This window comes from Moschus berezovskii, chromosome 1 (genome assembly GCF_049115385.1).
Source record: "Moschus berezovskii isolate FMDL1 chromosome 1, NW_MosBer_1.0, whole genome shotgun sequence".
NCBI classification, from domain to species: domain Eukaryota; kingdom Metazoa; phylum Chordata; class Mammalia; order Artiodactyla; family Moschidae; genus Moschus; species Moschus berezovskii.
Window position 1 is genome coordinate 23,788,327 of NC_142460.1, and position 72,089 is coordinate 23,860,415.

At 40.3% G+C, this 72,089-nt stretch overlaps 2 protein-coding genes and 1 pseudogene across 2 annotated transcripts; all 3 read left to right on the forward strand.

Annotated features, from left to right (window-relative positions):
- Positions 1-17,737: 17,737 nt before the first annotated feature.
- LOC129549879 (keratin-associated protein 13-1-like) lies at positions 17,738-18,362 on the forward strand (annotated as a pseudogene).
- Positions 18,363-27,661: 9,299 nt separating this feature from the next.
- On the forward strand, positions 27,662-28,267 carry KRTAP27-1 (keratin associated protein 27-1). Its single transcript, XM_055417662.2, has one exon. The coding sequence runs from the start codon at positions 27,662-27,664 to the stop codon at positions 28,265-28,267; it is 606 nt and encodes a 201-aa protein (XP_055273637.2).
- Positions 28,268-62,151: 33,884 nt separating this feature from the next.
- On the forward strand, positions 62,152-62,706 carry KRTAP26-1 (keratin associated protein 26-1). Its single transcript, XM_055417671.2, has one exon. It carries the CDS (start codon positions 62,152-62,154, stop codon positions 62,704-62,706), a length of 555 nt encoding a protein of 184 aa, XP_055273646.2.
- The last annotated feature ends 9,383 nt before the right edge of the window (positions 62,707-72,089 follow it).

A 72,089-nucleotide genomic window follows, 5' to 3' on the forward strand; every position in this document is an offset into this window, starting at 1 on the left:
GTATAGCAGAAATCAACAAAACATTGTAAAGCAATTATCCTCCAATCAAAAATAAATTTTAAAAACCTCAGAGGCAATTAAATCAAACATACTTAAACATAAAAAAGCAAAATGATGGCCCATATTTCTGTTTCATTCAGTTCAGTTCAGTCGCTCAGTCGTGTCCGACTCTGCAACCCCATGGACTGCAGCACGCCAGGCCTCCCTGTCCATCACCAACTCCCAGAGTTCACTCAAACTCATGTCCATTGAGTCGGTGATGCCATCCAACCATCTCATCCTCTGTTGTCTCCTTCTCCTCCTGCCCTCAATCTTTTCCAACATCAGGGTCTTTTCAAATGAGTCAACTCTTCGCATCAGGTGGCCAAAGTACTGGATTTTCAGCTTCAACATCAGTCCCTCCAATGAACACCCAGGACTGATCTCCTTTAGGATGGACTGGTTGGATCTCCTTGCAGTCCAAGGGACTCTCAAGAGTCTTCTCCAACACCACAGTTCAAAAGCATCAATTCTTCAGTGCTCAGCTTTCTTTATAGTCCAACTCTCACGTCCATACATGATCACTGGAAAAACCAAAGCCTTGACTTAGACAGACCTTTGTTGACAAAATAATGTCTCTGCTTTTTAACATGCTGTCTAGGTTGGTCATAACTTTCCTTCCAAGGAGTAAGAGTCTTAATTTCAAGGCTGCAGTAACCATCTGCAGTGATTTTGGAGCCCCCAAAATAAATCAGCCACTGTTTCCCATTTATTTGCCATGAAGTGATGGGACCAGATGCCATGATCTTCGTTTTCTGAATGTTGAGCTTCAAGCCAACATTCTCACTCTCATCAAGGGGCTTTTTAGTTCCTCTTCACTTTCTGCCATAAGGGTGGTGTCATCTGCATATCTGAGGTTATTGATATTTCTCCTTGCAATCTTGATTCCAACTTGTGCTTCTTCCAGCCCAGCATTCCTCATGATGTACTCTGCATATAAGTTAAATAAGCGGAGTAACAATATACAGCCTTGACGTACTCCTTTTCCTATTTGGAACCAGTCTGTTGTTCCATGTTCAGTTGTAACTGTTGCTTCCTGACCTGCATGCATTACAAATGCTAATTTTTCTAACATTTAAAAATTAACCACTGATGAAACAGTTCTTCACCTGGATTGTGGTTATGATTATGGGAGACCTAGACATAAGATATGGACTTCCCCGGTGGCTCAGATGGTAAAGAATCCACCTATAATGCGGGAGACCTGTGTTTGATCTCTGGGTTGGGAAGATCCCCTGGAGTAGGACATGTTAAATCACTTCAATATTCCTGCCTGGGAAAATCCCCATGGACAGAGGAGCCTGATGGACTACAGTCCATGGGGTCACAAAGAGTCAGACATGACAGAGCAACTAAGCACACAGACATAAAATATAGTTACATAGAATGATACACATAAGGGCTTCCCTGATGGCTCAGTGGTAAAGAATCTGCTTGCAATGCAGGAGACCTGGGTTTGATCCCTGGGTCAGGAAGATCCCCTGGAGGAGGGCATGGAAAGCCACTCCAGTATTCTTGCCTGGAGAATCCCATGGCCAGAGGAGTCTGCTCAAAATCACGTTGCAAGTATATCTGAAAATACAAATGAAGAGGGAAGAATTATTGTTTCTTTTCCTCTCTTTTCCATGGCAGAGATGAAAGAGACACAACATGAGTTTTTCTAAGTTTTTAGGTCCAGATAATACTGTAATTTTTAGTCAAAATTAATTTTAATCAAAACATGTGCATGCTGTTGCTCAGTTGCATCCAGCTCTTTGAGACTCCGTGGCCTGTAGCCTGACAGGCTCCTCTGAGCATGGAGCAGGTAGCAGTTTCCTTCTCCAGATATTCCTGACCCAAGGATCAAATCAGGGTCTCTTACATTGCAGGTGGATTATTGCTCTTATTTTAGGGAATTTCTGCAAGGGGATAATAACTAAATTTGCTTTTGACATACACCCTCTTTGGTACTTTACCAGCAAAATAATTCCAGTCATGTAATTGAAGAGGAAGCTGTCATTAACACTTATAATCATAAAAAGTGAATAGCAGCTGATTCTGTGTTTTTAACAGTTTACTCTTCCTGCTGGGCAAATGACCACAGAGGTTAACATCTTGACTATAAAATTGATTCCAAGGGATGACACTTTCTGTGTCCCATGGATATTGCAAGGTGAAATGGTGTCATTGATTGTTCATCTTCTCCAGTTTATAGACCAAATTTGAAAAATGCTTTTGCTTCAACAATTTTAGGGTGATTGTTCATGGTCTATTATTGCACAAGGTAACACAGGAAAAACAAACAGTCAAACCACATTTAGCACATCCTCAGGAGCTACAGACTTCATCCTGGGAGAGTGATGTGGAAATGTTCTCTTAATCGATTGTCAACACATGGGAAGGAATGCTTTGAACAGCAAGCCTGTCTTTACTGAAGTCACAGGATGGAATTCTACTCAGCAAGTTTTTCACTTTCAAATTCTAGACAAGTATGTGCTGTGAATTCTAAAATGACTTGTTTTTCCTTTTCTACCCAGCACCTTTTTGTGTGTGGGTTAGCACTTTGCCTGGGATAGTATTGTCCTTTTTTGCATTTTAATCCCATTTTAGAGGGGCTCTTAAGTGCTAAAGAGCTGAGTAATGAATGTTAGACACATCTATGTCATGCGTTTGGTTCTCAGCATTTGTTAGCTTATTGTTAGCTATTGTGGCTTAACAAACAGACAGTGCTGGTGATTTTAGTCACTAAGTCGTGTCCATGGACTTGTCACTAAAGTGTCACTTTAGTCACTAAGTTGTGTACTAGTCACTAAGTTGTGTACGTGTACACTAGTCACTAGTGACTTTAGTCACTGAGTCATGTACATGTACACTAAGTCATGTACACGGACTGTAACCCAGCAGGCTCCTCTGTCCATGGGATCTGCCAGGCAAGAATACTGGAGTGGGTTGCCATTTCCTTCTCCAGGGGATCTTCCCAACGCATGGATTGAACTCGTGTCTCCTGCATTGGCAGGTGGATTATTTACCACTGAGCCACCTGGGAACCCCAACAAACAGAAGATATGGGTAATGAAATATTTGAAGGCAGAGAGAGTTTGTCTAACCTTCTGGTTTTATAAAGCTTTTTATTAAAATAATTTGTACACATTGTTTAACATACCAATATGCTTTCTTCTGCAAAGTGAAAACAATACTAGTTAATTCATTGAGCTATTATGAGGACTAGCTATGAGAATTGCGTAATTAGAATAGGATGCTTTAGGTTTTGATGTTAAGAGAGGTATTGTGTCTCAGTCATCTTTGTCTTCTAAGCCCATTTTCCTTGATATATGGTATGATTATCATATATTTGGCAATTAGTGTCAACATATTAATCTCTTTTAGCAAGAAGCAGCATACAGTAGGCTTTGGTCTACATTACTGAGATTCAAAATATATTCAAAGGGCATTACTATTTCCAGCATAAGCAAAACAACTACTGCTTTCTCAAATATGAAGAAAAATAAATGTGTGTTCCAAAGTTTACTTGTAACTAATTTAATATATTTTTTGCCTAAATATTCACTGATTTCTATATTGTAGGAGAGCAAAACAGCCTAAAAATGTGCAAACCTTCCTTAAAAGCATTCTTACCTGTTGAGACACTACTTTGAATAATTCTATACGAATCACTATAGTACCTGATGAAAGACACCAAAAAGTCAGAAAACATGGCTAGGGAAGCAGAGCTCCACCTGGCACCCTTTAACCTACCAGATTCTATTCTTGGGGGTAACAACATCAGTATGCCACTATCATGATTCTGTTGGGAATGCCAAACAGAAAGCTGCTTACTAATGGTCTTAAAATTTGAAACAGATGCGTACTGTAAGTTATTATCTTTGTTTCTTGAACTTTGAAATCTTGCTGATATGATGCTGTCCTAAGAATTCCTATCTGTTGTTAGGCACATGGATCCTGAATGGTGAGTGTCTTTAGTAGGTCGTTACTAGATTTTCAGCAGTGACTCTGTCTTCTCAAAATGCAAATGGAACTAGGAGAGCTATCTGATATTAGGTATAGAGTTGTCAGGATCAAGCCCATTAATAAGACGAAAGAGTCAGGAATGTTCTGTGAGACAGCTGGGCCTGAGCTCCCATGCCACCCTCCAGATAACGAGATCACCTGATCTTCAGGATGCTTCATTCTGGGTCCCCACTTTGGTTTCCCCACTAGAAAATTTCTGAATTTTCATGTTTCAGAATGCGTCCTTGGAATATGGAAGCATTTAGATTTTTTTTCACTTGGACATTAGTTTGTCTGCTGTGAGATTGAACTCATTTAAACTAGATTTAAGAAGAAACCTTGTATAGTTAAAACCTCAAATTCTAACACTTAATGGCTATTTGTAGAACCTCTCAAAAATTCAATTTCCTTAAATGTAAAAGAGAGATGATAGTGATGATAGTATTTATATCACAGGATTACAATAAGAAAATGATATGTGCAGTAACTAGAAGTGTTCCTTGAATAGAGAAATCATTCTACAAATGTTAACTATCATTAGGCTATAGATGCATGTGACTTATATCCAAAAAAAATTTGATGCCTATTGATTCCTTGACCTAACTATTCAGTTCAATTCAGTCACTCAGTCATTCGCAACTCCTTGCAACCCCATGAACTGCAGCACGCCAGGCTTCTCTGTCCATCACCAACTCCCGGAGCTTACTCGAATTCATGTCCATCGAGTCAGTGATGCCATCCAACCATCTCATCCTCTGTCATCCCATTGTCCTCCCACTTTCAATCTTTCCCAGTATCAGAGTGTTTTCTAAGGAGTTGTTTCTTTGTATCAGGTGGGCAAAGTATTGGAACCAGCATCAGTCTTTGGAATGAATATTCAGGATTTTCATTTTCCTTTTGGATTGACTGGTTGTATCTCCTTGTAGTCCAAGGGAATCTCAAGAGTCTTCTCCAACACTACAGTTCAAAAACATCGTTTCTTCTGTGCTCAGCCTTCTTTATGGCCCAACTCTCACATCCATACATGACCACTGGAAAAACCATAGGTTTGAGTAGATGGAACTTTGTCGGCAAAGTAATGTCTCTGCATTTTAATATGCTGTTTAGGTTTGTCATAGCTTTTCCTCCAAGAAGCAAGTGTCTTTTAATTTCATGACTGACATCACCATCTGCAGTGATTTTCGAGCCCAAGAAGATAAATCTGTCACTGTTTCCATTGTTTCTCCATCTATTTGCCATGAAGTGATGGGACCAGATGCTATTGTCTTAGTTTTTTGAATGCTGAGTTTTAAACCAGCTTTTTCACTCTCCTCTTTCACCTTCATCAAGAGGCTCTTTAGTTCCTCTTCACTTTCTGCCATAAGGGTGGTGTCATCTGCATATCTGAGGTTATTGATATTTCTCCCAGTGGTCTTGATTCCAGCTTGTGCTTCATCCAGTCCAGCATTTAGCATAATGTACTCTGCATATAAGTTAAATAAGCAGTGTGACAATAAACACCCTTGTCATACTCATTTCCCAATTTGGAAACAGTCTGTTGCCCCATGTCCAGTTTTAACTATTGCTTCTTGATCTGCACACAGATTTCTCAGGAGACAGGTAAGGTGGTCTGGCATTCCCATCTCTAAGAATTTTCCACAGTTTGTTGTGATCCACACAGTCAAAGGCTTTGGCATAGTCAATAAAGCAGACTATGACCTAACAATCGTAAGCCGTAAACATCAAAGTCTTTCATTTGACCTAAAGCCAAATATTTACGCTCTCAATTCCTAAACATTTTAAATACACAATAACATACACAATAGTATACTCTGTTCCCTCTCAGCCTCACAAACATGCAAATAAAGATCTTTTAATCCATTTTCTTTATAAATTTTTTACCCTGGGGTAACCTAATTTGGCATTTTCTTGTATACACAAGTATGTAGATATATTTATGTATTTATTTAATGTTTCTTTTATGCTGTGATTTTGCTGGGCAGTCTTATCTCTGTGCCTTGAATTCTTGGTCTTCACGAGTGTCTGTCTACCCTTCAAGCCACCACATTCCTATAGTTAGGTTAATCAAGGGTCTTTAGATTTAATGCCCACCCTCCCATAATATAGAAATGTGATTATCTGTAACATTGCTTTGGAACTTTTTATCTGTTCAGCAATTTTCAATGTGCTGGAAGAAAATAATTTGGTATTTGCTTTACTGCTTATAAACATAGCCTCTAAGGGGCCATTAAAAATTTACACGCTATAAATTTGATAGTAGATTACTTTTTAAAAGTATTGGGCTAACATCTCCATCTTCTTAGCTAATATAATTTAAGCCCACTTATATGAGGCATTCCATATTCATCCAGCTGGTGAAAAGAGAGCCGATCAGAATTATTTTTCCATAAAACTCATTTGACTCTTACAGAGTATCATGATCAGGCAATGATATCATTGTCTTTTATGCACCATTTATATCACACATATCAGTTGTTACTGAGCGTAAGTACATGCTTTATAATATGCAAACCACATCAGGGAAGGCTGAGAAAAGAATTGCAGTAAAATATAATGCCGAACGCAGGGAGGAAAGAAAAAAGCCATATCTCGACATCCTTCAAATGACCCTCTGAGTCACAAATTAAACCAGCGATGATGACCAACTGTTCTGAGCATACAGTGATACCTTAAATCCAAGGCTGTATAAACTATAAACTGTCTTTGACTGTAAAATATAAGTAAGCATATTTACCATGGTGCTAATCTATTTGATTGTATTTAGACAACACACTAAAGAGATTGTCTTCTTTTAAGTTTTAAAGTTTACTGATAGATAATTTTTGACTAGGCTGGGTCTTTGTTGCTCTGCCAGGGCTTTCTCTAGTTGTGGCCAACAGCGGATTACTCTCTGGTTGCCTAGTTGCAGGGGCAGGCTTCTCATTGCCATAGCTGCTCTAGTTGCTCAGATCCACTCTAGGGCATAGGGGCTTTGGTAGTCATGGCGCCCAGGCTTAGTTGCTCCCTGGCATGTGGAATCTTCCCAGACCAGGGATCAAACCAGTGTCCCCTGCATTGGTTGGTGGATTCTTTACCACTGGACCACCAAGGTATTCCTAAGGAGATGCTCTTATACAACTCGTAGTGTAGAAAGACATTGGGATTGGTTGTCAAGAACCTCTCACCCACATGTGCAGTGCGCATAAGCCTTCTAGGCCAGCTGCTGCTGCTGCTGCTAAGTTGCTTCAGTCCTGTCCAACTCTGTGAGACCCCTTAGATGGCAGCCCACCAGGTTTCCCCATCCCTGGGATTCTCCAGGCAAGAACACTGGAGCAGGTTGCCATTTCCTTCTCCAATGCATGAGAGTGAAAAGTGAAAGTGAAGTCGTTCGGTCGTGTCCGACTCTTAGCGACCCCATGGACTGCAGCCTACCAGGCTCCTCCGCCCATGGGATTTTCCAGGCAAGAGTACTGGAGTGGGTTGCCATTGCCTTCTCCATCTAGGCCAGTTGCTGCTGCTGCTGCTGCTAAGTCACTCCAGTCGTGTCCGACTCCGTGCAACCCCATAGACAGCAGCCCACCAGGCTCCGCCATCCCTGGCATTCTCCAGGCAAGAACACTGGAGTGGGTTGCCATTTCCTACTCCAATGTGTGAAAGTGAAAAGTGAAAGTGAGGTCACTCAGTCTTGTCTGACTAGTAGCAACCCCATGGACTGTAGCCCACCAGTCTCCTCCATCCATGGGATTTTCCAGGCAAGAGTACTGGATTGGGGTGCCATTGCCTTCTCTGTGGGCTAGGCCATCAGTGATATTTAAATCTTCTACTGACACTGTTGGGCTTCCCCTATGGCTCAGCTGGTAAAGAATCTGCCTGCAATGTGGGAGACCTGGGTTTGATCCCTGGGTTGGGAAGATCTCCTGGAGAAGGAAGATACTGGCCTGGAGAAATCCATGGACAGAGGAGTCTGGAGGGTTACAGTTCATTGGTTCACAAAGACTCGGATACGACTGAGCAACTTTCACTTCATTTCACTTCTAATGACTCTCAAAAGAGATGCTAGAAGCCTATCAGCAACCATAAATCATCTTTTTTCCAAACAATATGAATTAAATGGCTCCCAATTTTTAAATCCATCCTTTAACTCCCAAAACCTGAATTATCTTCCCAGATTCTACCATGAAAACTACTTTCTTATTAAAGTATCCTGCCAACTTAATACAGACCAGCCTAGAGGCCTGGATTCTGTAAAGCAGTTTAATGCCTCTTCATGCCTACATGAAATACTCTTTTCTATTTTGTTCGTCTACTATAACCCCCCACTTTAGGAACTGACTGACCACTAACTACTTTTTTTTTCCCTCTCAGATATAGATGTTCTGTCATCATTACACAATCAGAGTAGTCAAAATTGGGAAACTACCTTTGAGTTTTATATGTTGTATATTAAAAGAAATGAAGCTCTAATGGTTTGGCCACATGATGCAAAGAGCCAACTCACTGGCAAAGATCCTGATGCTGGGAAATATTGAGTGTCAGAGGGGAAGAGGGTGACAGAGGATGAGGTGGTTGGATGGCATCACTGATTCAATGGACATGAGTTCAAGCAAACTCCAGGAGATAGCGGAGGACAGGGAAGCCTGCTGTGTTGCCATCCGTGGGTTCGCAAAGTGTCAGACATGACTGAGAGACTGAACAACAATTCATAAGAGAAATCAGGAGGTTATTTCATATGTTCTTGCTATCCTGCAATGTGATAGAAATGTTGCTATTGAATAAACTAATATTTTAAGAAATTCCAAATGCAATCATATTTCCTTGAATTTTTAAAGAGTTCTTGGCTTCCTGGGGTTGCATATTTTAATAGGATGAATACCATATGGGTAACTTTGGTTATTGATTTTGTAAAAAGCAATCTGTGAAATCAGAGCTAGCATAATCCTTTTGTAGAGGTAGAAAAATATTATAGTCTAAGAAAACTTCTAAGTAGAGAATTATTATTTCCTGTGTAAAACATAAAATTTAAAATAGTTCACATTATGTAAATAAAAAGGCATATGATTTTATTCAGCTTTGTGTAGTTGCTGAGGGGTCTTAAAGAAGAACAAAAGTTGTAGGATTTAATTACCTGTAACACATTCTAAAGTCACTTATCTTCTCTTAATATACTTCTCATTTTCCAGAGTTTTAACTTTTTTTTAACTTTATATTTTATATTGGAGTATAACTGATAACAATGTTGTGATCATTTCTGATGGACAGCAAAGGGACTCATCCATACATATACATGTATCAATTCTTGCCCAGACTGCCCTCCCATCCAGGCTGCCACACAACAAGGAGCAGAGTTCCGGTAGGATCTTATTGGTTATCCACTTTAAATATAGCAATGTGAACATGTTGACCCCAAACTCCCTAACTGTCCCTTCCCTTCATCCTTTCCTGCAACCACAAGTTCATTCTCTAAGTGAGAATTCTCTGTGAGTCTGCTTTGGTTTTGTAAATAAGCTCACTTATCCTTTCTTTTTAGATCCCATATAGAAGTGATGTCATACAATATTTCTCCTTCTCTGTCTGATTTACTTCACTCAGTATGATAATCTCTAGCTCCTATCATGTTGCAAATGACACTGTTTTGTTCGTTTTTATGGCTGGATAATATTCCAGCATATATGTGCACCGCTTCTGTATCCATTCCTCTGTATCAGGGGACATCTAGGTTGCTCCCATGAGGCACAGCGCCTTTGCACAGGGCCCTTCCTCGGTCCCCTCCTCATCCTCAGCGTCCGTGACACCGCCTTGTGCGCTAATGTGTGCTTGCTGAATGGACTTGAAATGAATCTCTTTAGGTTCAAATGCCATGCTAGTGTATTCAGAAAGTTGGACAAGATGGTTTAGTTTAACAGATGGGGTTTTTAGTATCTATTGCTTTAAAAAACTAGCTGATCTATATTTAGCAAGCTTTTTTAGCATCTGAAATGGCACCAGACACTATTTAAATGGTGGTGGTCATTTCCAAATTAAATTAAAACCCCCCAAGATAAATCATATAGATACAGATATAGATAGTAATATGTGACAGTGAGATGCTTAAGATCTAGGAGGACCGTCTAACTTGACTTCCTCCAGTGCTGGATACTTTTGATTGCTTTTGTTTATTTATAATACATTTTTAACTGGACTCTGTTACACTCCCAATTTTCTTTAAACTTTACTGGCTATCCCTTCTCAGTCTTTTGTGGACTCTCCTTAAACTTTGCCAGCTCCTTAAATGTAAGTTTTTCTCAGGGTGCCATCTGAGGTTCCCTTCTCATTTTACACATAATGCTGAGCTTTAATAATCATTTTTATGGAAGATAGCCACTCACTTTAGCTAAGAATACAGGCTATTGAATCACACAGACAGGGTCTGAACCTGGGCACCCACTCTATCTTGTATGTGACCCTCTAATCCATCACACTGCAGCCAGAGTCATTTCCTTAGGAGGCAAATTTGATCTGGATATGTCCATATTTATAACCTAACTGTGGCTTCTCATTGTTATAGGTCTCCGTTCTCTTGTCTAAGCCAAGGGTGACGGATGATTTTTGAAATACAGTTTTTCAGATTTTAGGATGATAATAGAATGCATAAACTGTGTGTAATTCTGTGAAAGCACCCTATAATCAAACATACTGATCTATTCCTGAGGCACAATATATCTACACTAAGAAGAGAAAGAAAAAGAATATGCACAGAATCCATTCACTTGATCACGTCATCCCATCCAGAGAACAGATAATGCCTTCTTTCACCACCAAATTAGTTCTAAGGGAAGTTTTTTATTTTCAGAGTATTTTGAAACTTTGAAGAATGTCCAGGAGCCACTTGTCATCTAGTTCCCGTCTGTCTCCAGCTTCACCTTTCATCTCTTCTCTTCTGATAGTCATTGTGGATGCTGAGCTTGAAATAAGGCCCTCTCAACTAACTTCTAACTTTCAGCCTTAAGCAGCATGGAAGCAATCTGGCATCTTTTGAAGATAAAATGAGGGCATGAAGATACCAAGTATGAGATAATTGGGGGTCAGATCATAGGATGATTCGGATTAAAGACTTCAAAAATGGAATTTGAGTTTGAAAAGGCCAACACAGACTTTAGAAAAAGCATTCTGATAACTGTACAGGACGTGGGCCTCACTGGCGGCTCAGATGGTAAAGAATCTGCCTGCAACAACAGATAGGACATAGGCAAGACCAGAGATTCTGGGACTAGCTGCAGTAACAGATAAAATGGCTGAATTATGGCAAAATAGAAAAAGATTTTTTTTTTTTTAGTTTTCAATGTATTTTTATCATTTATTTATTTGGCCATGCCACGAGGCATGTGGGATCCTAGTTCCCCAGGAGTGATTGAACCCGGGCCCCCCACACTGGCAGTGCAGCATCTTTGCCACTGGACTGCCAGGAGCGTCTTAAGCTCTATTACTTCTGGGTCAATTTCAATGAATTTTAGGCAGTATTCCACTTGTCATCAAATCTTTAACTTATTACTCAATAATAGCTTCTTTTCAGTGACTGACTATTTTTCAGATTTAAAAATAGCAAGGTATGCTTATCTAGATATAGGAAGTGAGGAAAAGGAAGGAAGGTCATACATGTCTCCCAGGACCTGCTTAGAGGGTACACAGTAACTACAGTAGTGTGCAAAGGAATTAGAAGCTGGTCTGGTTTAGAAGGCTTAGGAGAGCAGTTGAGCTGCTGCTGGGTTTCCTGTCTTGTGAATCACCCAAGGGGAAATGAGAATCAAGCAAAAGTTTGGGTTTAGAGAGACAGACAAAAGATGGGTGATGATAAAACCATCAAGTCCCCAATTTATCCATTGTGTTCGTGCTTAGTTGTGTCCGACTCTTTTTGACCCCATGGAATGCAGTTCTTCAGGCTACTCTGTCCATAGGATTTTCCAGGCAAGAATGCTGGAGTGGGTCAACATTCTTTTCTCCAAGGGACCTTCCCAACCCAGGGATTGAAGCTGAATCTGTTGCATCTCCTGCATTGGCAGACAGATTTTTTACCACTGAACTACCTGGGAAGCCCTGATTTATCCATTAAGTAAGTATTTATTGAGAAACAACTATGTAACTGTGATTGTTCTTGAGCTGAGTATTCACTGTTGAACAAGAAAGAATGTAGTTATTGTCTCTCCCAAGAAATTACAGTCAGAGATGTGCCACTAAGAGAGGGTCATACTCACAGATGTAGAGAATGAATTTATGGGTCCCAGTGGGACAGGATGGGGGAAAGAATAGTCAGGGAGTTTTGGATGGACATATACACTCTATTATATTTAAAATGGATAGCCAACAAGCCAACTGTATAGCACATGGAACTCTGCTCAAAGTTATGTGTCAGCTTGGATGGGAGGGGAGTTTGGGGGAGAATGGATAACTTTTATAAGTTGGTAAAGAATCCACCTGAAATGCAGGAAACCTTGGCTCGATTCCTGGGTCAGGAAGATCCGCTGGAGAAAGGAAAGCCTATCCACTCTGGTATTCTTGGGCTTCTCTTGTTGCTCAGCTGGTAAAGAAACAGCCTGCAATGCAGGAGACCTGAGTTTGATCCCTGGGTTGGGAAAATCCACTGGAGAAGAAAAAGGCTACCCACTCCAGTCTTCTGGCCTGGAGAATTCATGGACTATACAGTCCATGGGGTCACAAAAAGTCAGACATGACTGAGCAACTTTCACTTTCAATTTTTGTATGCATGGCTGAGTCCCTTTGCTGTTCACCTGAAACTCTCACAACATCGTTAACTGGCTATACTCCAATAGAAAATAAAAAGTAAAGAATAAAAGAGTAGGTGGGTTATAGACCAGGTGAATCAATGGTGTTACCAAGCCTATAATTTAGTTAAGCTGATACCTTTTAATCATGCTGGAGTTCTTCATGAAGGAGCTAATGCACTCGTTTACTTGATATACACTATTTGTCTCATGGCAGACGGTAACAGAGTCTCATGGGATAGTTCATTAAGGTTGCACTGCTCTAGCCTAGAGAACAATCTACAAAATAAATATATTATAAAAATAATAAAATTAATTATAGGGATGATAGTGATCATAACAGGGGAACCTAATTTATCCTGGGATAAAGTGGTTAAGTAGTGAGGAAAGGCTTAATTATCTTAATTATCCAGATGAAGAAAGAACATTCAAGGTAGAGGAAAGAGCAAGTCCTCCTGGTAGGGAAAAAGCTTGAGCTGTGTTAATCGTGGGGCAGAGACAGTGTGTTTGGAACAGAGGAGGAGTAAGGTGTGAAGATTAAATTAGAGACACGGGCAGAGACAAGTTAAGGCAACCTTGTAAGTCAAGTAGAGGATGTGTGTTTTATTGGACATGTGTTAGAAAGCAATGGGAAAGTTTTCATTGGGACAGTGATAGGGCCAATTTTTGTTTAAAGAAGATTGATCAGACAGGGATAGAAAGAAAAGATTGGAGGAGACATTTTCTTTTTGAAAGTAAAATAAGCCACATTGAGCTGATCTCAGGTGACCTTGACTTGTAGTAGCTTGAAGCAGGGCTTTGGTTTCTGGCCAGAGACAGAAGTCAAGACCGAGGCAGGGGGAACACTGAATCCTAGCCGTTAAACCACCAGGGACCAGGGACCAGGGACCAGGGACCAGTGACCAGTGACCAGTGACAAGGCCCTGGCCTGCCAGCTGTGTTGAAATGAATTTCCACATAGATATGGAAAATAGTGAAACAACTAAAATATTTATTAGGAAGGAGAGTACGTGTAGATAGACACACGGGCTGACTCAGAAAATCGCACCCTCACTGTAGTTGAAACACCAACACGGGGCATTTCTTCTGGGCTCCCTTTGACCAGTCATCTTGCTTTGCCTGGTTCTGAATCCATATTTGCTTTATCTTAAGGTCTCCTGTGTGTGCACGTGCATCTCTGAGCCATGGTGGATTCTAAGAGGCCGATGGGAAGTTACCATCACTTACTATGAGGAGGCCCACCACTCTAGATCTCCAAGGAGCCCTTCTGTGCATGTGTAGTTGAAAAGTTCTCTTTCTCTCTGAGAATGAGGACTATGTGGTCTTTCATCTCTTCTTTGGGCAGGGCCCAGCCTTCTCCATCACGTTGCTTTATGGAATTTATTTCCACAGGTGAGAAACTGGTCAGTCTGGGGTCTGTTTATCTCCTGCCTCAGAATCTTTCAGTAGTTCCACCAAGAGAGATTTCCTTGCTCTAGAACAATGGTTCTGCACTAGAACCGCTTAGCCCTCAAGAAATTTTTGGAGACATTGTTAACTGTAATTGTGTGTGTGTGTGTACACGCGCATGTGCGTGTGCACGCAACTGACATCTAGTGGGTAGAACCAGGGACACTGCCAAATATCTCCTAAATGAACAGGATACTCCCCACAAGAAAATGAGATCCAGTTCAAGGTGCCAATGATAACAAGTTTGAGACGCTCTAGATTAGAAAGAAGGCAGTAAAATGACTGGGGAGATTTATGATAAACTTGGAAGACAGAATGGGTAGTATTTAGAAAAGATGCAAATATTAAGAGGATTACAAGGTTTCTGAGTTTAACTACTATGTGCTTCAAAATGCTGCTTACTAAAATGAGAGAAAGTATTTTTTTTCCTCCCTAGGGAAGAATAAAAGTCCAACTTTTTACACATACAATTTTGACAGTCTTATTAAATCTCCAAATGGAAATGGCTAGTGACTGGTTAAGGACTTGATATATTCCTTCATTTTGTAAATTATTTAGAGCACCCACAGTGTGCCAGAGGCTGATTCAAAGAAAATTAAACCCTTTGCAGATCCTGAGGAACTTCTGGGTATGCCACTGTTACAGAACATGTGACTGTCCAGCAAGTTCAAGTGACTGAAATCTTGGTCTGCATGATCCATCTCAAAAGACATCTCTTTTAACTCCTCCATGTTGTGTGCATGTGTGTGTGCGTGTGTGTGTGTATGTATGTTTGGTCACCCAAATTGATACTAAGGAGTACGTCAAGATTGTATATTGTCACCCTGCTTATTTAATTTATATGCAGAGTACATCATGAGGAATGCTGGGCTGGAAGAAGCACAAGCTGGAATCAAGATTGCCAGGAGAAATATCAATAACCTCAGATATGCAGATGACACCACCCTTATGGCAGAAAGTGAAGAGGAACTCAAAGGCCTCTTGATGAAAGTGAAAGAGGAGAGTGGAAAGTTTGGCTTGAAGCTCAACATTCAGAAAACGAAGATCATGGCATCTGGTCCCATCACTTCATGGGAAATAGATGGGGAAACAGTGGAAACAGTGTCAGACTTTATTTTTTTGAGCTCCAAAATCACTGCAGATGCTGATTGCAGTGATCCTTACTCCTTGGAAGGACAGTTATGACCAATCTAGATAGCATATTAAAAAGCAGAGACATTACTTTGCCAACCAAGGTCCGTCTAGTCAAGGCTGTGGTTTATCCCATGGTCATGTATGGATGTGAGAGTTGGACTGTGAAGAAAGCTGATCGCCGAAGAATTGATGCTTTTGAACTGTGGTGCTGGAGAAGACTCTTGAGAGTTCCTTGGACTGCAAGGAGGTCCAACCAGTCCATTCTAAAGGAGATCAGTCCTGGGTGTTCATTGGAAGGACTGATGCTAAAGGTGAAACTGCAGTACTTTGGCCACCTCATGAGACAAGTTGACTCACTGGAAAAGACTCTGATGCTGGGAGGGATTGGGGGTGGGAGGAGACGGGGATGACAGAGAATGAGATGGCTGGATGGCATCACTGACTCAATGGACATGAGTTTGAGTGAACTCCAGGAGTTGGTGATGGACAGGGAGGCCAGGCTTGCTGTGATTCATGGGGTCGCAAAGAGTCGGACACGACTGAGCGACTGAACTGAACTGAACTGAACTGAAGATACTAAGAACCTTATTGTAGAAGATTTTAAACAGTGAGATGAACACCTCTCAAATATGAGGAATTTGATCTTAGATTTGAGGGATGAGAAGGATTTGGAGAAGCAAGCAAGACATTTGGCAGAAATTTGTAAGCAAAACAATGGGCAGACAATTCCACTGGTGCCGTATAAGCAAATACTACAGGAGACTAGAGAAAACAATCACTGGGAAACAAATATAAAAAATCAAGTTACATAAATAGCTTTTTTGTTTTCCAATTTCTAGAAGATGCTTTAAGACAGAAGGTGGATATTACTATAAGTGAAAAAATAAAGATTTCTCTAATTCCAAGACTTTCTTTCTACCATTGATTTTTATAGTGATAGGATAATTTTAACTACTTAAAATGGAGGATCTTTTTGCTTCTTTGTCTTTCTAGAAGGCTGAGCCAAAGAGAAGCTCAGCAGGGAGTGAAATGAATCACTGTCTAAGGTGTCTCATTTCTCACTCCCAACTGAGTTGGCAAAGGTTAGCACACTATTAAAATTCAAGCTTTTGCAAATGTATTTCATTGGTAGTCAACTCACTCATGGTATATTAGTTTTTAGCAATTATTCTCAATGATAGTCTACATGATTGCCAAAGAATCTCTGCCTAACGTGGAAAAAGAATTCAATAATTCCATGCAGGATCAAACATGAGTTGTTTGATGATGATAAGGTAAATGAGAAGACAAATAGAAGAATAGTTTGAAATAACCGTATCTACAGTAACTTTGACTGCTGAAAAAACTAAAATAACTAAGAAACTTTTTTTTTCTTTTTTGGTCCTGTATTTGGCTTCTCATAAAAGAGGCAAGAGTATACAGGCAGGCACATCAGATAAAATGCAAGTATTATCACAGTGAAATGACTTCATCTGGGTATTCGCAGGAGACACAGATTCGATCACTGGGTCAGGAAGATTCCCTGGAGGAGGAAATGGCAACGCACTCCAGTATTCTTGACTGGAAAATCCATGGACAGAGGAGCTTGGTGGGCTACAGTCCACGAGGTTGCAAAGAGATGAACACGACTGAGCGACTGAGCACAGACATTCATTGTTTATGGATGTTGGGAGCTGAAAGGCTAAGCTTCTGGAGTTGTCAGCACAACACTGCTGTTCCTGGTGGCTTTGGAGGCAGTCACATCTGGGTTATTAAACTGGTGACCATCTCTTAAGGTTGTTGCCAGGATTAAACGATCCCACACTCTGCCGTGTTTTACACATAGTAAAGGCTCCATAAAGCATATATAAACAGCTGAGACAGAAGTGCTGATGACTGTTAGGAGTAATCATTTACACTCTCAGGCACAAAATCCCCACAGTCAAGCTCAGGGGCAGTGAGGGCACTGTCTGTATGCATCATGAATAACATCTTTGAAGGCAAACCACAACTTATTTCTGGGGAAAGAAAGAAAAGAGAGAGAAGCAGAGTGGCTTCTACAAATGAGAATAACTGAACTGCAATTAAGAAAATACATGCATGTGTTCAGTGATAATTATAGCCTAGGTTAATTAGTTATTTTCATGACAAGACTTGTACAAGGGAAGAAGAGGAGGAGGGTCCGCATCACACCCAGTGAAGTGAAGATATATCAGTTCAGTTTGGTTCAGTTGCTCAGTCATGTCCAACTCTGTGACCCCATGGACTGCAGCACGCCAAGCTTCCCTGTCCATCACCAACTCCTGGAGCTTGCTTAAAATCATGTCCATTGAGTTGGTGATGCCATCCAACCATCTCATCCTCTGTCGTCCCCTTCTCCTCCCAAGAAGATATATATTTACATATAAACATGACTGGGAGAAGTCAAGGATATCAGAGCCTCTTTTCACAGTAATTCAGCTGAACTCACATCACCTGTGAAATTGTCCTACAACTGGTGTTATGGAAATTTCTCCTCCTGCTCCCTTGGGGAACATCTGTGCTGCCAGTCTCCTCCTGTGGCTCCTCCTTCCCCAGCAACCTGGTCTACAGCACTGACTTCTGCTTTCCCAGCTCCTGCCAGCTGGACTCCTCTCTCGACAGTCAGGAGACATGCTATGAACCCATCCGGTGTCAGATGTCCTTCTATCACCCAAGGACCTCCATGCTCTGCAGTCCTTGCCAGTCAGTTCACACTGGATCCCTGAACCATGGGTCCAGCAGAGGCTACTGCTTGGGCTATGGATCTAGACCTGCTACTCATTGGGCTTTGGATCCTGTGGCTTCAGACCCCTCGTTTGTGGAGTCTGTGGCTTCCCTTCCCTGAGCCACAGATCCCGATTCTGCAACCCAGTGTATGTGGCTTCTGGAAGCTGCCAAACTTCTTGCAATCAATCAACCTTCTATATCTGGCTTCTACTACTGTTCAGCTTCTCAAGGGTTCTAGACTACTGTGACTTCACAATTATCTCCCTCGAAGCTAATCTTGGCTATTATTAATATCTGGCCAGAGTCTATATTCTACTACTTAGATGAGGGATTATTTTTTAAAATCACATTAATATTAAAATAATTCATCTCAGAGAGTACACATTCTGTTTTCTCCTATTTCCTCCCTTACTTCTCTAGTTAAAAATAGAACAGGAGGTCTCTTTTCCTTTCAAGTAAACTTATTTAAGCTGATATCAGTTCATAAAGCTTACCATTCAATTTTTTAAAGAGGCTGTCTGTTAGGAATTACAAACCTCCTGTTTTTTTACTAAAAAGAAGTATTTAATTTACGGAGCAGACACCCTGGTTGGCAGAATTATCTGCCAATACAGAGTTGGTTTCTTGGAATTTTGGGCAAGTGGACTCAGAGTGTGGGCAGGAGATTATCCTAAGCTCTCTTGTGAACAATTTATCAGGACACCTTAACTTTGGTTAAACTAGTCAAAGATCTTGCTGCTGCTAAGTCACTTCAGTCGTGTCCGACTCTGTGTGACCTCATAGACGGAAGCCCACCAGGTTCTCCTGTCCCTGGGATTCTCCAGGCAAGAACACTTAGCCAAGCAGAAAAGTTCAGGAGATAGCAGTGGTGCTTCAGCAAGCACTAGCCTGGCTGTTTTAGATGAAACAATTGTCAAAATACTTTTATAAGACCCTTTTACAGATTTGCATTCTAGGTCAATTAGTTGTGTCTAACTCTTTCTGACCCCATGAACGGTAGCCTGCCACTCTCCTTTGTCCATGGAATTCTCCAGGCAAGAATGCTGGAGTGGGTAGCTATGCCCTCTTACAGGGGATCTTCCAGAACCAGGGATTGAACCTGAGTCTCTTATGTCCCCTGTATTGGCAGGAGGGTTCTTTACCACTTTTATAGACTTATGCAAGCTCTAATGAAATTCTGAGGTCATGATATTAACTGACAGGAGTAACCCAGGTAATGAAACAAATATCTTAAGTACAGATGAAATTAACCACAAATTCATCTTATTGCAATAAAAAGATTAGAATTTCTAAGTCATGTTGATGTTCAGACTTCATTCCATCTTCTGTTTGGTCAGTATAAGGCCAGACTTTTCACAGAATTCTCCTAACAACTTCTGGAAACATGGCAGCATCATGAGTAGGAAATATTAGCCGAAAGGGAGGACTTGATATCTTGGGCATATATTTGGATATGATAGCAGACACTTTACTAAGTTTTCTTGTTTTGGGAAATGCATGCATCTACGTTTAAAACACCTAAGTGGGAATAAAATATTGAAATCTAAGTGGACATGGCTAACAGATTGTTCAATGTTCTTGCAGCTGTTTTCTCTCCTCTCTTCTTCCCACAAGAACTGAATTTTGCTTGTGTATCCTGTCTTATCCACCTATTCTTTTATAGTAACGTGGCTACGCCCCAGGTTTCAGGATTTAATCTGGCAATCCCAGTTCCTACTGAAACGGAAGGGTTCAGAATGCAGCATGTGGTCTGACTTAAGCCAATGAGAAACAGGGAGTAATCTTAAGAGATGTTTTTGGTGAAAATCTTCTTATGGAGATTTTTGAAGCCAGCATGTCTCCGTTTTATCACATCATATGTAGAATGCTGCATCCATCTTGCATATAGCCTGAGAACTAAACCACTGTGTGAAAGACGGTAAAACCAAGAGGAATGCTGAGGAACAGAGCCTGGACCATCTTTTTTCTGGACTTTGGTTGTGAGCTAATACATGTTATCATATAAGCCATATTGAATTACAATTTCAGCTACTTGTAACTAAAGTTTTCCTAAATGAAACAGTCCTTTAAAACCTAAAACAATGTCCTTCTTGATGAAAAAAAAAAGTGAAGGTGAAAGTATTAGTCACTCAGTCGTGTCTGACTCTTCGTGACCCCATGGACCCACCACGCTACATACTTTCCAAGAATACTGGAGTGGGTTACCATTCCCTTCTCCAGGAGATCTCCCCACCCCAGGGATTGAACCCAAGTCTCCTGCATTGCAGGCATTCCATTACTGGCTATAAGGACTCCTTAATATAAAATTAAAGACCATTTGCAACCCACTCTCCCATATTCTCTTCTCATCACACTCCACAAACATGCACTCCACCAACATTGATGCCAACTACTCACATTTCCGGGAACACGTGGTGCAGATCTGAGTGCTCACATGGTCTAATACTTCTAAAATTAATGCTACATCTCTCTTAACCTTCAAAACCCATGACAATGCTATATCTTCTCTCATTTCTTTTAAATAGACTACAAAATCAATCGAGTTGATTATTCTGTATACGATGCTAGCATTATATATGCTTATATTTTGCTAATCACAAAGTCACTAGTTTTAATGTTTCATTTAAACTATTATTTTGTTTAGTACTTACACTTATATTTTCAATATATACAATGGGATTTGGTCTAACAAAATTTTGTAAGTAGTAAAGACTCAGTAAAAGTTAATTTAATGAATGAGATGGAGCTAGGGTGACCATCTGAAGAATATATTATGTCAGTGACATCAAGCATGCATTCACTTTTGCTAGTTGAACTCTATTTAGGTCAGTTACTTGTCATCAAAGTCTTTAATCCTTTGTTCATCATTATCATCAGAAATGATTTAGCACCATCTTAATGGCTTATTACCATGACTTCATTACCCATAGGATAACTGGAAGAACTCAAAAGCAAATTCACATTTTTGGATCACACAAAGGCAGAAAAATAACTTCACTGGATGCTAACCTCAGAGAAAGGCCAGAGTAAGAGCATCTGAGGATAGGAACAAAAGCAATTGCATAATTACTATAATAAACCTTAACACTTTCGCATCCAAGACATAATGAACAAAGGGGTAGAAAATATGAGAGTTAATGTTTAGATGCTTAAGAAACTCTGGTTCATTTTTTTTAATTACTCTTCATTAAAGTTTTCATAAACACTGTGTAATCATCTAACATTTCTCTTTTTTAAATTTTTTCTCTTTTCAACTCTTTGAATCAAAATCTGATGTAATTGAATTGTGAATGGTTAAGAATTATTCCAGGAAGCAAAACTATTTAGAAATAGTTTCAGAGAGGAAATGCTGTTATGTGTGAATCCTTTTATGATCATATTCTAAAAGAATCTATTTATCATTAGAAACAGAGAGTTTTGGTGAAAGATTATTTCCATATTCCACATAGGATCAATATTATGGTTATAGTGTCATAATTTTGACTATTCCAGAGCCTAAAAATTTTACCATTTCCATTTCATTGCCTGAGGAGGTTTACATGGTACCTGACTTAGTTTACAGAAAGTTATATCTAAAGGAGTTGGACACAACTAAGCAACTCAACAACAGCAATATCTAAAGGAAGCAGATCATTCCCCTTAACACACTCTTTTGAGGTGGATTCATGCATACAAGGGAAGCCCTAACTCAGTCAGTAAAGAATCTGCCTGCAGTGCAGGAGACCCAGGTTTGATCTCAGAAGGAAATGGAGAAGGAAATGGCAACCCATTCAAGTATCCTTGATGGAAAATCCCATGGACAGAGGAGCCTGTTGTGCTGCAGTCCAAGGGGTCACAAAGAGTCTGGCATGACTGAGCAACTAACACTTTCTTTCTTCACGTATTTCTGTCCAGAGAAGCAAGTTTTTTATTTACTTGCAGTTCAGTTCAGTTCAGTCGCTCAGTCATGTCTGACTCTTTGTGACCCCATGAACTGCAGCACGCCAGGCCCCCCTGTCCACTGCCAACTCCCGGAGCCCACCCAAACCCATGTCCATTTAGTCAGTGATGGCATCCAACCATCTCATCCTCTGTTATCCCCTTCTTCTTCTGCCCTCAATCTTTCCCAGCATCAGGGTCTTTTCAAATGAGTCAGCTCTTCACATCAGGTGACCAAAGTATTGGAATTTCAGCTTCAACATCACTCCTTCCAATGAACACCCAGGACTGATCTCCGTTAGGATGGACTGGTTGGATCTCCTTGCAGTCCAATGGACTCTCAAGAGTCTTCTCCAACACAACAGTTCAAAAGCATCAATTTTTCGGCACTTAGCTTTCTTTATAGTCCAACTCTCTCATCCATACATGACTACTGGAAAAACCATAGCCTTGACTAGATGGACCTTTGTTGACAAAGTAATGTCTCTGTTTTTTAATATGCTGTCTAGGTTGGTCATAACTTTCCTTCTAAGAAGTAAGCGTCTTTTAATTTCATGGCTACAATCACCATATGAAGTGATTTTGGAGCCCCCCAAAATAAGGTCAGCCAATATTTCCACTGTTTCTCCATCTATTTGACAAGAAGTGATGGGTCCAAATGCCGTGATCTTAGTTTTCTGAATATTGAGCTTTAAGCCAACTTCTTCACTCTCCTCTTTCACTTTCTTCACGAGGCTCTTTAGTTCTTCTTCACTTTCTGCCCTAAGGGTGGTGTCATCTGCGTATCTGAGGGTTTTGTTATCTCAAATATAACAGAACTACTGATTTATCGTTGTGGATTTCTACCTGCATGCATGGCATCTTGTATTTGGTAGCTAAGTTGTGCCTGAATCTTAGTAACCCCTTGAGCTGCAGCATGCCAGGCTCCCCTGTTCTTCAGTATCTCTCAGAGTCTGCTCAAACTATGTCCATTGAGTCAACAGTGCCATACAACTATCTCATTCTCTGTCATTTCCATCTCCTCCTGCCTTCAATCTTTCCAAACATCAGGGTCTTTTTCAATGAATCAGCTCTTAGAATCAGGTCACCAAAGTACTGGAGCTTCAGCTTCAGCATCAGTCCCTCCAATGAATATTCAGGGTTGATTTCCTTTAGGATTGACTGGTTTGATCTCCTTGCAGTCTAAGGGACTCTCAAGAGCCTTCAACACCACAGTTTGAAAGCATCATTTCTTTGGTACTCAGCCTTCTTTATAGTCCAACTCTCACATCCATACATGACTACAGGAAAAATCACAGCTTTGACTATACAGACCTTTGTTGGCAAAGTAATGCCTCTGCTTTTTAATATGCTGTCTAGGTTGGTCATAGTAAGTAAGTAAGTTCAGTCGCTCGATCGTGTCCGACTCTCCGCGACCCCATGAATCACAGCACGCCAGGCCTCCCTGTCCATCACCAACTCCTGGAATTCACTCAAACTCATGTCCATCGAGTCGGTGATGCCATCCAGCCATCTCATTCTCTATCGTCCCCTTCTCCTCCTGCCTCCAATCCTTCCCAGCATCAGAGTCTTTTCCAGTGAGTCAACTCGTCGCATGAGGTGGCCAAAGTATTGGAGTTTCAGCTTTAGCATCAGTCCTTCCAATGAAAACCCAGGATTGATCTCCTTTAGAATGGACTGATTGTATCTCCTTGCAGTTGGTCATAGCTTTTCTTCTAAGGAGCAAGCATCTTAATTTCATGGCTGCAGTTACTGTCCACGGTGATTTTGGAGGCCAAGAAAATAAAGTCTTTCATTGTTTCCACTTTTTCCCCATCTATTTGCCATGAAGTGATGGGACCAGTTGGCAAGTTTTTCACTTTTTGAATGTTAAGTTTTAAGCCAAATTTTCACTCTCTTCCTTCACTGTAATGAAGAGGCTCTTTAGTTCCTCTTCACTTTCTGCCATAAGGGTGGTGTCATCTGCATATCTGAGGTTATTGTTGTTTTCCCGGCAATCTTGATTCCAGCTTGTGCTTCATCCAGCCTGGCATTTTGCATGATGTACTCTGCATATAAGTTAAATAAACAGGGTGACAATATGTAGCCTTGATGTACTCCTTTCCCAATTTGGAGCTAGTCTGTTGTTCCATGTCTGGTTCTAACTGTTGCTTCTTGACCTGCACACAGATTTCTCAGGAGGAAGGTAAGGTGTTCTATTATTCCCTTCTCTTTAAGAATTTTCCACAGTTTGTTGTGATCCACACAGTCAAAGGCTTTAATGTAGTCAATGAAGCAGAAGCAGATGTTTTTCTGGAATTCTCTTGCTTTTTTTATGATCCAGCAGTTGTTGGCAATTTGATCTCTGGTTCCTCTGCCTTTTCTAAATGCAGAAGGGTGACTTTAATTTGTGAATTTTTGTTTACCTTGACACAGCTGTATCAGTGATTAGAAGTCTGACATAGCAACATAACCAATTTAAAAACAATATAAACTACTCAACCTTACAGCAACCTTGTGCTAAGTTCTTGAGAGATGGAGACAGGCTGGCTAGACATTTAATGAAAATGATAAACACAATCCAACCATTAAAAGGATCTCAGAATGTGTGATATTTATAGCCATAAACAACATAATCTCAAAAACACAAAAAAGACTCTTTCATTTTACTTTATAGTATGGTAGCCACCCCAGACTGATGTTGCCATAAGAGCAACATCTTGGTCTGTATGGTGATCTTTAATTTGATTAGAAATACGTTCACTCATTTATCACTCAAAATGTGGCAGGCAATCTGGAATCATATATATCATCTCAGTAGGAAATGGCAACCCACTCCAGTATTCTTGCCTGGAAAACTCCATGGACAGAGGAATCTGACAGGCTTCAGTTCACAGGGTTGCAGAGTTGGACACGACTAAAGTGATTTAGCATGCCACTGCACATGTTGATATTCCACCCTCTGGTGGGTAGGAGGTGCCACTGCATCTGCAATCATGTAGACTTCAAGACCAGTTAATTTCTGTTCAACCATTTAGTAGCAAAGAATCCAGTCACCATAAGCCATCAGGTAATTATTCTACTTATTTCTCAAGAATGCTAGGAAATAGGCTACATAATTATCAGTTTCAAGTGCCTACAGAACTAATGCTTAGCTTTCAGTGAGTTGAATTAAAATGATTCCAAGGTGACTAGTTGTCCTAACCTGCGTCATTCCGTTGAAATATGCCAGGCCACTCCCTCTATAAACTCAGCACCAGTTAAAATCAAAACTGTATACTGGAACACCTGTTAATTCAACACTTAATTAGACAGAATGTTCAAGTTAATAACTCTTCCCGAGGAGAAAAAACTAATGGAGCAGCCTTAGTCACAAATGACAGACCTAGTCACAACTGACACTCTTCATGCAGCGATTTGGAGCTGGACGGGTGTGCACTAATTTACTGCACGTTGTGAGGTTAATAAAGAGGTTAACTGCTGGAGACAATAGTGGGAATGTTGGCCTGGATGGTGTCCTGTCTCTGCCCCTCAGAATTTGGCAACAGGACTCTGTGCTGACAGTGAAAAGTAGTGCCGTTTTGCTTGGTAAAAGCTTTCAAAAACATTTGCCTGTGTTGTTTCTATGGGCAATCAAATGTTATTCTAAAATAACTGATTCAGCTAATAAGAGCCTTCCTTAATGATTTTCTTCTTATTTCACTGATTTCACTTATTTTCCTTTCAGGTAGGCATGGTTATTATTATTTCTTTTTTATAAGCTCTGTGCCCTTGCCAATTCTTAGGTATGTTCCGGTTTCAGAACTGTATACCTTAAGACTTTTAGCCATAATTTGAGTGAGTTTTTACTTAGCAACTTCTATTCATTAATGTTTCAAAACACATTGGTGGAGCTCACGGTGTTTAGAGTTAAGGATATAGTAGTGAGAAAGATATATACTTCTTGCCTTTATGGAATTTTGAGTGTAATGACAAAGATATAATGAAGAAACAGAATCATTATAAGCTGAGGTAAGTAATGTGAAGGAAAAAAAATGATTCTCTGAGAATGTGACTTTTTTTCAACTGGAAAGATGAAGGAAAGAACGTAATAGGAGCATTTAAGTTGAGACACAGAAAATGAGGAGGGAGCTGTATATGGAAAGGGGGGGGCAGTGAAAGAGTGGAACAGACAGCCGCGTGTGCAAAACTCTGAAGCAAGGGAAGGCTTGGCATGTTCGAGCAGCTAGGTGAAGACTTGGGAGCATAGCACATTTTGGGCACAGGAAAGTGATGAGATTTGGAGAAAAAAAAATAGGCAGCAAACAGGTGCTTAGGTGAATGGGTCTCATTTTTAAGAGCAATGAGAATCCATTACTGCTTTGAAGAAGAGAAGCTTTTGTGTAATGATGAATACAAACGTGCATAAACATTAAATGGTCTGTTGTAGGGTTCATGTGGAGGGCATAATGGGATCTTTCATCTCACAAAAGTGGTCATGCAAAATTATAAATAATTTGCCAGTATTACAAAACCCTTATTCTCAAATTGAGTGTATAAGCTGTCAAGCTGAATGTGGACACTCAGAGGTGTCCTTTTAAGTATATAACATCCTTGGTCCATCACATATTAAAGAGGAGCTTGTATAAGGATTGTTCAAAGTTCCTGAGTGTTCTTGGTTTGCTTCAGACCAAGAGAGGTAGACCAGAGTACTGGTCTAAAAATATACTTCTGTCATTCCACTGTCATAAGCTGAACTAAATAAATTACAGAATATGTTAGAGAAATCCTGTTGCTAGGTCTTGGGCTATGAGTATGAAACTACCCTAAGTACAGCATAATAGCATGATAAATGTAGGAGCTGATCATTCTTCCATCAAAAACAAAACACTGAATTTTAAAAAAAAATGTAACGCATACTTGAAACAGGTTTCTTACAAAGGCAGATTATCAAGCACAAAGATAAATAAATATACTACTTGGTGTAAAACATAATCAAAACAATGAATGTGTCAGAATCCATTGCTACTTCGGAGGAATAAATAATAACTTCTGACCAGGAAAATCAAGGGAAAGCTTTAAAAAGAGTTAACATTTAAATTTCACTTTCAGTAAGACAGGGAAACGAAATGTCAGACAAAGGGAAAGATGTTTATAGGGCAATGGTCTGATTCAGTACTTTGGGTGAAGAGTTCAGAGGAGAATGAAGGCAATTTCAATCAAATCAACCTCTTACTGAAAAATGTTTTGATTATATTATCAAGTTCTGTTTGGGTGCCATTTCTCAAAATGCCAGTGCTGAATATTAATCATTATTCAATTGGCTATTTCTACATATATTCCGTATAGTCCATTTACCAATATAGAGAGCCATGGTGACTAAGGAAAAAAAAAAAATTAGCTTGGTGACCTGTTGGGACTCATATTTGTCAAGCCCCACCCTGACGAGTCAGCTTTGGGGCTAACATGAAAGCCATTTTGAAGATTCAAAGTGGACCGGCTTCTTTGCTAATAAAACATTATCCTCATATATAACTAAGCAAAGTGCTAATGAGATGCTATCCTTCCAATAAGCTTAAGTAATGAAGTAGCAAGAGTCATGAGAAGAAGCCAACACCCAGTTTTCAGAGTATATAACCTCCTCAGTAATGAACTGGATCTTCAGAACAGCATGCGGGGTCCCTGGGACCAACTCAATCAAGGATTTTCACAGTATGACCCAGAGACCTCTCCACCCGCTCAAGAACTTCTACAATGCCCCACCTCTCTCTGCTATCATACATGAATCGAATGTGATAAACTTTGAAGATGGATTCTTTTTACCCAGCAGTTGCTACAGCAGGACCTGGCTCCTGGACAACTTTCCAGAACCCTGCAGGGAAACCACCAGCTGCATAGTACCTGAAGATGAATGGGAATTACACTCAGAGGAGAGCTATGTGCAAAATGTCTGTCTCTCCAGAGTCGTCCAAACAACTAGTTCTAATTCCAGGCCTTATGAAAAGACAGCCTGCCAGTCAACAAGTTCCTCGGCAGTGTTGGAGTGTGCTTCTCAGCCTTGCCAGTCAGGAAGTAGCCAGGAAATGAGTTCTGTAGTTCAGAGCTGCCAACCTGTGAGCAACATGGCAAAGTCTTGTCCACCCAAGACTTATGTGTCTAAGAGTTGCCAGACTCTGGAATGTCACTGTAGCCAGTGCCAAGCTCAGAGCCCTGAACTCAGTTCCTGTAGCCCTTTGGTCTATGTGACACCAGAGTCACAGCCCCTGGAAACTTCTTCTAACACTTACGAGCCAACTTGCTGTGTTACAGGTGGTTTGTAATTGCCTAGTGAGTGAAGAATCTGCAGACTGTGTAGGGAGACTTAGATTTCAAGTTTCATAAATTGAGTCCAGAAAAATAGGATCTTTTCTTTCTCTAAACACAAACTACTTTTGCCTGAGTTTGTGAGTGAATGAACTGTCCTGTACTGTCTCCAAAGAGAAAATTTTTTACTTTTTTTTTTTCTTTTTGAGCATTTCTGGTGATAAGCTAGGCTTCTCCGGTGGCTCAGTGGTAAAGAACCTGCCAGCAATGCAGGAGTCATGGCAACAGCCTTGGGTTCGATTCCTGGGTCAGGAAGACCCCCTGGAGGAGAAAATGGAAACTCACTTCAGTATTTTTGCCTGGAAAATTCCATGGACACGGGAGCCTGGCAGGCTATAGTTCATGGAGTCACAAAAGAGTTGGACAAGACTGAGCGACTAAAGAAACTGGTGGTAAGCTGATAGGAAAGTATGCTAACTATTTTAGCCACTAGGACACTATTTGTTATACAGCAATAAGAATTGCCACCAGGAACTAACATGAATACTTCAAAAGTCCACATTACACTTTGACTACTGATTATTATCAGTGGAAACACTAAGCTTTGAATCTGGCTTGTTATAACATGCTATAATAGAGAAAGGTAATAGGCTACTAATATCAGAAATACATACAGTACTAGAGTTTAAAGACACCTTGAAACCCATTTAGTCCTGTGAACTCTGCTGGCTTCAACTGTATCAGAGGTTGCTCACATAGCTAATAGCATCAGAACCACAGCTCAAATCTGTATCTCCTCACTGTCCATCATTATTTTATTTACTGTAAACTCTTTTAGTTAATTATTACATTGAATCTACTGTTTGACAAGTGCAAGACAGCTTTGAATCTCACCTCCATAAACTTCATACCCATGGAGTAGTCAGAGATGTTTAAATATGATAAGTTCAGGTTTAGCATATTCACTACATTTCTGCTATTCTGGTTCCTCTTTTCACTGTTTTTGGGTGTGTGATTTGGGAAAATATTCTTTGTAGTAAATAAATTTACTCTATTTACATCACAAGCAATTGTTACTATTATTGTTATTTCACATTTTTATCGGTTTTAGGTTACAGTTCCCCCCTCCCAACCCAACTGGATTAAAAATATAAATTATGGGTTGGCCAAAAAGTTCATTCAGGTTTTTCTGGAAGATGTTATAGAAAAATTCAAGCTAACTTTTTGGAAGCCAACTCAGTATTTGGAAGCAAAAAAGAGAACATGTTCCCTTACCATTGTTTGTATAGCTTGTTTTGTTGTTGTTCAGTCGCTAAGTCGCATCTGATTCTTTGTGTGCAGACCCCGTGAACTGCAGCTTGACAGGTTTCCCTGTTTTTCACTGTCTCCCAGAGTTTTCTCAAATTCATGTCCATTGAGTCAGTGATGTCATCCACCCACCTTATCCTCTGCCACCCCTTTTGCCTCCTGCCCTCAATCTTTCCTAGAATCAGGGTATTTTTCAATGACTCTGTTCTTATCAGCAGGTGGCTGAGGTATCAAATCTTCAGCATCAGTCCTTCCAGTGAATATTCAGGGTTTATTTCCTTTAGGATTGACTGGTTTGATCTTCTTGTTGCCTAAGGGACTCTCAAGAATCTTCTCCAACACTACAATGTATAGTATGGATCAGAGTAGGATAGCACATTGGTGGTAGTCAACCATCAGTAAAAGCTGAGATGCATGCTAAATACGAAGATGATGAAACCACAGGTTTCAAATATGTGAAGACTCATTAATTTTGTTTAGAACAGCCTGGCTATTAAGAAGCTGTAGATGTGGTATTAATGGATCTCTCATTTTCAGGGCAACATAAAGTAGTGGTTAAGAGCATGGACTCTGAAATCAGATTTCCTTAGCTGTGTTGGTGAAGGATATTTGAATCCCAGCTGTGTGCAAGTTTTTCAACTATTCTCCACTTCAATTTACTCAACTTCAAAATTGAGATGATAATGACATGACCATTGTGAGATCTAATAAGTTAGTAATTTGAAAGTGCTCAGCACATGACCTTGCGTATAGAAAATGTTCAGTAAAATTTAGCAACATGTTTTGCAAGCTCAGAGACTCAATATGAATGGTGAAGGCAGGGATGTGTAGATAAACTCTGAAATCTATGACATATTAGGAAAGCTATTCATCCAAAGCAGAAATTAAGCTATTTTGTATCTGGAAAGATACAAGCCATAACTTACACTAACGGACAGGCTTAAAAACCAAGTGTTGTCCTTTGTTGAAGTGGGCTGGCAAGTATGTCTGACAAGTGTCTCTATGACAAAGCTGGTGTTGATTTACCTGTCAGCTCTGTGAATAGGTCAAGCAGAGGTCATCCCAAAGAGGAAGATTTAAAATCCATAAACCACCACTGACACAGGTGCTTCCGTAAAGGCACACAGTTGGGAGGTAGCTGATTCATGTCTGAAAGAAGCTGAATGAACACTTTGATTCTGTTAATAGCAACAGAGCATGTGATGACCACATCAGAGTATTCCTGTTGCAAAAAAAAATTGACATAAAACTTCTGGCTACAGCAGCGGTGGCAGCAGTACAGCATTGACAGCAGTAAGGAGACCTCCTCCTCCTGGTAGCTTTGAGGGATTCCAGTCACAGCCAATCATGTGGACATAAATGAAGCTCGTTGATAGAGCAGACTATTACTAACGTAACTCAAATAGGGAAGGGTTCAACTCCTCTGAGCCACTCATTCTTTCTGGGATGAGCATGATCACTCTCCTAAGGAGAAGTTAGCTGAAGAAGGAACCAGAATCTAATCTAACCCTATACAGAGCTCACTGGAACTCTTTCTAGAGAGAAACTGTATGGACTCAGGGGCTACAGACTCTTGGTATTGGAATGGAGACTGGTGTGGTGATGTGAAGAGATGCTCGGTATTCAGTTTAGTGTAGTGGGAATTGGTCTTGGATTATGACTAGATCTTGTTCAAATGGTGGCTCAGATGGTAAAGAATCTGCCTTCAGTGTAGGAGACCAGATTTGATCCCTGGGTCGCGAAGCTCCCCTGGAGAAGGGAATAGCTACCCATTCCACTATTCTTGCCTGGAGAATCTCATGGACAGAGGAGCCTTGCAGGCCATAGTCTGTGTGGTCACAAAGAATCAGACATGACTGAAGTGAGTAATACTGTCACTTGTTCAAATACAAATTCTGCCATTGCCTAACTATGAGCCTGCTGCTGCTGCTAAGTCACTTAGTCGTGTCCAACTCTGTGTGACCCCATAGACGGAAGCCCACCAGGCTCCCCCGTCCCTGGGATTCTCCAGGCAAGAACACTGGAGTGGGTTGCCATTTCCTTCTCCAATGTGTGAAAGTGAAAGTGAAGTCACTCAGTCGTGTTTGGCTCTTCGGGACCCCATGGACTGCAGCCTACCAGGCTCCCCCGTCCATGGGATTTTCCAGGCAAGAGTACTGGAGTGGCTTGCCATTGCCTTCTCCAACTATGTGCCTGGGGCAAGTTAATATTTCTGAGATTCAGTTCCTTCATTGTAAAATGTAGGTAATACCTAATTCATTGGATAATTGTGACAGTTAAATGGTGTCATGCCCACTAAATGCTTCTTGGAATGTTTGTGTGAAAATATGCAAGATACCATTGGGTACTTTACATGGTATTTGCTTCTTGGACCTAAGCCAAATTTTCATAATTTCTCTATACTGAATTTATATTTTAGGGCAGAGACCAAGAAAAGCTACTCATTGTAGCCACAATGGACATAGTAGCATGGAACATGACTCAGTCTGTGTAGTATTAAAAACTGTAGAAATGATTTAGTGGGTACATGCTACAGAACATTCTTCATAGATCAAAGAATTTCTTCTTGCCTGAACAGAAAGCCTTTGATAGAACTTGTGTATTGACATCACATACCCTGGGACTGCAAGGAGATCCAAATAGTCTATCCTAAAGGAGATCAGTCCTGGGTGTTCATTGGAAGGATGTTGAAGCTGAAACTCCAATACTTTGGCCACCTGATGCGAAGACCTGACTCATTGGAAAAGACTCTGATGCTTGGAAAGATTGGGGGCAGGAGGAGAAGGGGACGACAGAGGATGAGATGGTTGGATGGTGTCACTGATTCAATGGACATGAGTTTGGGTAAACTCCGGGAGTTAGTGATAGACAGGGAGGCCTGGCATGCTGCAGTTCATGGGGTCGCAGAGTCAGACACGACTGAGCAACTGAACTGAACTGAACTGAACCCTAGGTTCTTCAAAATGTAGGTAGCTTAATAGCATGTTTTGTTTTTTTTTCTTCCTAGAAGCTGTGCTGTGCAGTGCTTAGTGGCTCAGTCATGTCCAACTTTTGGCGACCCCATGCACTGTAGCCCACTAGTCTTCTCTGTCCATGGAGATTCTGCAGGCGAGAATACTAAAGTTGTTTGCCATGCCCTCCTCCATGGGATATTCCCAATCTAGAGATTGAACCCAGGTCTCCTGCTTTGCAGGTGGATTCTTTACCATCTGAGCCACCAGGGAAGACCAAGAATACTGGAGTGGGTAGCTTAACCCTCCTCAAGGGGATTTTCTCAACCCAGGAACTAAACCAGAGTCTCCTGCATTAAAGGCAGATTCTTAATAAAGTTAAAGGAAATTTCCTTGTCTATGCAGTACTGTGCCAAGAAGCATAAAATATCTCTTATTAATTTGATCCTAATAATTTAACAAATGCTGTGTAAATATACTTCATCACTGTAAATTCACTGTCCAGCTGGATAAGTACAATTTATTAAGTTCCTTTTTTCAGTGAGGATGAAAATCCAGACAAATAAAGTAGGTTGTCCAAGATAATACAGAGTAAACGTCTGGCCAGCATTTCAATTTGGTGAGTTGGATTTCAGAGTTTGAACTATAAGTTCTAACTATCTGATTATATTAATATTAGGCTTTTTATCACTAGATCAGCTCAAATATAGGGAAAACTTCTGTATCATATGAAAGGTCTGTACAAATAATTTGATTGAAAATATTTGGTCTTATTTATTACTTTGCTATGAGTCTGTAGAGGCTACAGTCAGTGAATTTAGTATAATTGATTGGATGATTTATTTATTTATAACTCAGCAATAAATGCTGGAAATAAATTAGGCATATTTCATTGGAGTTTATAAAATTTTATAGATTTTTTTAACATCTGAGAAAAGAAGATTAATTCCAAATCTTGTGAAATCAACATAACCTAGGTGTCAGGGAAAGTATTTGGATGGGATAGAATCCAAACTATATTTTCTACAACATAAGCTCAGTTGTCTGAATGATGTTAGCAAGTCCATTTTTCATAACCAATAGTTCCTACCATTTTTTAGTTAAATAGTTATCCTTTTGAAAATGTTGAGCAATTTGAAGAAATTAACAGGATATGAGACAGTATTTTGTGCTATGTTGCATCCCAGTCACTGACATCTTTTCCTGAAGCCAGAATATTCTTCTCTAGTTCTGCTTCTCATTTCTACCTTCAGAGAATTCCTATTATTCCCTCCACTTGAAATTCTTTCATGTCAGAAGCTTCCATATTCTTTCTCTAGGACCCAAATGGAAAGAATGATAATTGATTGAAAAAGCAGACTTAGAGAACAAACTTATGATTGCTGGGTGCAGGGGAAAGGATGGGGGGAAGGGAGAGCTGGGGAGTTTCGGATGGACATGTACACACTGCTGTATTAAAAATGGACAACCAAGGACCTACTGTATAGCACATAGAGCTCTGCTCAATGTTGTGTGGCAGACTGAATGGAGGGGATTTTGGAGGAGAATGGATATATGTATATGTATGGCTGAGTCCCTTTGCTATTACCTGAAACTATCACAACATTGTTAGTCTAACTGCTGCTGCTGCTGCTAAGTCTCTTCAGTCGTGTCCGACTCTGTGCAACCCCATAGACGGCAGCCCACCAGGCTCTGCCTTCCCTGGGATTCTCCAGGCAAGAACACTGGAGTGGGTTGCCATTTCTTTCTCCAATGCATGAAAGTGAAACGGTAAAGTGAAGTTGCTCAGTCGTGTCCGACTCTTAGCGACCCCATGGACTGCAGCCCACCAGGCTCCTCTGACCGTGGGATTTTCTAGGCAAGAGTAGTGGAGTGGGTCGCTATTGCCTTCTCCGTTAGTCTAACTGGCTATATCCCAATACAAAATAAAAAGTTCTTTTAAAAAAACAGCTAAGAAAGAACAACCAACACAAAGAAAAATCTCTCTACTTCATAAGACAATTGAGAACTCATCACTACTGGTTGTATCGAGCTACAGCTTTGCTATGAAGTAAGCTATCCCATAGGCAGATAGGTACAAATAGACTAAACATTTGTAATTAAATTACATTTTGAATTAAAAATGCCTTTTTGTGGTTCCATAGTACTAAATCATTTGCCTGACTTTTTGCACAGTTTTCTCTGGCTCTGTGAAAACAAATTCATTAATGACATACAAAGAGAATAATTATTCCTCAGAGGTAAGAGGCAAACCAGTGTGAATGCATCCAGACACAAGAGCAAAGAAATCTCAAAGGTAAATACTGAAAATGGTCCATTACTATTCTTCCATCACCCAATATGACATTGCTTCAAGTCCTGGACCAATGCCTGTGCAGAAATTCAATAACTACTAATTGACAAAGATAATGAGAAAAAGAAGAGTGAAAATTAAATAAAAGGCTAAGAAGAATGCCTCCCTTAGCAGTTCACTGCCTTGTCACTATTGCTTCATGGACTATAGCATGTTGTTTATTTAAATTGAGTGTTCAGAGTGTAACACTTGGATTAAAAAGCCCTCTTCCACCATAAACCCTGTCAACCTTACAGTAGGGTTATTAACTACTGTTTTTTCCCCCCTTGGAATGAACTACATTCACTCTGACATTCTGTATCAGGAAACTGATGCAATAATGCATGTTGAAATTCTCAAGAACAAAGTATCTTCCTCTAGACTTTATATTTTATTAAATTAAGCTGCAGGAGGCAGTGAAAGAAGCACATTTTAAATTTTAGCTATATTGATATTCACAAGTGCTATACTGTATTTATTTAACGATTGGGTTTATAGTAAATCACAGTAAAGTTTTATCGTGATCACAGGTATACTTACCAGATTAAACTGAGAATATCCATTACTACCAATTGAGATATTTTTGAGAAATATTTCTCAGGAAACAGAAATAGGCATCGGTGCAGTTCTTTTATTTTTCAAGTCTGTATTTGTTTAAAGTGGGCCTGCTCCCTCCTAATTCCCAGAGGCTGTGGTTGATGGTGGCTTGGTCTCTAGGAGTCTGGTTTAATTTCCTGCAGTGAATGACTGTAGCAATCAAAGCATTGACTTTGAGGTGGTCCTGGAGGGGCTTCTAATGTAAAGCTGTAGCTCTGGGGCCCTCAGGCTACACATGGAATGCTAGGCAATCTAAAAACAATATGCTGTACTCTGGCCCACTGAGCCACTCTGGAGGACAAATACCATCTGAAACTATGTTATGTGTTAAAGGTGTTCCATCAGCGTTAAGTGTCTGCCATGAGTGAAATGTTGATGTCTTAAATATCCCTGGTAAGGATCACTTGCCTATTCATCCTCCTTAATGTGGACCTTCTTATGCTCCCTCATTGCTATCACAGTTACATTTCCATAGAATCATAATTATTTCTAAGTGTTTAAGAGATGTTTAGTGAATTTCATGCATCAGGCAGTTAGTAAATACACTTGCTGAGGTTATGTGATTTACACAGAGTCACGGCCAGAACTCAAGCCTAGTGACTCTCACTCTGGTGTTCCATTGGCCATAATCCAAAGTATCCCTTATGAGAAGTTCATTAAAAATGTTTGAATGTACTAAGCACAATAATTTTAATGACCTGTATAAGTACATTAAAGGCCACACATAACACATATGCTGTGTGCTAAGTTGCTTCAATTGTGTCTGACTCTTTGAGTCTATGGACTGTATGATTCCTCTGCCCATGAAATTCTCCAGGCAAGAATACTGGAATGGGTTGCCATGCCCTCATCCAGAGGACATGTAACACATAAAAAACCTTTTATTTTGTAGTTTTTCAGTCGCTAAATCATGTAAAAACCTTTATAATGTGGCCTATTGCCTGGAGAATCTCAGGGACGGGGGAGTCTGGTGGTCTTCCGTCTATGGGGTCACACAGAGTCGGACACGACTGAAGTGACTTAGCAGCAGCAGCAGCAGCAACTTAAGTTAATATGGCAGATGTAACAAATATTAATCTCTCCTCAGAATTTCAAGTATCTTTTAATGAAGGTTGAAATATTGCTTCTCTAGATGCATAATTTGCTGAATTGTAAATAAGACTGTAGTTTCTTTGTTTTAGAGACTCAGGGCATACTTTTCCATGGTTGTAATTAGCCATCTTTCCTGAATTCTAAATACCTGTGTTTATCTACATTTTTGAAATAGAGAGTCAGCATAAAGTCTGCACTGGATGCCAATAATCAACACTTAAAAACTTCTAGCTGCAGCACCAGAGGAACTCCCTGGTGGTTCAGAAGGTAAAGAATCCATCTGCAGTGTAGGAGACCTGGGTTCAACCTGTGGGTTGGGAAGATCCCCTGGAGGAGAGCATGGCAACCCACTCCAGTATTCTTGCCTGGAGAATCCCCATGGACAGAGGAGCCTGGCAGGCTACAGTCACAGGGTTGCAAAGAATCAGACGTGACTGAGCGACTAAGCACAGTAGCACAAGAGGGAAAGATCACTAAATGTGGGTGTTTGGCTTAGAATCCACATTAAGGTCATCTTGTCCTTGGAGAATTGCTCAGCTCAGGGGTTGTTGCCATGGTTCCACCATCTCCTCTAATAACTCTTCCTCGATGTGATTCTTGTCAGTGTTGAAGCTGAATCCAGCCTCTGTACCCCAACATCGAATTGAATCTTGGACACAGAGTTTTGAGTGAGGTAGGAAAGAACAACTTTATTGCTTTGCCAGGCAAAGGCAGACACCGTGGGCTAATGCCCTCCAAGCTGTGTGTCCCAACCTGGAGCAGGTAGTGAGAAGTTTTAGAGTAATGGTTCAAAGAGGGTTGATCAGGTTGAGGACATTCTGATTGGTTGGTGGTGAAGTAAGTCGGAGTCAGCATCACCAACCTCCTGGTTCCAACCAGCTGGCTGTCTCCTGCTTATAAGCAGCATACCTACCATTACCTTCTCCCTATCTGCAAAATAGCTCAAAGGTTCTGTTATGTGTATCTGTTTAGGGGGAACCAGGATCCTGGCCCAAGGCTGTACTGTTGCTTCTTTTGACTATTCTTCCCTTATCTCTGCATTCCCCCCGTCTTCTCTAATTAACCACAGATTGAACCTGCTTGTTGGAACTCAGTGAAGATCCTGGAGGCCAAATGAAGCCTGTAAGCAAGAAATGCAGAAAACAGAAAAACTTTTGTGCCCAAGAGCCCCACAAAGTCCTGCTAGTCCTCTGCTGAGCCAGTTGCAGTCATGGCAGAACTCAGCTCTTAAAGGATTGATGAGAAACTGGAGCTACCAACCAGCTCCTGTGAAACTACCCACTACACTTCTCTGATGGTAGTATGTCCATACCCTATGGCAGAGCCTGTCATATAATCATCAGCTGCCTTTTTTTGTTTTTTCTGAAGTCTTTAGTCCCTGCTAGCCAGCAACCTGCACTTAAAGCTTTGTGCTACATGGATAGAACACGGCCACATACACAGGTCTCACGGCCATTCATCCTTTGGGCTGTAACTTAAGGATCACCCGTGACTGAGGTTAAGCAGTGCTGACCCCTAGTGGAGAGCCTTTTCTTGATAACAAATGAGCTACACTGTTCAACAACTTTTACTCCCGAGTTTCATATCTTACAAGGCTTCCCTGGTGGCTCAGTAGTAAAGAATCTGTCTGCCAATGCAGGAGATGTGGGTTCAATCCATGGGTTGGTAAGATCCCCTGGAGGAGGAAATGGCACCCCACTCAAGTATTCTTGCTTGGGAAATCTCATGGACAGAGGAACCAGGTGGGCTACAGTCCATAGCGTCACAAAAGAAGTTGGCTACTACTGAGCATACACACTCCAACTCCAAATCCGTATCTTATACCTTGAAGTGTTTTGAGTAATTCCTTATTGTTGAGACTTCCTGAGTAAAGGACCTACACAGTACTGTCTAGTCTAGTTGAGAGAGGCAGGCAGTCTTTTAAAAGACGTGTTATATGGTTACACTGTTTTACAGAAAAATTTGCCTTACCCAGCTGCTGCTTTACTATTTAAGCTTAAGACTATTAACTAAGTCATGGTTTACAGTTGTTCTGATTTTATTATTATTATGTATTTTAATTTATTTTGGTATGCTGCATCTTCATTGCTTTGCCCAGGCTTTCCCTAGCTGTGGCGAGCTCTTCATTGTGGTACAAGTGCTTCTCATAGCAGTGGTGGCTCTTGTTAGTGAGCTCAGACTCTAGGCACATGACTGGCAGTAGTTGTGGCTCATGGGCTCAGTAGCTGTGGTGCATGGGCTTAGTTGTCCAGCGGCATATGGAATCTTCCCAAACCAGGGATCAAACACATGTTCTCTGAATTGCCAGGTGGATTCCCACCCACTGCACCACCAAGGTACTCAGTCGTTCTTTTAATTTGTCTGATTTTTCATGTCCTTTAAGCTTTTAAGATATGTTTCCCATACAGCAGCTGTTTACTTCATCTAATAACTTTGATTTCCACTAGTCACTGCTGCATAAATTTGTCATCATTTCCATATTACTATGATTATTGTACTTCTATTAAAGTTTCTGTTTTATTACATGCTTGCTGAAACAAATAGAGTTAGTGATGACATTGCAATGCTGCAATTCCAACTACAAAAGAGAGACTGGTCAGAAACGGCAATGAGAACCGTGGAGAAGTGGTGTCAGTCACTCAGTCGTGTCTGACTCTCTGCCGTCCCACGGACTGCAGACCGCCAGGCTCCTCTGTCTGTAAGGCAAGAATACGGGAGTGGATTGCCATTCCCTTCTCCAGGGGATCTTCCTGGCCCAAGGATTGAACCCAGGTCCCCTGCATTGCAGGCAGATTCTTTACTGTTGGAGCTTCAGGGAAGACCTAATGAGAACCATAAAAGGTCCAATATTTTACCCTATTTGCAAGCTAACAAGATAGCCTGTCACAGTTTCATGGAAGATGGCAGAAGACATGGGACACCTGGATCAGAGACAAAGATTTTATTATGCATGGCAAAAGCAGAAGCCAGAGTGTTAGCATTTGCAGCAATTTCCTGAGCCCCGATTCCAAAGGCCAGTAGTAATATGGGCAGATGATATCTGCATACCTAGTAAGTTGTTTTATAGGAGAGGAATTTTCATCTTCTCAAGAAGCCTGAATCATGGACATGAGAATAGACAGGAAGCATGCCTATCATCTGCCCCAAAGACAAATACTATATCTATTTTCCTGTGAGGTTTGCTATACAGATATGCTTGCAAAATTAATTCAGAACAGAGGGAACCTGTGACTGCTCTTGGAGAAGGAAATGGCAACCCACTCCAGGATTCTTGCCTAGAGAATCCCATGAACAGAGGAGCCTGGTGGGCTGCTGTCCATAAGGTGGCACAGAGTCGGACACGACTGAAGTGACTTAGCAGCAGCAGCAACAGTGACTGCTCTAAAGACATGCAGAAATGCAAGAGACCTAAGGGGACGTTTTTTCCCCACTATCCAACACTTGTCTAAACTGCCCTGCTTCTAATGAATTTTCCTGTGAGACCGCCACTCCATTGGCTACTCTGATTAATCTGACCCATGGAGTTTACAACCAAATCTATTCAATATGTCTTACTCAGTGTTTCAGTACGATTAATATTAAAAGCTCTCCAAGCAGCATTAAATGGGTAGAGACCTTCTCTGACAAAGTCTTGAGTCAGCAGAAGCATTAGTCACAGAATCTGGTAGCTGAAAGCAGTCCCAAAGCGAACAGCCCTTCTCAATGTGCAGCTCCTCCCAGTTAAGGGGAAACCTCCTCTGGACTTGCCGAAACGGGGAAGTGTAGGTCTCTAACACTTGAAACAACACAAGCACCCTGAACGGATCCAAAAGGCTCCATCCGTAAGGTCACATTATCCTCTCTTTCTTTAGGTTTCTTCATTCTTTGAAAAATTTTTTGCATAATCGCTAAAACCTGAAGTCAGTTCATTCACACTCAAGCCTAATGTTGAAATGCCAGGTGATGGATGATTATTATGAACTGTACTGCTTTATTTATCATAAAATTAGGTCTTCCATCATCTCAGTGATGTTTTATATCACTTTCAAGGAAGCTACTGATTTTAAGACCTTTGTTAAAGTAAAGCACCTCCACTAGCTTTGTTTGTAGGGATGCTTTCTAAGGCCCACTTGACTTCACATTCCAAGACGTCCGGCTCTACTTTGCCAACAAAGGTCCGTCTAGTCAAGGCTATGGTTTTTCCAGTGGTCATGTATGGTTGTGAGAGTTGGACTGTGAAGAAAGCTGATCACCGAAGAATTGATGCTTTTGAACTGCGGTGCTGGAGAAGACTCTTGAGAGTCCCTTGGACTGCAAGGAGATCCAACCAGTCCATTCTGAAGGAGATCAATCCTGGGTGTTCATTGGAAGGACTGATGCTAAAGCTGAAACTCCAATACTTTGGCCACCTCATGCGACGAGTTGACTCACTGGAAAAGACTCTGATGCTGGGAGGGATTGGGGGCAGGAGGAGACGGGGACGATAGAGAATGAGATGGCTGGATGGCATCACCGACTCTGTGGACATGAGTTTGAGTGAACTCTAGGTGTTGGTGATGGACCCGGAGGCCTGGCGTGCTGTGATTCATGGGGTCGCAGAGAGTCGGACGCGACTGAGCGACTGATCTGAACTCAACGTAAAGAACCATTTGATAAGTAATCCAGTCCCCAAGTATTTCAGATAGGAAAATCTGCTCCATCTTTTTCAGAATGAACCGTCATTTCTCTGGAGAAGAACTCCTGGTGATAAATGAAAACGGCACATCTCTCCCTTTCCTACTCCCAACATGGAAAACAATAAATATACAGTTACGGTTAGTAACTGTTACTAATGCTAACTGTTATGAATAGTAACACACGATTACTATTTACAGTAACCAATTGTCAGGTTTGCAGAGTATTTCATCACAGATTAACTGAATTTATAAAATAAGGCCACCTCTAGAGGTACAGTCAAGGAAAAAGATGAAAAATTTTAAAATATTTTGAGAACAGTTCTAGGGGGAAAACAAACAAACTCTTAAGTTTGCAGGAAAAAAAGTCATGAATCTATTCTATCAGAACCTGGGAATAGACTATTATAATCACCAGGATAAAGACTTGAATCACTTAAATGTCAGTCTTTCAACTGAGGAAGTGATGATTCTCTATCTTTTATGAAGTGTTATAATGCTTCAGAGGGGGGAAAAAAATGTTGTAGGGAACTCAGAGTCTTCATTGGTCCCTGAGTGCTATTCTCTCTGGCAGGATAAAGGTTTGCTAGAGCCCAAATCCCAGAAAGTGCCTATTGATTTTAGTGAGACTGCTGAGTTGCTGACAGCCATAGCATTGCTATTTTGATCTCATGTTCCAAAAAAAAACTAGAAAACCTTTGCACTCTAAAATGATATTTTTGCTTGTGAATTCTTTTCCTAGAGTTCTTGTATGTCTAGAGAGTCTGCGGTAAAAAGAAACCAGGAGAGATACTTATCCTATGCAAGGCAATAGCTGAACAAGGGGCTTCTGTGACCTGGAGGTGAACTGTGTACCCCTGCCTTTAAAGTGCATTATATGAGAAAATCCAAGACAAGCACTATACTAACAGACCTATACCTATTTTTTTCTAAGACGTTTAGAGTAAATCCTTGCTTTCACTGTGAAAAGCTCTCAAAGAAACAAAAGCAACAATTGGTTCTAATTTATAGAACTAATGGCCAAAAGGATTGAAGATATATATATACATACAAATATATATCTATATCCTTGATAGATTAAAAAATATCATAAACCATGACTTAAGACAAATTCTGCAAATCCCTGGTAAATTTTCTCAACAGCCATTTGCCATCAGACACATTGATCCACATGTAAGTCTTCAACCTGATATAATCTTATAAAGGAAAAGACTGAAAGTGTGTATATATGTGTTAATAAATATATAATATGTATTAATAAGATGATAAAGAATCTGCCTGCAATGCAGGAGACCAGGGTTCAATCCCTGGGTTGGGAAGATCCCCTGGAGGAGGGCATGGTAACCCATTCCAATATTCTTGCCCGGAGAAACCCCATGGACAGAGGATTCTGGTGGGCTGCAGTCCATGGGGTCACAAAGAGTTGAACACAACTGAGCAACTAAGCACACATACACATATGTATACTTATTATATATTATTTAATATATCACATCTGAACCACCAAAGAGGTCCCATAATTGAAAAAGAATATATATATTTAATTGAATCACTTTGCTGTACACCATAAAACAACTCAATATTATAAATCAACTATACTTCAATAAAAATAAATAAAGTAAGAGATAATAAAATGCATGAACAGAAAAGAGAAAAAAATCACTAAAACATTTTCATCTTTTTTTAAAGTAAACATGTGCAAAAGCAGCACATTGGGCATTTTTAGCAATACAAATATAATTAGACTATACTGTTTTTAATATAGAGAAGCAAATATAAGATATGAAATAAATAAAATGTAAAGTATGAATGATCAGTATGATAGGAGATCAGTTCTTCAGTGTTCAGCTTTCTTCATAGTCCAGCTTTCACATCCATACATAACTACTGGAAAAATCATAGCTTTGACTAGATGGACTTTTGTTGCCAAAGTAATGTCTCTGCTTTTTAATATGCTGTCTAGGTTGGTCATAGCTTTCTTCCAAGGAGCAAACATCTTTTAATTTCATGGCTGCAGTCACCATCTACAGTGATTTTGGAGCCCCAAAAATAAAGTCTGTCACTGTTTCCATTGTTTTGCCATCTATTTGGCATGAAGTGATGGGATCGGATGCCATGATCTTAGTTTTTTTGAAAATGGAAGTAGATACAAAGAAAAAACAAATATCCCATGGGATAGAAAGAGAGCCATGAGATTAGAGCATTGCTGAAATAGAAGCAAAACAATGTTTCCAAACAGAGAGCATGGGCAGCAATGTCAAGTGTGCCATGAGTTCAGAACAAGGGCCCAGACTGGATAGTGCAGTTGGATAGAGAAGTAATCATATAAGATTAGAGCTTAAAATATTGGCGAGCATAGAAATTAGATTTCAAAGAAACAGATGGGAAAAACAAGGGAAAAATATTTTAAGACTTGATTTTTAAGCAAAGATTTTTAAAATACAGTATCAAAAACACAACCCATAAGTTAAAAATTAATAAATTGAACTCCATCAAAATTAAAAATATAAGTTCTTCAAAAAATCACTCTTACAGGAATAAAAAGACAAGCTACAGACTGGTAGGAAATATTTGTAAATTCTACATCTAATAAAGAAATTGTCTTTAAATCATTTGAAGAACACTCCAAACTCAACAATAAGAAAGCAAATAAGCCAAGAGAAAAATGGACAAACCATGGAGCAGTTTCTTCACTTAAGAAAATACACAGATGGAAAATAAGCAATGCTTATTCTCAGAATCATCAGTCACTAGCAGATTAAAACCACAATGAAATATGACTATATACACTTAATAGAATAAATAAAATTTTTATAAGTATGCCTATTGCAATTGCTAGAAAAAAACAAGCATCTTGAATTCTTATACACTACTAGTGGGAATATAAAATGATGCAGTCACTTGGAAAATAGTTGGACAGTTCATTAAAATTAAACATTGACTATCATATGATTAGCTCATTCCATTTCTAAATATCTACCCAAGAGAACTAAGAGCACATATCCATTTAAGAACTCATACCCAAATGTTTATAGCATATTTGTGTTTGTAGTTTCCAAAAATTGCATACAATTGTCCACCAATACATGAGTGAATAATCATGCTGTATTATATCCATATCATGGATCACTACACAGCAATACAAGGAACAAACTACCTCATGGATGACTCTCAAAATAAGTATACTTAGTAAAATAAAGAAAAAAACAGAATATATGTATACCATTTTATTTCATGTAATAAAATGTTAGAAAGTACAAAGTCATCCAAAGGTAGAAGGAAGAGAAATGGCTGCCTGGGGATGGAGTAGGGGTGGAGTGAGGTGGAGAGAAATGGAAGGGAAGAATACAAGGGGCCCAAGGAGATTTTGGGGGGATGATCTTGATTTTGATGTAAACAAAGGTCAAACTTATCAAACTGCACTTTTTAAATATGACCGGTTTACTGCACATGAATTATATCTCAATAAAGTTGATAAAACATATTGACAAAGAGGCTAACTAAAACATTTGAATAGAGACACTGTGAGGATTAAATCAGTTAATACATGTAAAACACACAGACCCACGTCTGGAATGCCATAGTGAAAGTGAAAGTTGCTCAGGTGTCCGACTCTTTGCAGCCCCATGTACTATACAGTCCATGGGATTCTCCAGTACCAGAATACTGGAGTGGGTAGCCTATCCCTTCTCCAGCGGATCCTTCTGAACCGGGTATCAAACTGGGGTCTTCTGCATTGCGGGCAGATTCTTTACCAACTGAGCTATCAGTGAAGCTACGAGAAGGGCTCAGTAAATAGTTGCTAATAAGGTGAAAGCGACACAGCATAACCTAAGCACAAATTGTGAAAGGGGAACCTCCACCTGCACTCTCTTTAATATAGGTATGAAAGGGTGTTAACAATTTTCTAACACCATTGAGGGAAAGCTGTTGTATATGAATAAAGTAGGAATGAGTATAGATTTTGTGCAAATCATGTATAAACCATAGCTTCCACTTCAAGAATATTACAGTAAAAATTCAGCTGAAAGTAGATCACAGTCTGGCGACTTAATCAGTTACCCCAAACTCTATATATCTGTTAGTTCGTGCATGCTCAGCCATATCCAATTCTTTGTGACCCCAAGGACTGCTGCCCGCCAGGCTCCTCTGTCCATGGAATTTTCCAGGCAAGAATACTGCAGTGAGATGCCATTTCCTACTCCAGGGACACTACATCACTTCTTTCAGTTGATTATAATTTAGTGATTTTACACAAGGCATCCAACAGGGGGTGTTAAAGTTAGGACACCTTATTTGTGGCGGACTGCAATGTAGTGACTCCAGACAATTGACAGGTTATCTTCTCTGTTCAGTTCAGTTCAGTTCAGTCGCTCAGTCGTGTCAGACTCTTTGCAACCCCATGAATCACAGCACGCCAGGCCTCCCTGTCCATCACCAACTCCCGGAGTTCACTCAAACTCATGTCCAGCGAGTCGGTGATGCCATCCAGCCATCTCATTCTCTGTCGTCCCCGTCTCCTCCTGGCCCCAATCCCGCCCAGCATCAGAGTCTTTTCCAGTGAGTCAACTCGATACCGTGTCAAAATATTAGGATAGGAAGCAGAAAAAAACTTGGCAAAAGGGTTTTCCGTCCATCTGAATCTCTCTGTTTTCATATTCTTTTATGTTCCTTGAAAGTTTACTTTCCCTAGTAAAAAAGGGGAGACAGTGAGAAAAGGGTAGAAAGGAGATTCTTACTTAAGTAAAGGTCACTTTAAAAAAAATTATTTATTTTAATTGGAGGATAATTACTTTATAACATTGTATTGGTTTTGCCATACATTGACATGAATCTGCCAAGGGTGTACATGTGTTCCCCATCTTGAACCCCCTCCCATCTCCCTTCCCATCCCATCCCTCTGGGTCATCCCCGTGTACCAGCCCAAAGCATCCTGTCTCATGCATCGAACGTGGACTGGCGATTCGTTTCACATATGATAATATACATGTTTCAATACCATTCTCCCAAATCATCCCACCCTCGCCCTCTCCCACAGAGTCCAAAAGACTGTTCTATACATCTGCGTCTCTTTTGCTTTCTCGTATACAGGGGAATCGTTATCATCTTTCTAAATTCTATATATATGCGTTAGTATACTGTATTGGTGTTTTTCTTTCTGGCTTACTTCACTCTGTATAATAGGCTCCAGTTTCATCCACCTCATTAGAACTGATTCAGATGTATTCTTTTTAATGGCTGATTAATACTCCATTGTATATATGTACCAAAGCTTTCTTATCCATTCGTCTGCAGATGGACATCTAGGTTGCTTCCATGTCATGGCTATTATAATCAGTGCTGCAATGAACATTGGAGTACATGTGTCTCTTTCAATTCTGGTTTCCTCAGTGTGTATGCTCAGGAGTACAATTGCTGGGTCATATGGTAGCTCTATTTCCAGTTTTTTAAGGAATCTCCACACTATTCTCCATAGTGGTTGTACTAGTTTACATTCCCACCAACAGTGTAAGAGGGTTTCCTTTTCTCCACACCCTCTCCAGCATTTATTGCTTGTAGACTTTTGGATAGCAGCCATTCTGACTGGCGTGAAATGGTACCTCATTGTGGTTTTGATTTGCATTTCTCTGATAATGAGTGATGTTGAGCATCTTTTCATGTGTTTGTTAGCCATCTGAATGTCTTCTTTAGAGAAGTGTCTGTTTAGTTCTTTGGCCCACTTTTTTATTGGGTCATTTATTTTTCTGGAATTGAGCTGCAGGAGTTGCTTGCATATTTTTGAGATTAACTCTTCGTCAGTTGCTTCATTTGCTATTATTTTCTCCTATTCTGAAGGTTGTCTATTCACCTTGCTTATAGTTTCCTTTGCTGTGCAGAAATTTTTAATTTTAATTAGGTCCCATTTGTTTATTTTTGCTTTTATTTCCAATATTCTGGGAGGTGGGTCATGGAGGATCCTGCTGTGATTTATGTTGGAGAGTGTTTTGCCTATGTTCTCCTCTAAGAGTTTCATAGATTCTGGTCTTACATTTAGATCTTTAATCCATTTTGAGTTTATTTTTGTGTATGGTGTTAGGGAGTGTTCTAGTTTCATTCTTTTACAAGTGGTTGACCAGTTTCCCCAGCACCACTTGTTAAAGAGATTGTCTTTTCTCCATTGAATATTCTTACCTCCTTTGTGAAAGATGGTGTCCATAGGTGCATGGATTTGTCTCTGGGCTTTCTATTTTGTTCCATTGATCTATATTTCTGTCTTTATGCCAATACCATACTGTCTTGATGACTGTGGCTTTGTGGTAGAGCCTGAAGTCTGGCAGGTTGATTCTCCCAGTTCTGTTCTTCTTTCTCAAGATCGCTTTGGCTATTCGAGGTTTTTTGTATTTCCATACAAATTGTGAAATTATTTGTTCTAACTCTGTGAAAAGTACCGTTGGTAGCTTGATAGGGATTGCATTGAACCTATAAATTTTGGGTAATATATTCATTATGACAATATTTATTCTTCCAATCAATGAACACGGTGGATTCCTCCATCTATCAGTGTCCTCTCTGATTTCTTTCACCAGTCTTTAATAGTTTCCTATATACAGGTCTTTCGGAGAAGGCAATGGCAAGCCACTCCAGTATTGTTGCCTAGAAAATCCCATGGATGGAGGAGCCTGGTAGGCTGCAGTCCATGGGGTCACTAAGGGTCGGACACGGCTGAGCAACTTCACTTTCAGTTTTCACTTTCACACATTGGAGAAGGAAATGGCAACCCACTCCAGTGTTCTTGCCTGGAGAATCCCAGGGACGGGGGAGCCTGGTGGGCTTCCGTCTATGGGGTCACACAGATCGGACACGACTGAAGTGACTTAGCAGCAGCATATACAGGTCTTTAGTTTCTTTCAGTTCAGTTCAGTTCAGTTCAGTCGCTCAGTCGTGTCCGACTCTCCGCGACCCCATGAATCACAGCACGCCAGGCCTCCCTGTCCACCACCAACTCCCGGAGTTCACTCAAACTTATGTCCACAGAGTCAATGAAACCATCCAGCCATCTCATTCTCTGTCGTCCCCTTCTCCTCCCTCCCTCAACCTTCCCGCGCATCAGAGTCTTTTCCAGTGAGTCAACTCATCGCATGAGGTGGCCAATGTATTGGAGTTTCAGCTTTAGCATCAGTCCTTCCAATGAATACCCAGGATTGATCTCCCTTAGAATGAACTGGTTGGGTCTCCTTGCAGTCCATGGGACTCTCAAGAGTCTTCTCCAACACCACAGTTCAAAAGCATCAATTCTTCAGCGATCAGCTTTCTTCACAGTCCAACTCTCACATCCATATATGACCACGGGAAAAACCATAGCCTTGACTAGACGGACCTTTGTTGGCAAAGTAATCTCTCTGCTTTTTAATATACTATCAAGGTTGGTCATAACTTTCCTTCCAAGGAGTAAGCGTCTTTTAATTTCATGGCTGCAATCAGCATCTGCAGTGATTTTGGAGCCCCAAAAAATAAAGTCTGACACTGTTTCCACTGTTTTTCCATCTATTTCCCTGAAGTGAGGGGACCAGATGCCATGATCTTTGTTTTCTGAATGTTAAGCTTCAAGATAACCTTTTCACTCTCCTCTTTCACTTTCGTCAAGAGGCTTTTTAGTTCCTCTTCACTTTCTGCCATAAGGGTAGTGTCATCTGCATATCTGAGGTTATTGATATTTCAACCAGCAATCTTGATTCCAGCTTGTGCTTCTTCCAGCCCAGCATTCCTCATGATGTATTCTGCATATAAGTTAAATAAGCAGGGTGACAATATACACTCTTGACATACTCCTTTTCCTATTTGGAACCAGTCTGTTGTTCCATGTCCAGTTCTGACTATTGCTTCCTGACCTGCATACAGGTTTCTCAAGAGGCAGGTCAGCTGGTCTGGTATTCCCATCTCTTTCAGAATTTTCCACAGTTTCTTGTGATCCACACAGTCAAAGGCTTTGGCATAGTCAATGAAGCAGAAATAGATGTTTTTCTGGAACTCTCTTGCTTTCTCCATGATCCAGCGGATGTTGGCAATTTCATCTCTGGTGCCTGTGCCTTTTCTAAAACCTGCTTGAACATCTGGGAGTTCACGGTTCACATATTGCTGAAGCCTGGCTTGGAGAATTTTGAGCATGACTTTACTAGCGTGTGAGATGAGTGCAATTGTGCAGTAATTTGAGCATTCTTTAGCATTGCCTTTCTTTGGGATTGGAATGAAGACTGACCTTTTCCAGTCCTGTGGCCACTGCCGAGTTTTCCAAATTTGCTGGCATATTGAGTGCAGCACTTTCACAGCATTATCTTTCAAGATTTGAAATAGCTCAACTGGAATTCCATCACCTCCACTAGCTTTGTTCGTAGTGATGTTTTCTAAGGCCCACTTGACTTCACATTCCAAGATGTCTGGCTCTAGGTCAGTGATCACGTTATCGTGACTATCTTGGTCGTGAAGATCTTTTTGTACAGTTCTTCTGTGTATTCTTGCCACCTCTTCTTAATATCTTCTGCTTCTGTTAGGTCCATACTGTTTCTGTCCTTTATCTAGCCCATCTTTACATGAAATATTCCCTTGATATCTCTAATTTTCTTGAAGAGATCTCTTGTTTTTCCTATTCTGTTGTTTTCTTCTATCTCTTTGCATTGATCACTGAGGAAGGCTTTCTTATCTCTCCTTGCTATTCTTTGGAACTCTGCATTCAGATGCTTATATCTTTCCTTTTCTCCTTTGCTTTTCACTTCTCTTCTTTACACAACTATTTGTAAGGCCTCTTCAGACAGTTGTTTTGCTTTTTTGCATTTCTTTTCCAAGGGGATGGTCTTGGTCCCTGTCTCCTGTACAATGTCATGAACCTCCGTCCAGAGTTCATCAGGCACTCTATCTATCAGTTCTAGTCCCTTGATCTATTTCTCACTTCCACTGTATAATCATAAGGGATTTGCTTTAGGTCATATCTGAATGGTCTAGTGGTTTTCCCTACTTTCTTCAATTTAAGTCTGAATTTGTCAATAAGGAGTTCATGATCTGAGCCACAGTCAGCTCCTGGTCTTGTTTTTGCTAACTGTATACAGCTTCTCCATCTTTGCTGCAAAGAATATAATCAATCTGATTTCGGTGTTGACCATCTGGTGATGTCCATGTGTAGAGTCTTCTCTTGTGTTGTTGGAAGAGGGTGTTTTCTATGACCAGTGCGTTCTCTTGACAAAACTCTATTAGCCTTTGCCCTGCTTCATTCCGTGCTCCAAGGCCAAATTTGCCTGTTACTCCAGGTGTTTCTTGACTTCCTACTTTTGCATTCCAGTCCCCTGTAACGAAAAGGACATCTTTTTTGGGTGTTACTTCTAAAAGGTCTTGTAGGTCTTCATAGAACCGTTCAACTTTGGCTTCTTCAGCATTCCTGGTTGAGGCATAGGCCTGGATTTCTGTAATATTGAATGGTTTCCCTTGGAAAAGAACAGAAATCATTCTGTCATTTTTAAGATTGCATCCAAGTACTGCATTTCCGACTCTTTTGTTGACCATGATGGCTTAGTTTCTTTAGGTAAATATATTCCTAAGTATTTTATTCTTTTCATTGCAACGGTGAATGGAATTGTTTCCTTAATTTCTCTATTTTCTCATTATTAGTGTATAGGAATGCAAAGTATTTCTGTGTGTTGATTTTATATCCTGGAACTTTACTATATTCATTGATTAGCTCTAGTAATTGTCTTGTAGAGTCTTTAGGGTTTTCTGTGTAGATGATCATGTCATCTGCAAACAGTGAGTGTTTTACTTCTTCTTTTCCAATCTGTATTCCTTTTCTGTCTTTTTCTGCTCTGATTGCTGTGGCCAAAACTTGCAAAACTGTGTTGAATAGTAGTGTTGAGAGCGGGCACCCTTGTCTTGTTCCGGACTTTAGGGGAAGTACTTTCAATTTTTCACCATTGAGGATAATGTTTGCTGTGGGTTTGTCATATATAGCTTTTATTATGTTGAGGAATGTTCCTTCTATTCCTGCCTTCTGGAGGGTTTTTATCATAAATGGATGTTGAATTTTGTCGAAGGCTTTCTCTGCATCTATTGAGATAATCATATAGTTTATATTTTTCATTTTGTTAATGCAGTGTATTACATTGATTGATTTGTGGATATTGAAGAATACTTGCCTCCCTGGGATAAAGCCCCCTTGGTCATGATGTATGATCTTTTTAATGTGTTGTTGGATTCTGATTGCTAGAATTTTATTAATGATTTTTGCATCTATGTTCATCAGTGATATTGGCCTTAGTTCTCTTTTTTTGTGGCATCTTTGTCAGGTTTTGGGATTCGGGTGCTGGTGGCCTCATAGAATGAGTTAAGACATTTACCTTCCTCTGCAATTTTCTGGAAGAGTTTGAGTAGGATAGGTGTTAGTTCGTCTCTAAATTTTGGTAGAATTCAGCTGTGAAGCCGTCTGGACCTGGGCTTTTGTTTGCTGGAAGATTGCTGATTACAGTTTCAATTTCTGTGCTTGTGATGGGTCTGTTAAGATTTTCCATTTCTTCCTGGTTCAGTTTTGGAAAGTTGTACTTTTCTAAGAATTTGTCAATTTCTTCCAAGTTGTAGATTTTTTTGGCATTTAGTTGCTGATAATAGTCTCTTATGATCCTTTGTATTCCTGTGTTGTCTGCTGTGATCTCTCCATTTTCATTTCTAATTTTATTGATTTGGTTTTTCTCCCTTTGTTTCTTGATGAGTCTGGCTAGTGGTTTGTCAATTTAATTTACCCTCTCAAACAACCAGCTTTTGGCTTTGTTGATTTTTGCTATGGTCTCCTTTGTTTCTTTTTCATTTATTTCTGCCCTAATTTTTACGATTTCTTTCCTTCTACTGACCCTGGGGTTCTTCATTTCTTCCTTTTCTAGTTGCTTTAGATGTAGAGTTAGGTTATTTAGTTGACGTTTTTCTTGTTTCTTGAGGTATGCCTGTATTGCTATGAACCTTCCCCTTAGTACTGCTTTTACAGTGTCCCAGAGGTTTTGGGTTGTTGTGTTTTCATTTTCATTCGTTTCTATGCATATTTTGATTTCTTTTTTTATTTCTTCCGTGATTTCTTAGTTATTCAGCAGCGTGTTGTTCAGCCTCCGTATTTTGGAATTTTTAGTAGTTTTTCTCCTGTAATTGACATCTAATCTTACTGCTTTGTGGTCAGAAAAGATGCTTGGAATGATTTCAATTTTTTTGAATTTACCAAGGCTAGATTTATGGCCCAGGATGTGGTCTATCCTGGAGAAGGTTCCGTGTGCACTTGAGAAGAAGGTGAAAATCATTGTTTTGGTGTGAAATGTCCTATAGATATCAATTAGGTCTAACTGGTCTATTGTATCATTTAACGTTTGTGTTTCCTTGTTTTTTTTCTGTTTAGTTGATCTGTCCATAGATGTAAGTGGGGTATTAAAGTCTCCCACTCTTATTGTGTTATTGTTAATTTTCCCTTTCATACTTGTTAGTAATTGTCTTACATATTGCGGTGCTCCTATGTTGGTTGCATAAATATTTATAATTGTTATATCTTCTTCTTGGATTGATCCTTTGATCATTATGTAGTGTCCTTCTTTGTCTCTTTTCACAGCTTTTGTTTTAAAGTCTATTTTATCTGGTATGAGTATTGTTACTCCTGCTTTCTTTTGGTCTCTATTTGCGTGGAATATCTTTTTCCAGCCCTTCACTTTCAGTCTGTGTGTGTCCCTTGTTTTGAGGTGGGTCTCTTGTAGACAACATATATGGGGGTCTTGTTTTTATATCCATTCAGCCAGGCTTTGTCTTTTGGTTGGGGCATTCAATGCATTTACATTTAAGGTAATTATTGTTAAGTATGATCCCGTTGCCATTTACTTTATTGTTTTGGGTTCGAGTTTATACACTCTTTCTGTGTTTCCTGTCTAGAGAAGGTCTTTTAGCATTTGTTGGAGAGCTGGTTTGGTGATGCTGAATTCTCTCAGCTTTTGCTTGTCTGTAAAGCTTTTGATTTCTCCTTCATATTTGAATGAGATCCTTGCTGGGTACAGTAATCTGGGCTGTAGGTTACTTTCTTTCATCACTTTAAGTATGTCTTGCCATTCCCTCCTGGCCTGAAGAGTTTCTATTGAAAGATCAGCTGTTATCCTATGGGGATCCCCTTGTGTGTTATTTGTTGCTTTTCCCTTGCTGCTTTCAAAATTTGTTCTTTGTGTTTGATTTTTGTTAATTTGATTAATATGTGTCTTGGGGTATTTTGCCTTCGGTTTATCCTGTTTGGGACTCTCTGGGATTCTTGGACTTGGGTGATTATTTCTTTCCCTATTTTAGGGAATTTTTCAACTATTATCTCCTCAAGTATATTCTCATGGTCTTTCTTTTTGTCTTCTTCTTCTGGGACTCCTATGATTTGAATGTTGGTGCGCTTAACATTGTCCCAGAGGTCTCTGAGATTGTCCTGATTTCTTTTAATTTGTTTTTCTTATTTCCCCTCTGTTTCATTTATTTCCACCATTCTATCTTCTAACTCACTTATCCTATCTTTTGTCTCCATTATTCTACTGTTGGTTCCCTCCAGAGTGTTTATTATCTCATCTATTGCATTATTCATTGTATACTGACTCTTCTTTATTTCTTTTAGGTCCTTATTAAACCTTTCTTGCATCTTCTCAATCTTTTTCTCCAGGTTATTTATCTGTAACTCCAATTTCTTTTCAAGATTTTGGATCATTTTCACTATTATTATTTGGAATTCTTTATCAAGTAGGTTTCCTATCTATTCCTCTTTTGTTAGAGTTGGTGGACATTTATCCTGTTCCTTTATTTGCTGTGTATTTCTCTGCCTCTTCATCTTGCTTATATTGCTGTGTTTAGGGTGGTCTTTCCATCTTATGGCAGTTTGTGGAGTTCTTTCTATTGTGGAGTTTCCTCACTATGGGTGAAGTTGGATGAGTGGCTACCCAAGATTCCCTGGTTAGGAAAACTTGTGTCGGTGTTCTGGTGGGTGGATCTGGATTTCTTCTCTCTGGAGTGCAATGAAGTGTCCAGTAATGAGTTATGAGATGTCAATGGGTTTGGAGTGACTTTGGGCAGTCTGTATATTGAAACTCAGGGCTATTTTCCTGTGTTGCTGGAGAATTTGTCTGGTATGTCTTGCTCTGGAACTTGTTGACCCTTGGGTGGTGCTTGGTTTCAGTGTAGGTATGGAGGCATTTGATGAGCTCCTATCGATTAATGTTCCCTGGAGTCAGTTCTTTGGTGTTCTCAGGATTTGGCCTTAAGCCTCCTGCTTCTGGTTTTCAGTCTAATTCTTGCAGTAGCCTCTAGACTTCTCTGTCACTTCCAAGGTGGTTCCCTCTGTTTTAGCTTCTGTTTGCTGGTCTCTTCAGTGTCTAATTTCTGCCCTGACTCTAGGGGGCGGTGGTGGACACTTTTTAAGGCTCACTTGTTCAGTCCTGTTCTGGGAAGGGAGGAACACTGCAGACAAATATCTCTGGTGTCTGTGGGGAGTGCTCGCAGTGTCCTGGCCACACTGGGTTTGGCCCCACTCACGGCATGTGTGCTGTCCCAGTCTACACTGCACATGCTCTAGGTTGCTCTGCCGGGAACTGTCTGAGGCTGGCGATGGGTTGCATGCACATCCCAGGTCTAAGCCACTTAGGTTTAGGTACTTGGGTACTCCACAAAGGCACAGACTTGGTTGGGCCTGCGTTTTGTGCCCTTCCCCGGTCTGAGCAGCTCAGGTGACCAGCTGTTTGGCGAGCGCGGTCACTGCGACTTATCACCTCCCTGGTCCCTGCCACTCGGTTTTCTGGGTGTACAACTGGCGCACCTTCTCAGGTTGATGTCTACCGGCCAGAAACCCAAGAAGTTTGGTTAGCAATGAAGTCTGTTTGCAGTTTGGTGTCGGATTCCTCTCTGGGGCCGCAATTGACGCTTCCGACTCTGGCTGCCCTAGCCTGCCTGTCTCGGCAGGGGATGGGCCATCCATAGCCGGCTAGCTCTATTCAGTCTTTGTTCTGTGAGTGGGTCTGGTGGCGTCTTAGGTCAGGGCTTTTCACCTTTTTGCAGGGTAGCTATCCCACAGTCTGCTTTGCTATCTCCAGTTAGCTCTCTCAGATTGCCCTTGCGACATTCAGGCCTGGTCCTTATTCTAAGCAATGCAGCCTGCGCCTCCGTGCCCAGCTCCCACTTGCTAGTTGCAGATGCGGGCGTCTGCACTGCTTATCCACTAGGAGTTACTGTTGGGCATGTAATCTGTGGGTTTTAATTATTTATTTCTTTTCCCTCCCAGTTATGTTGCCCTCTGAGGTTCCAAGGCTCACCACAGACTCACCAGTGAGAGTGTTTACTGGTGTTTGAAAACTTCTCTCTTTTTTAAGCCTCTCTTCCCGATATGGACTGTCCCTACCTCTTTGGTCTCTCTTTTTATCTTTTATGTTTTTTCCTACCTCCTTTCGAAGACAATGGGCTGCTTTTCTGGGTGCCTGATGTCCTCTGCCGGCATTCAGAAGTTGTTTTGTGGAATTTACTCAGCTTTCAAATGTTCTTTTGATGAATTTGTGGGGGAGAAAGTGGTCTCCATGTCCTATTCCTCCGCCATCTTCTGGAAACTCCAAGGTCACTTTTTAATTGATAAAGAAAACCTAGTATTATTTTGTAAATGTGATAATGTCAGTCAGCAAGTATTTGTTAAGGATCAGCCAAGTTTCTTCACGCCTATTGAGACCAACAGTTGCACCTACTTGAATGAGATGTAGTGAGGATTAAATCAGTTAAAACTTCTGAATCTTTAATGTAACTGATTAAATCAGTTAATACATGTAAAATCAGGTCTGGTGTTTAATAAAAACTCAGTAAACAGTAGCTTGTAAGGGTTCTGCAATATATTTAGAAAATAAGACATGTAAAAACAATGTTTTAAAATGCAAAGGAGTCTGTATGTGTGTGTGTGAATTAGGTGATGGAAATTATACAAATTTAAGACTGAGAGTCTGGCTGGTAGGAAAGTGTTTACAAAGAAAGGATCTTTTAATTTAATTTGTCTTTTTAATTTAATCTTTTAATTTATCTGAGTTCTAAGTGATGGAAAGAATTAAAGGATTATTCCAAAGGAAGAATGAGATGAGGTGAAATATGGAGCAATTAGAGACAGGAAGAGAATAGGCAGAATTGATACTGAGAAGTAGGAAAGAGTGATTCAAGTGTTTGGACAATTCTCTGCAGGCAAAAGAGGGTCACTGACATTTTTGAGTAAGTGACTCATATGAATAAATTAATTTTAAGGCTGTTAATTTAAATGTAGAACTCAAACTAAAGAGAAGACAGTAGAGAGAGGAATCAAGATGTCAGTAAGAAATGCACGTATTCGCCAACAGATAACAAAACGCAACTTGAGTGATGGCAGCGATAACAGAGAAAGTAAATGGGTAAAACAACAATTTCGGTGGATCAAGAGAGAAAAGCGTTGCTAGGTTTTCCCTCTTACAATTTCATCACAGCAGTCTCTTTTTTTTCAATAGCATGGTTGAAGATATTTATTGTAGAAATTTGATTATACATAAAAGCAGAGGTATAGTGAAGTCAGAATATACTGATCACCCAGCTTCAATAATCATTGGTGTTGTGAATGCCAATATAGCTTCATCTATCTCCACTGCTCACCACCCTTTCCCTATGGACTAATTTGAGGCACATTCCAGACATTACAATATTTTAATCTCAAATAACAGCAGCCTCGTCTTGAAATCAGTTACTAGATGACTCTCCCTATGGAACAAAATCTTAGCTACTTCCTTGATTGAATTAGATGAAGCGTGTGAATCTAAATTTTCTTACTACAATTTGCCCCTAAGAATCTCCTACTGAAAATACTGTCATCGTTTTTTTCTGTCTTTATACATTTTGCCACACCTGAAGTGCTCCATCTTCCCCCAGGCCCCTGCCATTTCCTCCCATCCCTCAAAATTGATATCAAAAGCCAACTTTAGGTAAGGCCTACAAATAACATCTGCTCTTCTCTGTAAACATTTTAGAGCACTTAGCAAACACCAACATGGACTGTGTATCCATCTCATATCTACAAGATCAGATGTCTAGGAGCAGAAATCAATGGTATCTTGACATCATTGTCAGCATCTGTCATGATTTGCACATACAAGATATTCAATAAATATTTGCTGAGTGAATGAATGTGATGTTTTCATTTATTGGCATAACTTTATTGTTGCAGTGCTCCAATGATTCTTTGTGTCTAAGGAAGAGAGAAATTTGGTATTGCCTTTCCTAGACTAGGAGAGGTAGGGATCCCTAGTTCATTGAAGAGAAGGAAACAAAGTGGATAAAACTGGAGGAATGCACAGAATATCCAATCCCTCCCTGGGCTCTTGCATCAGAAGAAGAGTCTGAATCATAGCTTATGGAAGACTGATAATGAGGTACCTGTTGTTATGCTCCCATGAGCTCTTGTTTTGTGGTGAAGGCATCACTTTCAAATATCACCAGTTTAAGATTTGTTATATTAGGGGACTTAGAGCACTCTAATTTTTGAATTCCATGAGTATTTCTGCAGTATCATCTACTCACAACAGAAAAAATGAGAGTCTTATGGAGGTGTTCTAAAGGAATTAAACCCAAGGTGGCACTCTTTGGAATGGGTTAAGAAAGCACCTGCCAATGCAGGAGATTCTAGAGAGTGGGTTCAATCCCTGGGTCAGGAAGACTTCCTGGAGTAGGAAATGGCAAGTGCTCAGTATTCTTGCCTGGAAAATTCCATGGACAGAGGAGCCTGGCTGGCTACAGTCCATGGAGTTGCAAAGAGTCAGACACGACTGAGTGACTGAACACACACACACACAAGAATTCCAAAGTGAGAAAATTAATTATTCTAGTAGAGTGCTTTGCAGTTTATGCTTAACTTTTTCTTACATATCAGCATATCCTAAAATGAAACTGAAAACAGATATTTTTTAATATTTCCATTGTTTTAAGAAAGGATACTGATAGCAACTGGAAATCAGAATGTGCAAATTGCCCAGGGTCACACAGTTAGTGAATGATGGTATCAGTGTACCTCTATATTTTCAGTTGTATTGAATAATGGGAAATTAAAAAAAAAACATTTTTGGGGTCAAGTACCACAAAACAAATATTAAAATGTTTGATCCTCCTTTGTTCAGATGTTTCTCTTCATATTATTTACTGTAACTTTCTACATCTCAAGTTTCCATGCACAAATATATGAGATTTTAAAATGTACTGTAAAGAACTGTGAGGATAAATTGACACTACACCTGTGGGTATGCACACTGCAAGGTGTTGCCCAGAATAGACACTAGATGAGTGCTGCCTCTGCTGCTGCTGCTACTAAGTTATGTCAGTCGTGTCTGACTCTGTGCGACCTCATAGATGGCAGCCCACCAGGCTCTTGTCTCTGGGATCCTCTAGGCCAGAACACTGGAGTGGGTTGCCATTTCCTTCTCCAAGATGAGTTCTTGTTTCCTATTATTCCACAACCCTTCTCTTCATGGGAAAGCATTCATGGATGCATACACCGTAAACAACGCATACGCACACACACAAACATACTGATGCAAATGCTGGACTAGCACTTATAAAAAGAAGAGCTGCTATATAGAGCATCGACCTATACAATTGATAAGCACTCAGTTAAGCACGGCTGTACCTATTACTAATGCCACTCAGCTAATGCATCCAGGATTTCACAAGAGGACTCTTGTGATGTGTACAAACAGCATCAAGTGACTGAAGCTGGTAGGGTGTGTGTTGGATTGGGTGTAGGGGGGCAGGGGTGGACTCAGACACATCCAGTACAAATCATCAAAGGGTAATGTTCTCTATCCTAAAAATCTGTGATTATTTCAAGTTAGCATAGGACCTCAGAGACTGTACAATTTCTTTTCATATTCCTTTGTGTATTAGTCCCTCAGTACTGTCGGACTCTGCAATCCCATGGACTGTAGCCTGCCAGGGTCCTCTGTCCATGGAATTCTGTAGGCAAGAATACTGGCATGGGTAGCCATTCCCTCCTCCAGGGGATATTTCCAACCTGGGGATTGAACCCAGGTCTCCTGCATTGCAAACAGATTCTTTACCATCTGAGCCACAAGAGAAGACCTCATATTTCTATCCCTGGTAGTAAAATAACCCTATATTGGCTCACAGAGAAATCAGCCTTATATTTCACAGATTCTACTCCAGGACAGAGGGAGAATTACTAAGACTATCCACTGAACATAAAAATAGTAGAAAGTGTTGTGATTTACACTGACTTTTTAACTAAAGGGAATTGGAACTTAGATTCAGTAGATAATTAAAATTTCTGTTAAAATAGCCCTTGGAGCCACTAGATATGCTGGTAAATTAAAAATTCAGTGGGATGGTTGAGATTCAACAGAATCCTGCACTGTTTGAAACAATTTTTACCAGAAAATATATCCCCAAATAACCTTCAAAGTATTTGTACTTAGAAAAACTGTGCATTAATTCTGATGCTATTGCCCTTGCACATCAATTTAAAAGCTCCTCTTTTGATACTGTCAAAAGCAAAACCAAATCCATTTCTATATCTAAATCGTTGTGTCTAATTTTTTTAACCAAGTACATTAGGTTTCAATTGGAATATGACTAACCATGAAATGATAAACCTATAATAACTATGAAAAATGTCATGTTGTTTGATTTTTTAAAAGAGATTTTGCTTATTTCCTTCTGTTCTCAGTAAGAACCATAATTTAAACTGAGCCCAATTTCCTTCTTTGTATTAAGAATACACATAAATCAAACTTTCAACTTGCCTCAGTTTACTTATTTATCAAAACGAAAAAATGAGCATGACTTTTTAAAATAAAATTTTTTCAGTGGAGAGTAACTTTCCATCAGGGTGCTAAAATAAAGCAAAGCACAATTTTCTTTCACATTGTTATTTTCTATCTTATAACACTTTTAAACACTCTCTTCCCCAAATCACGTAGGATTTTTCATTCATTCACAACCTAGTTCCAAGTGTTTCTTTACTTTTGGAAATTTCCAAAAAGCATAGAATTCACCCTCAAAGAGAGATAATTTGCCACTGTTTCAAAGAAGTTCGCTACAAATTTTCAAGACAAGAATTCCAAGAGAGGCATTCTAAGAATGTTTATGGAGTTCAGTTTAGTTCATTTCAATTGCTCAGTCGTGTTCGACTCTTTGTGACCCCATCAATCGCAGCATGCCAGGCCTCCCTGTCCATCACCAACTCAAGGAGTCCACCAAAACCCATGTCCATTGAGTCAGTGATGCCATCCAACCATCTCATCCTCTGTCGTCCCCTTCTCCTCCTGCTCTCAATCTTTCCCAGCATCAGGGTCTTTTCCAATGAGTCAGCTCTTCGCATCAGGTGGCCAAAGGATTGGTGTTTCAGCTTCAACATCAGTCCTTCCAATGAACACCCAAGACTGATTCCCCTTAGGATGGACTGGTTGGATCTCCTTGCAGTCCAAGAGACTCTCAAGAGTCTTCTCCAGCACCACAGTTCAAAAACATCAATTCTTCGGCGCTCAACTTTCTTTATGGTCCAACTCTCACATCCATACATGACCACAGGAAAAACCATAGCCTTGACTAGACAGACCCTTGTTGGCAAAGTAATGTCTCTGCTTTTTAATATGCTATCTAGGTTGGTCATAACTTTCCTTCCAAGGAGTAAGGGTCTTTCAATTTCATGGCTGCAATCACCATCTGCAGTTATTTTGAAGCCCAGAAAAATAAAGTCGGCCACTCTTTCCACTCTTTCCCCATCTATTTGCTATGAAGTGATGGGACTGGATGCTATGATCTTTGTTTTCTGAATGTTGAGCTTCAAGCCAACCTTTTCACTCTCCTCTTTCACTTTCATCAAGAGGTTCTTCAGTTCTTCACTTTCTGCCATAAGGGTGGTGTCATCTGCATATCTGAGGTTATTGATATTTCTCCAGGCAATATTGATTCCAACTTGTGCTTCCTCCAGCCCAGCGTTTCTCATGATGTACTCTGCATATAAGTTATATAAGTAGGGTGATAATATACAGCCTTGACGTACTCTTTTCCCTATTTGGAACCAATCTGTTGTTCCATGTCCAGTTCTAACTCTTGTTTCCTGACCTGCATACAAGTTTCTCAAGAGTCAGGTCAGGTGGTCTGGTATTCCCATCTCTTTCAGAATTTTCCACAGTTTATTGTGATCCACACAGTCAAAGGCTTTGGCATAATCAATAAAGCAGAAATAGATGCTTTTCTGGAACTCTTGCTTTTTCGATGATCCAGCAGATGTTGGCAACTTGATCTCTTGTTCCTCTGCCTTTTCTAAAACCAGCTTGAACATCAAGAAGTTCATGGTTCATGTATTGCTGAAACCTGTCTTGGAGAATTTTAAGCATGACTTTACTAGCATGTGAGATGAGTGCAATTGTGCGGTAGTTTGAGCATTCTTTGGCATTCCCTTTCTTTGGGATTGGAATGAAAACTGACCTTTTCCAGTCCTGTAGCCACGTTTGAGTTTCCCAAATTTGCTGGCATATTGAGTGCAGCCCTTTCACAGCATCATCTTTCAGGATTTGAAATAGCTCAACTGGAATTCCATCAGCTCCACTAACTTTGTTCATTTATGGAGTGGCGGTTATAATTGGAATAAGGAAATGTACCTTCAAAATATCTGTCTTGGTTGGGTAATTTAAGGAGCACAGATACTATTAAAATCTTGTCACGCTGCTTTATAGATATCCTTAATCAATGGAAAGACTTGCAAGGCACATCCAGTTTTATGGGAGTTAGAAGCATCACTTCCTGGACTCTAATGAAGAGTTGTGATGTGGCTTCACACAACGTGGAAGAGTCTGCACAGAATCACCACCTTCTCTTGGGGTATATAAGACAGCAAGCTGAAGGAGAAACCTGAGACACTCACTTCTTTGGAACAGACGACAACCTGCTCCTGAAATCTCACCATGTCTTGCCACAACTACTGCTCCGGAAACTACACCTTGGGGTCTCTCAGGAGTCCCTGTCACATCCCAGTCACCTCATCGGTCGGCCTCTACACTCCGAGTGTGAGCATCGGAGATGCTTTCTGCTTGCCCAGCAGCTGTCAGGACCGAACCTGGATCCTGAGTAATGGCCAGGAGACCTGCAGTGAACCTACCAGCTGCCAGCCAGCCAACTGTGAGCTCAGCAGCTGTGAAACTTCCAGCTACCCTTCCTCTGGTTGCTATGTGCCAAGACCTGGCCAAGGAACCAGTTTTCTTCCTGCTGCTTCTCACCTCTCTGGATCCTGCCTCTCCGTGTCTTATAGGCCGCTGACCTATGTGTCCAGCAGCTCGCGACCCTCGAGCCTTCTCCCTTGTGGATATTGCCCCTCGGGTTCTTTGGCCTGTGGTCCTCAACCCATCAGCATTGTGTCCAGTGGCCTCAGACCTCTGCGCCCTGTCTTCAGTGGATGCCAAACTCTGCCATATGTGTTCAGTCCTTATCGTCCATCTTGCTCTACCTGCGGAGGCCTGTAGCTTCTTTATTTCGGCCAATAATCATGGTGAAGATCCAAGAGGAAAATTCAAATTCCACGTGCTTCTGCTCCTTTCCTAGTAGTGACTGCTTTTTCTTGATTTTTCCTGTGCCTGATCCAATGAAAGCTGTTCCTTTCCCATTTTCATCTTTTTTTCATCTTTCCTTAGCATGAAATTATGGTTTGCAGTGCTCTTCAACGTTGATTGGGTGTGGGAAGAATTTATTCGGTTTGGATTATAATAAATGCGTTTAAGTCAGAACTAAGAATCTGGTTCTTCAGTTTGTCTTTATTTTATCACCTGTGTGACTAAGCTCAACTGCCTGCAAGAGAAGTGGCTAGGACTTGGTACACTCAACCATGTGATTTCACCTCACAGTAGTGGACTAGCTTGATGGTTTATTCCTCAAACTGCTTTCTAGATCACTGATATCTCTGATCCTACATCCTTAAGAGACCCAAAAACCTTTGGTGAAAGTTATTTTGAAGAGGCAAAATTAGGGATGATCTCCCTATCTTTCTCTTCCAGTGAACATGCCTTGACCAGAACATGCTTTCTAATTGAAAACTGAAGGTATTTCACTCTTGCTTAAGCCTTTGATGGCTTCTTATGACTGATTCCTATAAAATGAAAATACAAACTCCTTATCATTACATTTTTTTGTTGCTTCTTCTTATTTTTTCTTCATTGTCTCTCTCTTTCCCACTTCTTTGGCTTCACTTTCTTTTCTTCTCAACACTGCAAATTTTAAGGTCAGATGGTTCTGACATACACATAGCTCCCCAACATGCTGGGTTTTTGTTGTTGTTGCTGTTGTTTTAAGCATCAACCTTTTTTACATATGTTATCAATAAGACCAGGATGAACTTCTAATCTATCAGCTTTGAAGACTCAAGCACATTTTTAAAAACACAGCCCAACTTTATTAAACTATTGCTTTATTCAGCTTAATTTTTATTACATACCTACTAAATCCCAAGTCATCTGTGTCCGGCACAAGTGAATCAGAGGTGAATAAGACAAATTTGGACTATCTCGGTACTTAGCAGAAGTCATATACTATGGGACATACCCATATTAAAGGTACAGGTTTTTTCTTCATTCAACATAAAATATGTAGGGATATATATTTCGAAAAATAAAATAAGGGACTTCCTTAGAGGTACAGTGGTTAGGACTATGCTTCCAGTGCAGAGGGCACTAGTTTAATCCCTGATTAGTGATCAAATCACAGCTGGCACTACAAACCACAAACCACAACTGTGAACTACAAATTGGCACTTGCCATACTGTTGTTCAGTCACTAAGTTGTGTCCGACTCTTTGCAACCCCATGAACTGTAGCATGCCAGGCTTCCCTGTCCTTCAGTATCTCCTGGAGTTTGCTCAAACTCGTGTCCATTGAGTAGGTGATGCCACTTGCCATCTACCACTACAAGGATTAGCTCATGCACTGTTGCAGCTGCTGACCTTCAGTACTCCAGTGGAAGGAGTCCAGGGTGGAGACCAGGAGTGAGGCACTCTGTTCTTGGAGGGGTGGCAGAGGAAACTGGCAGGATAGGACTTCAGATAGCTTGATATTTTCAGGAGCTGATTTTAGAGCCCAATTTTTACACCTCCCCATATCTAGAAGAGCACTAAAACCCTTCACGGTGATGACTGTTCCTCATGACTAACAGAAATCTTCATGAGACTAGTAGAAACCTTCTGAAAAATATGTACTCCATTGTATGTATTCCCCCTTCACCAAAATTACATATATACTGACCTTTGCCCCTGCCTCTTTGGAGCAGTTTCTCAGAGCTATTGGAGGTACTGTCTTCTGGGGTGTAGTCCTCATTTTGCCCCTAATAAAACTTAACTCGCAGCTCTCATGTGCATTTTTTTAAGTCAACAGGACTAAGATCCACATGCCACAGAACATAGTCATAAATAAATAAGCAATCAAAGTTCTGCTTTATCAGCAATTAGTAATATAAATTTAATAGATCAGTGAAACTATAAATAGATAAGTTGGCTAAAAACTAAAGTGTAAAGGCATGAATATTCACCTTTTTGGAGAACTGTAATAGCTAGAAGTTTCATCAATGACAAGCAAGAAGACACTGACCTCTAGGTACTAACTGGTGGCTGATCCCTATAGAGAAAGTGTATGCCTCTGGTTATCAGGACTCATCTATCCTATGGACTTTCTGCTGTGGAAGCTGAATGGTGGTTCCTCTTATCAGTGTGTTCATACTGCTGTTTCCAAATCCATTCTAGTTCTTATATGGACTTACTTGCCTGACTCTTCTAGATATTTTGAGTCTGTGACATCTGGGCCCTTTATGCTTTGAAGATGTACCCAGGCCCTCTCCACCCTAATGAATAAATCACACCTTTACTTGGCCCACCTTTTATCTCAGACATATTTCTATTGCTGATCTTGTTGGAGTAATTTTTAGAACAATTTTAATGGAATTTTAGTTGAGCTTGCAATGGAGCAGGACCCTAGGGGTCTTCCCAGAACCAGTCTTGCCCAGATCCTCTGCCTTACCTCCTCTCTGAAGTACCTAGATAATAGGATTTGATGCACATTTCCTGAGTTGTTTTGCAGATGTAAAATACCTCCCCTCTCCAACAAGTGGAAGAGGTTAACTACTTGAGGACCACATGCCCCAAGCCTCCTAAGGACTGATCATGTTGACCCCATGACATCACCCAGCTATTTCACCATCAGTTAATCAGAGAGTTGTGCACAGGCTGACCACAGACATTGGAACCCCCTTCCCTCACCTAGCTTTTAAAAAAGCTTAACCAAAACCCTTGGGTGGGGGTGAGCTCAAGGTTTTTCAGGGCATGAGCCGCTATGTCTCCTTTCTTGGCTTGTGGCAAATCTTTGCTCTAAACTCCAACATTTTAGTAAGTTTGTCCTCACTGTACATACGACACATGAACTTCTGTTATCAAAAGGTGACATACAAATGAGTTTATACACAGATTATTACTCTACAGATGTAGCCTTTGTTCTTATTTCTAACCCATATATTAGTTTTGCCTGTTTTTGACATTAAAAATGAAATTATATAATATCTACCCATTTGTCTCAGGCTTCTTTTATTAAATATTGTGCTTGTGTGATGTGATGCTTCCATGCTGTTAAACATGCCAGCAGTCTGTTTATTTTCCTCTGTGTATAAAATTCAAGGTGTTAAAACATCAAAATGTATTTATGCATTCTGCCGTTGCTGATCAGAAGAGTTGTTTCCAGTTTGGATCTGTTAGAAATAATGTATGAGATACTCTTTTATTCTTGCACATATCTTTTGATATACAAATGGAGATATTTCTATTGGGTAATATATTTAGGAGTAAAGTTGACAAATTATATGAAATGTACCTGTTCAGCTTTATTTTATACCACGACAAAGTTGTGCCCTGTGGTTATACTAATATTGATTTCTTCTCTCAAAAGCATAAGGATTCCAGTTGCTTTACATCCTCATCAATATTTATAATTGTTAGTTCTTTTAAGTTTAGCCATTCTAGTAAGTATGTAGTTATAACAAATGTTGGTTTTAGTTTGAATTTCCCTGATGACTTATCAGGTTGGGAAAATTTTTTAAAGTCTCTTGGCCATTTGGATATCCTTTGTATGCCAGTGTGTGTGTGTGCGGGTGCAAAGTAGACAGTTAGGTCCTTGGCTCATGGTTTTATTTTATATTTCTGCTTTTAGTATGAGAATAGTTCATTATGTAGTATACCTATTGAGTCTTTGTTGAATATACATATTTTTGTTTGTTTGCTTTTAAATATATTCTCCCATATCACTGCTTACCTTTTCACTTAATTGTGTCTTTAGCCTGAAACAATTTCCTTATTTAAATTTAGTTCATTTATCAATCTTTTGTTTGTGGATAGTTGTGCTTTGTGTGTGCATGTGTGTGTGGGGATGGGGTGCTTCAAAAAGGTGTGCACATGCTCAATACTCAGTTGCTCAGTCCTGTTCAACTCTGTGACCCCAAGGACTATAGTCTGCCAGGCTTCTCTGTCCATGGTTCAGTAGTCAAGTATATGCCTACCAAGGAGGACATGTGTGTTTGATCCCTGGGTTGGGAAGATCCCCTGAAGAAGAAAATGGCAGCCTACTTCAGTACTCTTGCCTGAGAAAACCCATGGACAGAGGAACCTGACAGATTACTGTCCATGGGGTTGCAAAGAGTTGAACTCAACTTAGTGACTAAACAACAACAGCAACTATATGGTAACTTTAGAAAAATGTTTTCCCTTCAACATTTAAGTATGCTATCAGTGTAAAATGACATGTGGGTGTGTGTGTTTGTGTGCATGTCCTGAGGGTCAAATTCCATTTGATCCAGCCCCATCTCCCCAAAACTTGCTTCATTTCCTACTACAGTTCAGTGCCCTTGGGACATAAATCAAGCATCTATAGATGGGTGTGTCAATATCTAGACTCTTTGTTCTGTGCTATTTACCACTTGTCTATTATTCCATCAATGTCATGCTTAATTTTTCATTGTTTTCTTTGTATTTCTGAACTCTTCTCCAGAAGCTCTTTGAAGCTTCATTTGGTTAATATACGGCTAGTGGTTTAGTCACTAAGTTGTGTCTCACTCTTACGACCCCATGGACAGTAGCCCGCCAGGCTCCTCTGTCCATGGGATTCTCCAGGCAAGAATACTGGAGTGGGTTGCCATTTCCTTCTCCAGGGGATCTTCCCCACCCAGGGATTGAACCCAGTCTCCTGAATTGTAGGCAGATTCTTTACCAACTGAGCTATGAGGGAAGCCCCATATATGGTTAATATCTCCATAAAATTTTGTTGATTTAAGTAAATTATGTTTTGGATCAGATAGTAGTGAAATCCAGGGAAAGAAGTATTCAATTTTGGAAAGTTCTAAAGAGAAATTCTACATGATACATATTTTTCCATTTGGAGTTTTATTCTGTGTGGCTAAAGAAAAATATTCATTTCTCGTCTCCTCATAGTTCACAATTCTAAGAGCTGGAAATTAAGGGAAATTTAATACCCAATATCCCATGACTAGACAGGACCTGCTGATAGCTGTACATTAGCACACATATGATAATTTTCAGTTGCCAGCTGTGGTTCTTTTACTTATTTATTTAATTTAATTACCTTAATATCTGGTAATGTAGTAATAATTGTTCCTAATTTAGCCAAGATCGTACAGATTAAAAATGACTAATCTGAGATTTGTTTCCAAGTAGTCTTAAAGTTTATGTTTCTCTAGTGAATTACATTATGATTATATTTCAAAAATGTGTTTACTTTAGCCAATTAATTCCATATCAATATATTGTTGCTGTTATTATTTAGTCACTAAGTTGTGTCTGAATATCTAATGCTTCCTAAGGCCCATTTGACTTCACATTCCAGGATGTCTGGCTCTAAGTGAGTGATCACACCATTGTGATTATCTGGGTTGTGAAGATTTTTTTGTACCGTTCTTCTGTGTATTCTTGCCACCTCTTCTTAATATCTTCTGCTTCTGTTAAGTCTGTACCATTTCTGTCCTTTATTGAGCCCATCTTTGCATAAAATATTTCCTTGGTATCTGTAATTTTCCTGAAGGGATCTCTAGTCACTATGAACAAAACTAGTGGAAGTGATGGAATTCCAGCTGAGCTATTTTGAATCCTAAAAGATGATGCTGTGAAAGGGCTGTACTCAATATGCCAGAAAATTTGGAAAACTCAGCAGTGGCCACAGGACTGGAAAAGGTCAGTTTTCATTCCAATCCCAAAGAAAGGCAATGCTAAAGAATGCTCAAACTACCACACAATTGCACTCATCTCACACACTAGCAAAGTAATGCTCAAAATTCTCCAAGCCAGGCTTCAGCAATACATGAACCGTGAACTTCCAGATGTTCAAGCTGGTTTTAGAAAAGGCAGAGGCACCAGAGATCAAATTGCCAACATCTGCTGGATCATGGAAAAAGCAAGAGAGTTCCAGAAAAACATCTTTTCCTGATTTACTGACTATGCCAAAGCCTTTGACTGTGTGGATCACAATAAACTGGAAAATTCTGAAAGAGATGGGAATCCCAGACCACCTGACCTGCCTCTTGAGAAATCTGTATGCAGGTCAAGAGGCAATAATTAGAACTGTACATGGAACAACAGACTGGTTCCAAATAGGGAAAAGAGTACGTCAAGGCTGTATATTGTCACCCTGCTTATTTAATTTATATGCAGAGTACATCATGAGAAATGCTGGGCTGGAGGAAGCACAGGCTGGAATCAAGATTGCCTGGAGAAGTACCAATAACCTCAGATATGCAGATGATACCACCCTTATAGCAGAAAGTGAAGAAGAACTAAAGAACCTCTTGATGAAAGTAAAAAAGGAGAGTGAAAATGTTGGCTTAAAGCTCAACATTCAGAAAACAAAGATCATGGCATCCAGTCCCATCATTTCATAGCAAATAGATGGGGAAACAGTGGAAACATTGGCAGACTTTATTTTTGGGGGGTACAAAATCACTGCAGATGGTGACTGCAGCCATGAAACTAAAAGACGTTTACTCCTTGGCAGGAAATTTATGATCAACCTAGATAGCATGTTAAAAAGCAGAGACATTACTTTGCCAACAAAGATCCACCTAGCCAAAGCTATAGTTTTTCCAGGAGTCATGTATGGATGTGAGAGTTGGACTACAAAGAAAGTTGAGCGCTGAAGAATTGATGTTTTTGAACTGTGGTGTTGGAGAAGACTCTAGAGAGTCCCTTGGACTGCCAGGAGATCCAACCAGTCCATCCTAAAGGAGATCAGTCCTGAGTGTTCACTGGATGGACTGATGTTGAAGCTGAAACAACAATCCTTTGGCCACCTGATGGAAAGATCTGACTCATTGGAAAAGACCCTGATGCTGGGAGGGATTGGGGACAGGAGAAGAAGGGGGCAACAGACAATGAGATGATTGGATGGTATCACCAACTCAATGGACATGAGTTTGAGTAAACCCTGGGAGTTGGTGATGGACAAGGAGTCCTGGTGTGATGCAGGCCATGGGTCACAAAGAGTGGGACAGGACTGAGTGACCGAATTGAACTGAAGTTGTGTCCAACTCTTTTCTGACCCATGGAGTGTAGTCCTTCCAGGCTCCTCTGTCCATGGGATTTTCCAGGCAAGAATACTGGAATGGATTGCCATTTCCTCCTCCAGGGGCTCTTCCCAACACAGGGACTGGACCCAGGGATGAAACCCACATCTCCTTTATTGGCATGCAGATTCTTTACCATTGAGCCACCTATTAGTTGTTATTTAAGAAGGCGGTGGCACCCCACTCCAGTACTCTTGCCTGGAAAATCCCATGGATGGAGGAGCCTCATCAGCTGCAGTCCACTGGGTCGCAAAGAATTGGACAGGACTGAGCGACTTCACTTTCACTTTTCACTTTCATGCATTGGAGAAGGAAATGGCAACCCACTCCAGTGTTCTTACCTGGAAAATCCCAGGGATGGTGGAGCCTGGTGGGCTGCCATCTATGGGGTCGCACAGAGTTGGACTGTGTCGTGTGTGCACACACGACTGTGGCGACTTAGCAGCAGCAGCTTCATAGGTATATTTCCTGTGACTTAAATAAATAGAGGATAAATGAGGTCTTTAATTTTTTTAAAAAAATTATTAATATATAAGCAATAATGTGCTGATTGTAATTAACCCTGTGGATATAGTTTTGTTGAAACTGGCTATCAGAACTCTGCCTGCCTTCTGTCAAACCATGAACTCAGATAATACATATTGCCCTTCTTTAGTGAACTCTAATCAAGAAAACATGTTGGGTCTCCACTGTAACCAGTCATGAAGCATTATCCCTGGAGTTCAGAATCATCTTCTTCCCTATCTTGCCTAAGATAGACTGGAGACAATGAAACATTTAAACTTGAAAAACAACCAGGTTAGGCCCTTAAGCAGCAAGCATAAAGCAAAAATATTCAGGGTTAGTCTAACAGATTGTTCAGATATTTTGAGCTGAGATTTTGGAAAAGCCTAATTCAGAAAAATCACTCCTTGATATAAAGAGTATTTATTTCTTCTCCACAGAGATATAATTTTTCTTAGTAACATTTTCTAGAAACTGGAGAAGGTGAAGCCACTGGGAGTGACTCTGAAGGAAAGTATGGACTTTCATTTTCAGCTTCAACAGGTAAAGAGCTTAGAAATCACCACTTCGGTCTAAAATAAGAAAATGTTGGACAACTTGAAAATCAGTGCATTTTCCTGAAACCATCAGACAGCTGAATTTGCAGGCAAACTGCCCCCTCAAAATTTGAAGGAAGAGAATCTAGTGAGTCTAGAGAATCATACCTACATCCTGTTGCCTGAAACCATACTCTTATAGGAACTCAAGAATTCTGAGGACTTCCTAGGGGTTAAGTGTGAAGTAGCGTGAGGATGAGAACCTCCTGTAAACCTCAGATTTAAGAATGCCTCACACTTCATCACTTTTACCTCCAGGAACCCCACCAGGTTCTCCTGATGAAGAACTAAGAAGTTTTCCTCACCAGGAGAAGGGGAGGCTGAATCCTAGTGAAACATACATAAAGCCACCTCTTCCATTATAAATCCCCATTCTCCAAGGGGTGGTGGGAGGGGGGCGGAAACTTCACTAGAGCCTTACCCAACCCAAAGAAAGAATACTTCTCTCTCTCTAACCCATCCACTAGATCTTCTATTTAAGCTAAGTGGTGGAGAAGAGACTCAGAAACTAGAAACACTTATGAATGAAAAGCTTAGGGTCACTGGTCCACTAAAAGGTTGGCATTTAATTATAAGGCTATAGAAAGTTTCTTCTCTCCTACACTTCACCACCATCCCCACAGAGCTCCAGCTTAATAACAGGATCACAGTTGGAAGGGGTGCATGGTGCATCTTCTCTCTAAGGAGGAGGTCATAAGACAGCCCAAAGCCAAAAAGAGGGGGAAAGAAAAGATACTAGAGAAACCTGAAGGGTTTGGTACCTGTAACTACAATACGTGCAGGCATGTCTGACTCTGCAACCTTATGGACTGTTGCCTACCAGGCACCTCTGTCAAATGGAATTCTCCAGGCAAGAATACTGGGAGTCAGTTGCCATGCCCTTCTTCATGGGATCTTCCCAACCCAGGATCAAAGCTGTGCCTCCTGGGTCTCCTGACCCCAGAACTACAGTACAGCAAATGTCTTTGCAAATCTCACCCTGAGGGTCTGTTTATCTCAGTTCTTATCATCCTATACACATCTGACTTTCAACAAAGTTATGAGGTACATTGGAAAATGATGTTTAAAAAATGGTCTCTAGAGAACAAATAAGCATCAAAGTCAGATTCAGACATGATGTAGATATTAGAATCATCAGATAGGAAATTAAAAAT

Excerpts from the sequence above, each read along its gene's own strand:
- KRTAP26-1 (XM_055417671.2), top strand. The coding sequence starts at position 62,152 with ATGTCTTGCCACAACTACTGCTCCGGAAACTACACCTTGGGGTCTCTC.
- KRTAP27-1 (XM_055417662.2), top strand. The coding sequence starts at position 27,662 with ATGACCCAGAGACCTCTCCACCCGCTCAAGAACTTCTACAATGCCCCA.